Consider the following 72,089-nt stretch of genomic DNA (forward strand, 5'->3'; position numbering starts at 1 on the left):
AAGCAAGCCCTACTTAAAAGATTTCTTTTCTAGGTTGTCTTGGTCATGATGTCTTACCACAGCAATAGAAAAGAAGCTAAGATGATGACCAGCTAAGGTAATATGCCTCTTTCAGAAACCAGCACCCATATTGCAATAGCACTCCAATACAAACACTTACCTGATGCAAAGACAAGGGCTTCAAAACAGCAATTATAAACATATTCAAGACGTGCAAAGAGGCTAGGAATAAAAATGTCTTAATGAAGATGGTGAAAACACAGCGAAATAAAATGACAAACAAGTTAAAATCAATTCAAAGTATGAAAATAGAATGAAAAAAGAGACTGTTTGGGGAGAGGTAAAATGAAATAAAAAAAATGAAAAGTAAAACTTGGGATGTTCCAGGCCTAGAGGTTCATACCTTCAATCCAAGCCCTTGGGAGACAAAGGCAGGAGGATCTCTGTGATTTCTAGGCCAGCTTGGTCTACAGAGTGAGTTTCAGGAGACCCTGTTGAAAGAAATAAAGACAGATGGATAGACAGACAGAGAGAGAGAGAGAGAGAGAGAGAGAGAGAGAGAGAGAGAGAGAGAGAAAGAGAGAGAGAGGACAAAAGAAAGAACAATTTGGGAAGTCAAACAAGATCAAAGGAAAGCCTCACCAACATGCTAGACTGAGTGGAAGAGAGACTATCAGACCTTGAAGATAAGATAGAAATAGATCATTCAGTCAAATTGTCAAATCAAAAAAAAAAAAAAAAAAAAAGAAAAAAAAAAAGAAAAGAAAAGAAAAGAAAAAGAAAAAAAAAAAGACCCAGTAACAAAGCATCCAGGAAATCTGTGACACTGTGGAAAGATCAAATTTATAAATAATATGTATATGAGGAGAAAAAGAAACCCAGGTCAAAGGAACAGAAAATATTTTCAAAAAGTCATAGAACTGTCTTGTTTCTAAAAAAGAGATGCCTATCAAAGTTCAAGAGGCATACAGAACAACAAATAGACGGGGCTAGAAAAGATATATGTCATTTGACAAATAATTAAAATACTAAATGTAAAGAACAAGATATCGAAAGCTGCAAGTGATAAATACTAAATCACATATAAATGCAGGCCTGTTGGAATAACATCTGTTCTTTTTCTTTTTTCTTTCTTTCCTTTTTTTTAAAAAATTTCAAAATAAGTTTTCTCTGTGTAGCCCTGGCTGGCCTGGAACTTTCTCTGTAGAACAGGCTGGCCTCAAACACAGAGATCTACCTGCCTCTACTTCCCAAGTGTTGGGATTAAAGGTGTGCACCACCACTTCCCAGCAGACATCTGTTTTTGCAGTGGAGACTCTGAAAGGCAAAAGGACCTGGAATGATGTTCATCATTTTGTAAAAACTCACAGATGCCACTCCAGACTACTATACCCAGTAAAACTATCTGAAATACCACATATGTCACCCTAGACTACTTTACCTAGCAAAACTGTCAGTCATAGTTGAAGGAAAAAGAATATATTTCCCTCCCTCCACCCGTCCCTCCCTCCCTACACAGGGTTTGCGCGCGCGCGTGTGTGTGTGTGTGTGTGTGTGTGTGTGTGTGTGTGTGTGTGTGTGTAGCCTTAGCTGTCCTGGAACTAGCTCTGTAAACCAGGCTGACCTCAAATTCATAGAGATCCACCTGCCTCAGCCTTATAAATGCTGGAATTAAAGGTGTGCAATACCAGTGCCCGACTCCCCATTTGTTTCTTTGTGAGTGTGAAGAAAAAACAGAAATATTTTCATTGACTTTTTTTCCATTTAAAAAAATGTTCCAGGACAACAAGAGCTGTTACACAAACAGAGAAGTGGTGGCGCACACCTTTAATCCCCGTACTTGGAAAGGCAGAGGCAGACGGATCACTTTGAGTTTGAGGCCAGCCTGGACTACACAGCTAGTTCCAGGACAGGCTTGAAAGCAACACAGAGAAACCTTGTCTTGGGGAAAGAAAAGGTGTCATTCTTATGGTACAGGCTTGTAATTGTAGCTACTCAAAAGGGGAGGGCTGAAAGGAGGCCTACCCAGGCATCTCAAGTGAGTCTGTCTCATCAGGAACTTTCATTTAAGTAAAAAGAGGGGACTGGAAAATGGTTCATTTGGGAAATGTTGGATGTAGTGATGCACACTTGTAATCTAAACGCTGTGGAGGCAGGAATAGGAGGATCCCAAGGTGCACTAGCCAGACAGTCTAGTCTAATTGCTGAGCTTCAGACCAAGAGATGTTATGTCTCAAAGGATGTAAATGGTGTTCCTGACAATGGCATCTGAACTGGTCCTATCAGCTCTACATATACATTAGACACGTACACACATGCACATCATTGAAAAACAGAATGTGTAGTGCTGGTGGGATGATTGAGTGGGTAAAGGCATTTGCCACAAAGCTGGAAGATTGATGCAAGGGGACCATGAATTTGAGGCCAACTGCCTAAATAGTGAGACCTGACCCTCACTCCTAGAAACAGCTTACAGTACCGTATCTTCTCTGTCTGGTTTCTCGGTTACTCCAGTACTGAAAGGCACTCTTGCTCTCTTGCTTTTTTTTTTTTTTTTTTTTTTTTTTAGATAGACTCTGGTCCTGTATTTTACACTGACCTCAAATTTGAGATCCTTTTGCTTCAACTCCCCCAAATTCTGGAATTATAACAGTGTTTGCTTGTTTGCTTTGCAGTTCCTTGAATATGCCAAACAAAACACTCTGCCACCAAGCTATAGCCAGAGCCCTTCGATTTAAAATCGTCTTTTAGAAAATATACTTCCAGCAATGGGTATAACATTGAGAACATTGTTTAACATATGTTAAGATCGTGGGTACAATGCCCAAAATATGTATAAATTGCTGTCCTTTATTTGTTCAGTGGCATGATTTGGGGTGTATAAGGTGAACTATGTTGGTATGGAAAAAAAAATATTGTGTGATTCACTTGAAACCAGATTTTGGAACCAGAAATGCATTTTGATTTTGGTGCTGGTTTTCACTGCTTTGGCTTTCATTGTCCTCACTTATAATGCTCATAACATCTTTCAAGGTTTTTGGGTGAGAACTACGAATGAGATGCTGTACTTGTTACATTAGTAGAGCAACAGCACATGACAGCTATCACTGTTTCAACCAAAGGTGGCCTTCCTAGTGCTTCTCAGCCAATAATCCTGATCCGAATCTTTGCTGGTGGCAGGGGTGGCATTTAAAATGAAAATTTCTAAAATAGGGTGCTGGTGACCACCTGGAATTCCAGCATCCGGGAAGCAGAGACAAGAGAATCAACACCTGCATATTTGAAGTCAGCCAGGTCTACAATAGCAAGTTCCAGGCCACTCACGACTGCATAGAGACCCTAACTGAGAAAAACAAAACAGAACAAACAAAACCCGGGAAGTAATTTAAATGAATAAACATACAATTTAAAGCCTGACTGTTCTCAGGTTCCTACCTGAGACATCTGAATGAGAATCTTAGGGTGGAACTAAAGTCTACTGCTCTAAACAAATGGCCTTCCTGTCTCTCCCCAGGAGAGCTGGGACTCTAAGAGCTGAGTGTAGCCTTGGGATTTTCCCCAGACTGCTAGGGGGAGGGGAAGACTTTGAGCAGGCATTTTCCGGTCAAAGTGCTGGGAAGGCGGGGCCTTCCTTCTTTGAAGAGACCTGGAAGGCAGAGGAGCAACTTTTTTGCTGAATGTGGTTCCCCGGAGAAAACAGCTGCGCATATGGCGTGCCTGAAGGGCAGGGTGGGTGGACACGGTAGAGGCCCGAGGGCTGACATCTGCGGAGAGCAGAGTTGAGGTTTATAGGCCCAAGGTTGATTCTTTACTGACTAAGGAGACTGAAGCAAAGACGTGGATATTTTGTCTCCAAAGAGACGTTTGGTATGTTTGACTTCAGAGATGGTAGCCCACAGTTAGCCTGACCCAGCTTTAAACATTTTATTCTTCACAGTTAAAATAACTTAAACAAAAGATTTATTAAAAATGAGTTGCTAGTCAAAGATAACAAGACTGCATCTTCTCTAAACCCACAACTCTGGTCTTCTCTCTACGACCCTGTTCTTAGTGTGTTATAGAAAGGTTACATTCTAGTTGCTTTGGTATGAGTTACAGAAGTGTTCTGTGCCTTGTGACCCCGGGTCTGAACTTTTCTGTTTGGATACTGAAGGCGCATCCCGCTGCTTTACTAAAGCAGACTGTCTTTTAATTCCCAGACAGCAGACTGTAAAGAAAACCCTGTCAGGGCTGCAAGAACAGCTGGGAGGGGGTGCAACTACAAATCCAAGCTGAATTCCTTTAATATTAATGCAATTAGCCAGCACTCTTTTTATTTCTGGTATGCCAAACATTTGCAATAATGCTTCCTATTCTAGAATTTATTTTCCTGAGGATAACAACTCCAGTTAATTAAGTTACAGGGGGGTTGTGAGAGAAACAATGTGCACCACAGTGAACTTTGCAGAGATAATAGCTCTCAAGGATCTAACAGTTTTCAATGACAATGCCAGTATAAACAGGACGTTTGACAGGCACGTGCCTATAGTCCCAGCTAAAATGGGCCATTGTGCTGTTAGAAGTGAAAGGAATTGTAATCTGCCACGGATGGGGCTAACACACAAGATACTATTTTCAAAGTTCTGGGGTCTTGAAATGCCCGCTACAGGCTTTATGTGCTGTGTGCGCTTCACTTTCTAATCTTTCTTTTGTTCTGTTTTATTAGAGTGTATAAATTGTACAAAATAATGGGCTTTATTTTGACCTTTTCTTGTTTTATCACTGTGACATTTTCATACACGCATGTAAGTTACTTTGATCATTCTTTGATGATATTAATGCCTTCTGTACCCTCAAACAAATCACACAAGTGAGTGAACTAAAGAGTTTCCTGGGCAGTCAATGGAATGAACACACATCTTTACAAAATGATGAGACTACATCCTCCCAGGATGCTTCTCTTCCATTCTGTGAACAGGACAGAGTTTGTAACTTTTGTATGCATAGCCCCGAGGCCTAACACAGAGCTTTGGCTCACAGTATTTGTTGAATGACTGACTTAAAGGAAAAAAAGAATGAATAAGAAGCTTAGGGATGTAGTTCAGTGGTAGAATTCTTGCTTAGTGTTCAGAAGATCTTAGATGCCTTTTGTTTGATCTCCAATGCCAAAATAAATACTTAATTTATTTAAATAAAACATTAGTGAATATTTACCTTTGAGGCACTTCCTCAAAACAAACTGAAGAAGGCATTTAGAGTTCACTCCTATCTTAACTTTTATCGACAACCACTAAAGGAGAAAACTGGAAAATGGAAGCACTAAATGATAGGCAATGTTTTTTGGTTAAAAGATTTTTGTTGGCCAGGTGGATATTTTTCATTTATTCATTTAGTCAAATGGTTACAGAGTAATTATTACTGGTCAGGGATCTTCAAGATAGCAAGAATATTGAAGCAAACAAAAGAGGCAGGATTTGTTCTCAAGAAATAGATATTCTCATGGAGGACATGTCATCTACAAATGCAAAACAAGTGCATGTTATGCCAAGTGAAGATGAAGTGCCTGGGAGAGTAAATCTCTCTGTTGTGATCTCACACTAGCTGAAATCTGACCAAAGGAGGCATCGAAAGAGTAGTATAGAGGAGCGTTGGCTGAGGCAGAGGCTGGGGGGGGGGGGGCATGGAGTGTTCTGTGTGTGCAGTGGCAAGGTGAAATATACTGTACCCACTGGTGGCATCAAGGAGGCCCATGATTCTTATTCTTACTCAAAAGATGCTTAAGAGCCATTAGAGGCAATACCTGACCTAAGTAAATATTCTGTAGTTGTCTTTTCTACACAACCTTGGCAATGTCTTAAAGATTGTACTTACCACATTTTAAACCAGTGAGATTATTTCTAGAGAGAAAAGTGAAGTTGCAAACACACAGCAGCTGTAAATGTTAGCCCTTCATCTGAACATTATTTTTAAAAAGGAAAAATCAAAATCAAACACATAGCACCCATAAAGAGTTTTTAAAAATTGAATCAGATAGTATTGCGCTTCCCTTTAAAGACCTAAGGATTTTCATTGTTATTAGCATAGATCCAAAATCTGCAACAAGAACTACAGACTGATTCGATGATTCATTTAAAAAATATTGATTGAGTGCCTGTTAGTTTTTAAGCTCCAGAGATTCTGCTGTGAGTGGGTGGAGCCAAGCTTCAGTTTCCCACGGTGTTTACTATCGAAAGGGTGGGAGCCAGCCAGCAGGAAGACTGACAGATTATAAACATACAAATAAAAACGATAAGCAAACAAACGAACGAGATAAATTCTTATGTGTGAGTGCTGTGAGGAAAATAAAATAGAATCTTTGCTGGAGAAAACCATCTAGTCTTTCAGTACCTCAGGCTCCATTTTCTCACCCCGGATATTTAAATAAGGCTGTTCCCTCTCTCAGGGTTCCTCCCTTATTTTTCTGAAGCACCTTCCTGTTCTCAGATCTCAGGCACAAATAGCAGCTTCTCTTGGTACTTGTGTTAGTACACTAGTCTCCTTTACAGTGTTCTTTACATTGATGCTGTTTCAATGCCTGTCTTACTAGAGTGGAGTAGTGTGACAATAGCTACTGATAGATCTGAATAGCGATCAGCAGACCATTGAGATGAACACAAGGAAATGTTTTTTTTTCCTAAAGGCCACTTAATCAAGAAGGGGTTTTAGGCAACATTTCAGTGTTAAGTGGGAAAAACAAGTAGGCTGAACAGAAACTAAGTATCCAGCTTTTGTTTTGGATGGTTCTATCTAGGCATGTAGAGTTTGGCAACAAAGTGAATAATTTACTAAATACCGGAAGCAGCTTCATGCTCCTGAAAGAGCATGAGAAAAAAAAGGCAAAGTGTGCATTTGGACTGTAGAAGGAATAAATGGATAGAAATTATTTTTCTTTTTTTTTTTTTAACATTTAGACAGCTTTTTCTTCTGAATGAAAATGGCTCGCCCTTTTCTAAAACTTACTAACACATGTATTTTGTAAAATGTTTAAAACAATATAGAAAAAGGCAAAGAAGGTTAAATGGCTAATAACGATCACACTTTACTTTCGTGTATGCACATTTAGACTTCTTTCTAGGCGTTGGATGTTTAGCTTATCGGTAGTATTTCTAAGTCTGGACCCTAGCACTGGGAGGTGGGGGAGCACAGAAAGTTCTCTGTCTCTCTGTCTCTCTCTCTCTCTCTCTCTCTCTCTCTCTCACACACACACACACACACACACACACACACACACACGGTAATTTAAAAAAAAAGCCTCCACTATGACTAGCATATTTTTTAAAAAACAGTCTCACTCTAGCCAATAACACACTATGTAGCCCAGATTGACCATGACTTTGTTACTAACCTACTTTATTCTCTTAGGTGCTGGCATAATATGCAAACCCTGTCATGCTCAGATACATTGAGGCTTTGGACACACATTACTTTTAAAAGTTACATGAATTATTGAGCACTCTGTACTAGCGCAGGTTTGAAATACCAGTACTTGGGAAATGGAAGCTTGATTGTAGATTCAAGGCTAGCCTGGGCCTCAAAGAGAGACTCTCCATTTTAAAAAAAAAAATGTCTTACACTTAAGTCAGACTGGTCTGAAATTCACTATGTAACCCAAGATGGCTTCCAATTCTCAGCAATCCTCCTGCCTCAGCCTTCCCAGTTCTGGGGGTTTTATTGTGTTCTTAAACGGTGAGATAAACAAATAGTTATGAAATGCTTTATATACAATTAAACAGGTAAAGGCATTGGAGAAATTATTAGGTTAAATAGGGTGGTCACAGGAAGTTTCTCTGGTGAGGTGAGGCCTAGACGATTAATGCAAAAATAGCAAAGAAAAATATTCTAGCCTCATTTATGTTTGGGTTTTTGTTTGTTTGTGACAGGGTTTCTCTGTGTAGCACTGGTTGTCCTGGAATTCGGATCTGTAGACCAGGCTGGCCTCGCTCGAACTAAGATCCTACAGCTTGGGCCTGAGTGTTGGGTTTAAGGTGTGCTCCAACACCACCAGGCTTGCAGCTAGTTTAAGAAGTTAAGGTAGGAACAAATTAGGTCCGTTGGAAAAACAATAAAAAGCTACTGTACCTATCTGTTTAGCAGAAAACAGGAAAATGGGGGTGGGGACACGGAGACATCCTTAAAACACTGGTTTAAGGTTCTTTTCCCCTTTCACTGTTGGATGGGAACTGGGAGCTGTAGGGTGCATTCCCTTCATTCCTTCCTTTAGTCATTAGCAGCTAAGAAAGGCGTCTTTAACCAATCTTTTAGAATTCCCCTATCAGATTTTCCCATCCATTTACAAACCCCGCCCCTTTAAAGTACTCAAGTTAGAGCCTCGTGGAGTCCTTCCTCTCTACTTTTTAACATTGCAAATTCACTTTTGTCCCGACAGTGCACCCATCCCCCACTTTAAAGTCCGGCGTTGGGCAACAATGTATTTTAAAATTTTGTTCACTCTAGATTACCAAATCCCGACAGAACTAAGAATTTCTATTTTTAGACTATTTCAACTTTGTTTTTGATTTAACTTTCTCAACATCTACAGCTGTGCTTCATCTACAGTTGGCACTCGATAAATAAATGTTGAATAAAATGTTGGCTGCTGTCTACACTAGTCTGGACTGTGTGGATCAGTGCCAGTTACATTGGTACTACATTCTTGTTCCCTGAAAAAGGCTTCAGGCGGCCCAACTGTGATGTCCTTCAGCTTTCATAATGGGAAAGCAAAGGTTCCCACAATTCTCAGAACGCGAATTTCTCGCCACAATTCAAAATGGCGAATGAGGGTGGGGCCTGTCACATGGTGGGCGTCACAGCAGCATTTTTTCCCTAACCCGCCGTCCGCCTGGTTCGGTAGTCTACCGGTCCCCTCCTCTGCCCACTAGGCCTTCTCGAGGAATCAACTGGGATTGGCTGGTCAGCAGTCTGGGACTGGGCCTGTGAAGCAGGGACGCGGCATCATCACTTCCTGTTGTGAGCAGTCGTTTCCTGTCACTGCTAGGTAACAATGGGGAAGATGATGGCTGCATGAGCTACGTCTTAGAACCGTTGCTGGGCTAGAGGCGGGTCTCTATCAGAGGTTCGGAGGCGGGCTAGAGTGCGGCGGCGGCGGCTGGGCGGCGGAGCCCCGGTGACGGCGGCGGAGCCCAGCGAGTCCGCTCCTGGCCAGAACACCGAGTAAGTGACGGCTCGGGCACCCTGAGAAATGGGATGTCGGGCTGGGGCAAGGCTGCGGCCCCGCGCCTCCCAAAATGGCCCGAGTGGCTGGCCGCGGCCGAGACACAGCACGGCCTCCCGACCCGGGTTCGTGGCTGCGGGGGGCTCCGTGGCGTAGTCGCCGCTGCCATTTTAGCTGGGTGGTGAGTCGCGGCCGGCTCAGAGAAGAAGGGGAAGGCGGGTGGGTAGGACTTCCTCCCCGTGGCCCTGGAGTCGCGGCCCGGCCCTCCCAAGCGATGAACGCCGGGGAGGCGATCCTGGGCTGTGGGCCTCAGGCGTGAGAATCTAAGCTTCTTCAGTTCTCCTTACTCCGAGTTTCCCCCCCTCGTCGCCCCGCGTTGCGGATCGGGTTAGGGTTTGGGGAAGTGGGGTGGAGGTGCTCTAAGTCGGATGTTTGGAACTCTTGGGCCTTTAGATTTTCCCAGGATTCGTAAAGGCCCATTTTGAACCCTTCTGGAGGGCATTACCAATTAGTTGCCCTCTGAGGCTACGATGACAGTCTTCCCTGAGGATCGGGGACATATGTGGTTTGCTTCCTGGTTCCTTTAGCCCTGGTGTGCGTAGCCTTGGCTAGATATTACTAGAAGGATTATCCCCCACACTCAAAAAAAAAAAAAAAAGAAAGAAAGAAAGAAAAGGAAAAAAAAACGGAGGGAAAAGATGTTGCGGGTTGTTTTCCCTGGGTGAGTTGTGGGAATTGGGCCAAATTATTTTCAAGTTAATATCCGTGTGATCTGCCAACATTCATACCCCTCCCCCACTCAAAAAACCCCCTAAGGGTCTAGGCTTCTGCGGGCGGTACCTGCCACGTACGCCATAGCTTAGTAACTAGTATTAACCGGTTGGGCTTCTGCTTCCTGAATACTCAGTCCCTTTTCCCCTTACGCTGATTAATTTCAAGATGGAGGAGACAGCCACGTTCTTTCCCTGGACAGTTTCACCATACTTATTCCACAGGTTATTCTAGCAGTCTGAGGCCTAGCAGACTACTTATTAAGGTCATTTTTTTTTTTTCTTCTCAGGGGCAAAAGATTTATATCAGATTCTCATGCACCACTGGCAGGCCCCACAATTCTTTTGGCTAGAAATCAGTTGCTTACATTTCTTGAATCATAATTAACCACAGTGTGTTTAGATGATTGAAGACAGAAAAAAAAATAAGTGTAGCGCTAATGATTTCTTTGATTCTTCATAATTACAAAGTTACTCATCTTCCCATCCGATCAATCAGAGTCGTCTGGAGAGGAGGCAGGCACAATTATAGGTCGTCCTTTTCCTCAAATCAGTTTCTGAAATACAGGTTAAGTATCTAGAAACACCAACCCAAACACCCTTTAAAGTAACTATTTTAGGGCAGTTTTTCCTGAGAAAGATCACAAACATTTTTTAGCCTGAGATGTCCTGATGGATTTTATTACTTTAGTTTCTGCCTTGGGCTAGTGTAGTGTACCAAATAAGTCCTTGAAAGTGACTCTTAGAATCTGAAAATAATTACTAGTCTGATAAGGAAGGCCTGTTTTAAACAAGTTAATATTAAAAGGTAGATTGCCTCTTGGTTTTTAAAGGAAATCTTTTATCTAATTGCTGGTTCCCTCTGCCCTTCTTGGTTCCCGAACTATCTTAATACTAACATTGAATTAATTTGGCTTATGATGCATGGAACTAAAATACATATGTGTTTTTAAGAATTTGTTTTATTTCAAAGAAAATGTGGATTTTGTAACAGGAAGAATAACGAATTCTTTTCCTTCTAGAGCAAAGTGAAGAAAATTAAATCCAGTTTATTGGATTTCAGTACTATGTCATAACAGACAGGTAATTATTTTTTGTTTCTTCTTCTGATGGTGTGTATGTAGAATGTATTTACAAATATATGTTGTGTTTTACAGTCCCTGTGGTTGAATGGATTCTTAATGACGAGGGTGGATGCTTTTTACTGTGAATTCAAAGGGTACCTGAAAATCACCTATGCCTTAACTGTGAATTTTATTTTCAACGTAATCTAAAATTAGCCAAGCTTTTATAGCACTAAAAGAAAAAATTAGGATGCTTTAAGATATTATTGGAAAGACCTGGGTATAAGAAAATGCTTTTAAATGTTCAGTGAATAACTAAATGAAATCTCAATAGAATATGAGTTATTTTGTCTGCCATTTTAATTTTTCCCCTCCAAGATTCAAGAAGCCATACTGGTATGTATTGCTCTAATTAATTCTGTTGTTATTATCAACATTGTAAGAAACCATATAAATTGTTTGCACTATCCAGGGCACTTAAAAGTAAGTGAAACATTTTAAATGTTCCTAGAAAACAGGTACAAACTTGGATTGTCCAAATGCTGCTGGACAGTGAACTAGGTTACATTTATAATTAACTTCTTTTAAATAGTATTGCTAGGCTCTTCGTTTGTATTTTGTAATCCTCACAATCAGATCTTCATGGGGATGTTAACTATTTTAAAGAGGAAGCAGACTACTGTGAGAGAAGTTGAGTGATGTGTTAAATATTAGTATGTGGTGGGGGCCTCATTTTATCTCATGCCTGCTTGACACTTGAAGTCACCAAACTTATCCAGTTACATCAAAAAGCTGGTGGAAATAAAAGGTCATAATCTGTAAGTTATATCTTGCATCAGAAAGTGTCGTTAACTCGTAAAAATAGTTTGCCTCAGTGGAACAGGTAAGTTATCCCACAACTATGCATTATGTGGGTGGTTTGTTACAGCTCCTGTTTCAAGAATTAATTGCTCTTGGTGTAAATTGGTAAATTTACTTCAAAAAATTCAGAGTCTCTCTTGGTGGCCCACATCTGGAATACTGGAACTTGGGGTGGGGTCAGACATAGGAGGATCAGCACAATTTGAGACCAGCATGTGAGTTCCTAGGCTAGCCAATTCTATATAGTGAGACTTTGTCTCAAATAAAATGAAAAAAAAAAATATTACAACCAGGATTCTTAAAAGAAATAGCTCACTAAAATCTTTAGAAATGTTTGGCTGCTATCTTTCAGTTGGTAAACATTGTTATAAGATTTTCAGTAGGAGCAAGTAAAGTAGACCATTTACATTTATAGAATTGTGGTATGTGTATTCTTTCCATAATCATACAGGATTGGGAATTAGAGTAGCTCACTGACTAGCTCCCTGTTCCTTCGATTTACCATAGAGAGGCTAATAAGTAAGTCAAAACCAGACCAGTGAGGTGCTGCATTTTTGAGTTAGTACCCAGGATGAGGGCATTATTTTTGTAGGTGTAGTTCTTTAACATTTTTGAATACCAGATTTCTGAATCTTCATGTCCCACTTTATATAGTACTTTGAAGTTTTGATTACCAATGCTAAGATAGTAATAGTTCCATGTCTGTTTTTTCCTTCATCATTTTTTTCTCAGTTTGAATAGAGGCATTTCCTAGATGGTGTAAAGCTGTTATCTTTCCACCTCTAATTAACTGAGGGTTTTTCTTTTTTAAAGATAATTCCTCAATTTGGATGTATGTTTTTGAACATAGGGTTTCCACCTGAAATAGGTAATTGTCATTTTTGCTTTAGATTTTTCTCATATTACAATGCTTTACCTTGAGATTTTAATTTCATTAATCATAACAGCACTGATGTATGTGTGGGACAATATTGGTAGTAGACAGCAGGACAGTGTGTGTGTGCGTGTGTGCGCGCGCGCGCGCGTGTATTTAGGTAGGTTAGAGATAATAATTGTACTTCTACAGATTATACTGTCATTGCAACCTGTGACAGTCTGAGGGAGTTTGGGTGGGGAGTACAGGTATAAAAGGTTCTTAATGTATCAGATCAGGGTTCAAGGCCACCCTCTGATTTCTGTGTAGGAACACTTGTTCAGGAAGGATGTAGTTGTCTGCATGTTTAATCTTAAAATTGTTTTCTTCAACTAAAATTAAGTAATTGATAGAGGTGATAATGCCAGTCTGTTTTGGTTCTGTTTTATTTTTGATTTTTTGAGGCAAAGTTTCTTCTATAATCCAAGTTGTCCTGGAGCTAAGTATATAGCAACTTCACGGAAATACTCCCATCTCACCCTCCAGGTATTTTAGGGGGAAAATATTTTTTATTGTGTTTGTTTTTTGATAAGAGCAGACTGTTTGTGTTCAAGCCAGCCTTGAATTCATGATCCTCCTACCTCAGACTTCCAACTGCTGGGATTACAGGAGTGCTTCACAAGCCCAGCTTGATGGAAATCTTATGTCCTGAAATAGTATAGTAGTTACTGATTACTGTCAACACTACTAATAATCAGATTTTTGTATTAATTGCCCTTTAAAATAAACATGGAATCTCTAGGATATTAAGTTTTTCAGAATAGTAAAAGAAGCTATTCAAAACCTATGTTATTCTGATTTAATGAGGTAGAACAATAGCAAAAGAACATTGAGTGGGTGATTGAAGATTAAATTCATTCTGAATGAACTTGAGTGGGATGAATGTCATAGTAGCTTCCCACTAACTTGACCCTGTAAGTTGGTAGCGTTTACTATATAGTTCTTAATACTCTTTCAATTGACTATTTTAGAGGCTTGTAGTCGCAATTGTGAACTGCAAGTCAGTATTCTTCCTGCCAAGAGATTAGACATGAGGGACATTCCTGAATCCGTTTTGGAGTTTTCAGCTGCCCTTTACCAGAGGTAAAGATAGGAAATTATAAGCAAAGCTAAGTTTCACTTTAGGTAATCTGTAAGCTCATTACTATGGTATCTCAGTAGTGCTGGATGCACTACATGTTCTACAACAAATAAAGTGGTTGGTGAGTACTATCTTCCATAAATAAATGCATAAAAAACAACCCTGTCCTGTTGTTTTTAATTAGATTATTTTATTTGTGTGAGTATTTTACCTGTATGTATGTATATGCATCATGTTAGCCATTTAGGTCAGGGGAGGATGTCAGATTCCTTGGAACCAAAGTTACTGATGGGAGTGAGTCACCATGTAGTGCTAGGAAATCAGGTCTTTTGTAAGAGTAACAAGTACTTACCCACACAGCCATCCCTAGTCCCTCTGTACTTGGTTTCTTTTTATTGTTTGTTTTTGAGACAGGGTCTCACTGTAGCCCTGTCTAGCCTGGAACTCAAGAGTTCTGCCTGCTTCTGCCTCTTGGGTATTGGAATTAAAGGTATGTTTCACCATGCCCAGTGCCCTGTTTTGTTCATTTGTTTGTTTTTTTGAGAATGCATCATATTTTTAAAAGTGAGATGGCAGAAATGCACAGCTAAATTAAACTTCCACCCATTTATCTATTATAAATTTAATAAACTTTAAACATTCAACAAAGAAAAATTCTTAACACTTCTGTTATCTACATGCATGATGGTATTTTTATCCTGACTTCAAATCAAATCTACTAAATCATTTGATTTAATTTTTTACATTATTGTTGGTGGATCTGGGCTTTGAACCTAGAGTCTTATGCTTATCAGGCAAGTGCTCTCCTATTGAGTTGTAGGCCTTACCCCCTTTTTACATTTTCATTTTGTACTTTGAAATCACAACTCAGGAAGTTGCCTAGCTTACCCTGGAACTAACTGTTGCACAGATAGGCCTTGAACTTGTGATCCTCCTGCCTTAGGTTTCCCATTAGTTAGGAGTACAAACCTTTATTACGGGCCTATCTCATGTTTTAACCTTTTTTGGTTTGGTTTGGTTTTTTGAGACAGGGTTTCTCTGTATAAAAGAGCCCTGGCTGTCCTGGAACTTGTTTTATAGACCAGGCTGCCTTGAACTCACAGAAATACTCCTGCCTCTGCCTCTGATTGCTGGGATTAAAAGTGTATACCACCATCACCCAGCTGGTTTAACCTATCTTGAGACAAAGGTTCACTCTGTTTGCCTAGCTAGCCACAAACTCGAGATCAGCCTGCTGTGAGAGCTGGGATTAAGGTGTTCCTCTCTATACCTGGCTGTCGTTGAACAAACAGGTGATTTTCCTTTTGGTGTTAGTATTATTGAACTAATACTTTATTAACAAAATATATGGAAAAAATGAATAGGATGCAAGCTGAGATGTATGGCTCAGTGGTAGAGTTTTCCTAATACAATCCATTTCCAGCACTGTTGAAGAAAATTACAGAGCCAGCATGGTGACACAAGGCTAGGCTACATAGTGAGCCCATGTACCTCCAATAGCAGACCTGAAAAGAGAAAATCTGGCTGTTTGTGCCAGTACAAGATGTTTTGTGGGCTAGGGGCATAACTCAGTGGAAGAGTGATTACCAATCAAAAGCTGTTTTGTTAGTGGATTTCATGATGTGGGCCTGTAGTCCCAGCTACTTGGGAGGCTAAGGCAGGAAGTTAATAGTGACAGTACCTCAAAGAGTGCTAAGGATATAGCTCAATGTGTTAAGGTGCTTGTCTTGCATTTGTAAGGTTCAATCCTCAGCACCACAAAAAATTTTTTTCATGTTTCAAAGTGTTGAGGTAAGGACTGGTATAAAAAGCCCATGGTATTCAGTTGCCATGCCTATTGGATTTAAGGGATATATTTTAAAGCACACAAACAGGAATATACTGGGAGGTGGTAGTCATTTAGTGGAAAATTCATTTACTTTGGAATCAGTAGTTATGTGTTTACTTGGTGACCATTTATTGTCCACAGAGGTTTGACAGATCACTCTTCCATTCTTAGGATTCTCACCTGTGAACTTGAGGCAGGTTTCCTGCTTCATGGAATTATTGTTAGGACTAAGTATAGAGTGGTTAAAAAGATCTTATTTTAATTGTTTTATAATCAGGGCAGAGAGCTAAATGCTTTACGAGAAACTGGATTTTTCTCTACAGTAGCCTTTTATTGGTAATCTTTTTGGGTGGGGTGTGTTGAGACAGGGTTTCTCTGAGGTGTCTTGGCTGTCCTTTATTTGCTGGGTTGATCAGGCTGGCCTCAAACTCAAGAGATCCACCTGCTTTTACCTCTGAAATCCAGGGATTAAGGTGTGTTGTGCGCCTCTTATAGGAAATCTTTTAAGGAAATCATTGTTTCAAAATGCCTGAAGCTAATCATATTGCAAGTATATGCTCTGTGTCATTAATGTTAAACCTTGGGAATGAGGCGATAGGTTAAAAATCCTCTTTGGTGAGGTGGAAAGAATCTAGGGTGTGTGGGTTTTCTTTTCCCTTCTACTCACCTCAGGAAAGCTGGGCTTCACATACTTGGCAAGTACTCTGTACCTGAGCAATATGCCCCAGCTCTTTTTCTCTGTTGCTAGTTCAACTGGAAATAATCACAATTCATCATGTATGTCTAAAGAGCCATTTCTTAACACTTTATTGATATTTTCACACTAAAATGGAGAAAGATTGTATTTAGTTATTTGCATCATGCTTTCCTAACATCTTTGACACACCTTTGCCATTAAAATGTTTTTTTTTTTCACTCACTAAACAATAGTAATAGTGTCATCTGCCAGCTAGAACTTGTGAGTTGTGTTTATTACTTTTCTTCATTTTATGTCATAGCTAGTACAAGGCTCCTTAAAATGAGACAGGGTTCATTGAGTGTTCTAAGTGAGATTGTTTTACCAGGCATTGAGACACCAGTGCATGCATTCAGAATTTTCATTTCTTTCAAAATGTAAGCAGTTACTTAGATTCTGGAACCTGACTTCCCATGTGACTGCCCCTGCAAGGAGACTATACCTTTGCAGTGCCGAATCTTTTCACTCTTTCCACTCTTAGCCAATGCAGAATGAAAACAGAAAGGTTGGAGAGTAGGGAAGTAATCAAATTAGGTTTTATTCTCCCTGTCCCCAAAATAATTACAAGGAACAGACTTTCTTTGATGGAAGCCACTACTTTACCAAACACTGTTCTGTTCAGTGAGGCCTTCCTAGTTTGCTTGGCATTTTGGAGTAGAAGTATGTTTCTCAGTGAGTGTAGGGGAAATGTGCAGCAGCATGTCATTATGGGAGTAAAAGGAATTTGGAACTGGTCTTTGTGTTCTGTTTTGAGGCAGGGTCTCATATTATCTCCGTAGGCCTTGCCAAGAAAAGTCGTAGAATTTTGTGTCATGGAAACAGAGTTCAATATTACCATATTCCTAGAACAGGGGGAGATATAACCTGTACTTAGTGACATTTTAGTTCAGAGAGTCTTTTGAATTCCATCTGTTCTAACTTCTGTTCAACTTCTACACGTTATGACTACAGACTCAGGTAGCTTGCTTGCTTTAAGGTGCTGATTGCATCTCCATTTGGGGGCAGTTTTGTTGTACTGTTGTATTACAAGGAAGAATTTCAAAGCTTCCCTGTTTTTGTCAACCCTTGGCTCTAGTTTGGCACTGGTTATATTCTCTTGTGTTATGCCCTTCTATTTAAAGGAATCTTTCTGTTCCCTCCTTCCTCTCTTTTCTTTTTCTTAAAAAAACAAAACAAAACAAAACAAAAAACAGGGTCTCAAAGTCTATCCTTGTCTACCCTGAAACTCTCTATACATAGACCAGACTGGCCTTGAATTCAGAGATCCATCTGCTGCTGTCGCTGCTTCCCTGGTGCTGGGATTCCATGCCTTGCCTTTCTTCGTATTTTGCTGTACTTTATTTAGAGTTACTACCTTTTTTGAGGCAGGGTTTCTCTGTTTAGCTTTGGAGCCTGTTCTGAAACTTGCTTTGCAGACCAGGTGACCTTGTACTCACAGAGACCCACCGGGTTCTGCCTCCCGAGTGCTGGGACTAAAGCCACCCACCACTGCCTGGTTGACTTATTACCTTTGATATTTGACATTTGATGCTATTCTTAAGAGTAGTAATTGGCATGTGCATTTTATCTTAGGTTCATGTCCTTCAAATGTCAGAACTTATCAGATGTTTTTGCTTTCTTTGGAAGATTGACATTTTTAAAACCTATTGAGCCAGCAAGGTTTTTTTTGGGGGGGGGGGACTTGTTTGCTGATCTTTCACAAGTAGATTTTGTCTTGTTTTAGTAGCCAGAACATTGACTACTTTAATAATGTTAAACATTAGTGGTGGTTTTCTTTAGGAAATTGTTACCGCTTGAGGGCTTTGTTTTCTTTCCCTTTGTGCTTTTCTGTTTAAAAAAGCAGCCACTGCTACCACTGCCTATATCAACTCTTGTTAGTTGTAGTGAAAAATGGTGGCTTGTATTGCTTTTTTACATTTGACCCATATGACTCATTCCATGACTGTTCACCCAAGACCTTCCATAGTCTCAAAGTTTTTAAAATACTTGTCAGAAATTTTTATAGAAACTAAAGAATCTTAGTAATGAGATTAGGAAACTGAAAATATTATGACCGTACCCTCTACTTCCTTGCCATGCTCATCTTACTGATTTAAACAATAATAGGGTAGTTTAAGATTAGTATTCTAATTTGGGCATAGTGGCACACACCTTTAATTCCAGCTCTTGGGAGGCAGAGGCAGGTGGATCGCTGTTTGAAGCCAGCCTGATCTACAAAGCGAGTTCTAGGACAGCCAGAGCTGTTACACAGAGGAACCTTGTCTCAAAAAAAAAAAAAAAAATAGTCTAAGGGAGATAGAATGGAGATGTGGGTGTGACTATGTCTAGACTATTCAACCACAGGGCTTTGAACTCTTGGTCTCCCAGGTACAGGGTTACAAGTAGTTTGAGCTACTATACTGAACAGGATTGGTTTTTTCCATTTGGATTGATTTATAAAGATTCTGGCACATTGCTACATATGTGAGATGATATAAATTATAGTACTTTCCACCACAAATTTAAATTTTTATGTTGTCCTTGTTGGTTTGGGCTACTATAATAGAATGCCCTAAGCTGAATATCTTATAAGCAGTTTAGAGAGTTCAGGAGGCAGAGTTAAGTCAGAATCAAGGCCTTGGCAGCTTAGTGATTGCTGAGGATTGACTTCATGGCTCACTGTCTTCTCATTGATGAAAACATCAAGGTATCTCTCTAAGGGTTTCTTAGAAGGTCATCTTTACTTCCTAATAGTATAATCTTGAGGGTTAGGGTTTCAGCAGGTGAAAAAGAAGCCAAACTTCCAGAAAACTCCCCATCCTTTTTTTTTTGTTTTGTTTTGTTATGGTTGTTTGGTTTTGTTCTTATTTTTGAGATGAGGTCTTACTATGTTTCCCAGGCTAGCCAGGAATTCAGAATTCTTTGTTTTCAGAGCCAGACATGGTAGTGCGCGCACGCACAAACACACACACACACACACACACACACACACCCCTGCTTGTCCTTGTGAGTAACTTGAAATGAGGTTTTTACACGTCTTCATTTATGTGTCATTTGTGGATTTGGAGGCAGGGTCTGCATGTTTCATCTTTGAAAAATGCGCAAAGGCTTGGATTTAATGGTACATACTCATCTCTTAGAGATTCGGTTCCTAAGTGTACGTTTTAGTGTATTTTTAAGGCTGCTATTTCCCTTGAAAGCTACATAGAAGTTCCTCAGCTATACACTGTATGAATTTTATTTTGAGTTTTTAAAAAGTGTGTATGAGTGTTTTTGCCTGCATGTATGTATGTGCACTAAGTAGTTGCTGGGTTCCTGCAGAGGCCATGAAAAGAGTGTCAGATCCCCTAGAGATGGAGTTCCAGATGGTTGTGAGCTGTCAGTGTTGGTGCACGCAACCAAATCTGGGACTTCTGCTACAGCATGAAGTTTAAACTGATGAAATTCACTTTGCACTTTTGGAACTGTGTAGTTGGAGATCAGAGAATATATCTGTCGAGCATTAAGGGAATGGAGCTCGCCTGTCTTCGATAGTGTGTGATACCAGTGTTCCCTACTGTTGCAATGACTCTTAAGTCTTGTGTGTAAGCATTGACTGTCCAGTTATTCATTAAGAGACATTATCTACTAGTTACCAGCCAAACTTAATTTCTCAAGCCATTTGTATTTTGTAGTATTTGAGGTCGTTCTCGTTAAGAAAAAAATATGATCTTTGACCCAACTCCGACAAATCATAATAAAATCTAACCAGTGTTAAACCATGTGTCATGTGTTTAAGGCTAGCATAGGCTGAAAAATAAGACCCTATCTTCAAAACAAAACAAAATGATAGATTTCTGATAGAATTCCAGAACTCGCAAGGCAGAGGCAGACAGATATCTTGAGATTGAGGCCACATTGGTCTCCAAAGTGAGTTCTAGGCCAGCCAAGGATATATAGTGAAACCATGTCTCAAAAAGGAAGATTATTGGGAAAAAAAAAAAAAGTCCATACAACTCAAGATGATTAAGTCCAAAATAATGAGGCTTACATTGACACTATTAGTTTAGTAGCATGATAGATTGGTATTTTCTTCAAAGTACTTGTTGAAGAAAATAAAATGGGTAAGCAGAAGCTTTAGAAACATTTGCATTTTCATAAAATGTAAATGGCCCCACCAGGCGTTTCCCTATTGCAAATATATTTTTATTATTTCATTTATAAATCATCTTAGCAGGCCTGTTTTAAGTATGCTGAATGAAGTGTTTACACAACTTCTTTTAAAACACCTCTAGTCTTAACATTCAGAAAGCTAGGCCAGGAAGAGTGACGCTTCAAGGCCAGCCTGGGCTATATTCTCACCTGTTGTTTGATGTGAACTAGTCATAGGAATGGTTGCCCATTTAGTTGAAACATCAACACTTGCCTAGGGAAAGAAACACTTGAACACAAGTTGTATCTTGTAACTCATCACTAGCCACTCCATTACTTGTATGGTGCATGTAGCCTCACAGCCTGTCCAGTACCCTCCGCTTTTTGTAGCACTATATAAACCAAAAGTCTAATACTAACAAGTTCATTTCCTTTGTACACATTTCTGCTCTTAAACAAAATTTCATTTCCTATTGATAAAATGACTTTCTTTGCTCAGGGGGAAAAAAAGCCATTTGGAAATTTGGTTAAATCCTCATTTTTATTTCTTATTTTTTATTGAAAATTTTTTCATAAAACATAGTGAACATGGTTCCCCTCCCACAATTCCTCCTCCATTGCCACTCACCCAGCTCCACCCCTGTGGAGACCTCTGATTAGCTGGTGACAAGCTCTATCCTTTGATCTTCAGACAGGCTTTATTTGTACCAGCAAGATATGACTACACATCCCTCCTTAGAAAACAAACGAGCAAACAAAAAACCCTTTCCCCCAGTTTCTTACTTGACACCTAACCTCTAGTTATATGGATTGTAACATGTCTATTGAAGGCTTAAACAATAACATCCACATGAAAGAAAACACAATATTTTTCTTTGAATCTGGGTTACCTCAGGATGAATTTTTCTAGCTCCATCCACTCATCTATAAATTCCATAATTTTATTTTTAACAGCTGAATAGTATTCCAATGTGTACATTTTTATGAAGAAAGGTTTTAGGTGGAATCCTTCAGCTTTAGTTCTGTAATTTGCAGAGCATAGGTATTGGGAGTATTTTGACAAGTATTTTAATCTAATTTTGTACTACTTTAACACATTCATAGTATCTGCCTAAGTGCAGCCTTGGTCATCCAATCTGATGAAAATTAGGTACCCTCTGCTGTGCCTTTATGTGTCATTTTCAAAGTACACTTTTCAGTTTCCACAATGGCTGCATCCTTGTACATTTTTTGAACAGTCCTAGATGATACAGATGCCATACAAGTTACAGTAAGGGAAATGCAGAGAGCAGCAGTGCATAGCAGTGAGGGAAGGTACTTAGAGTCTGTCACAGTTGCTCAGTTCTGCCATTATAACACAAGCTCACGTGGCTGTGCTCCAGTAAGACTATGAATACTAAAGTTTGTGTTTCAGAGTCTCAGTTAAGAAATGTGCAAGTTGCCATGCTTTGAGGCACACCTATGTAGGCCCAGCAGCACTCAAAAGGCTCAGGCAGGAGAACTGTGTTTGAGTTAACTCAACCACACAGGCATTTCCCTGACTGAAAATAACTATAAAACCCAAAAGCTGCCTATGTATCCTCATGGTGGAGTGTATGCAGGCAGGGCCCTGGGTCCTGTTCCTAGCACTTCAATGTAAAAACCATTTTTATATTACAAGGAAGATAAAGTAGGTCCCATTGCTAAGTGTAGCCCAAATATATAGTTTGCTAAGTCCCTGACCTAGTCTTTCTAGTGTAACAGTGCTTTTCCAGAGTTTTCCTATCACATTCATTTGCTCATTTTTCTTAAAACTCCTCTCAATGCCTGCATTTAGATTTTCATGTAATACCACTGGAATGCATAATGACATCTGTTTTCAAGTTGGTCTTTCTCTTTTTAGATAAATTTCCGCTTGTTTATCAAGATGGACAGCTCAGATTCTAATGATAAAGGGAATGATCAATCTGCCGCTCAGCGCAGAAGTCAAATGGATAGATTGGACCGGGAAGAAGCCTTCTATCAATTTGTAAATAATCTGAGTGAAGATGATTATAGACTTATGAGAGACAACAATTTGCTGGGCACCCCAGGTAAGCGACATCTAATGTACGTTTTTAAAGAAATAGCTTGTTTTACAATATGTTTCTTTAATGAAAAGTGATTAATACAAGAGATATTGAATGGCATTTGCTCCCATACTTATTACCTGATTCCATTCTTTCATAGTTGGAAGGATTCGTGTCAGAGACATTTGGAATTTTTTGAATTGTGATAAAAATTGTTTGTGAAATGAATTACATAGAAGTGAGCTGAACAATTTAGCTGGCTAGCCATGCATCCAGTTACAAAATAACTCATAGGATTTTAGTTTCTAGAATAGACTCATCTTATTTTGTTATGCTTTATTCTCTGAATTTGTCCCAACTGTAACCCTGCAGAGTTGGCTGTGGTTAAATGGCAGCTAGAACTTGGTCCTTAGCTACTCTCTTTTACTCAGACAAGGGGTTTGTTCTAGTTAGAACTCAAGTTATGTCTTCTTTCCCATTTCTGTTTCCACCAACCCGTAGATGGTTGCACTGACTTTTAAAGGTAAACCTTTCAGCAAGACTAGGTGGAGCATTTTGAGCAAACAGTACCAGACACCAATTAGAATGTCTTAACTGCAGTTTGGACCCTGCTATTAGTTTGTGGCTTCTGACAAATCAGTCCCTCAATTTAAGGTGCAGACAATGAAGCCAGACATGACCTGGTGGCAAGTGTCTGTAATCCCAGCTGCACAGAAGGCTGAGGCAGGAGGTTGTTGAGTTTGAAGTCAGCCTGGGTGGACCCTTCTTCAAAAAGAAACATGAGGGTGGCAAAAAGACTGAGTGACTTGCCAATTGCCATTTGTAAATTGGCAACCATTATTCCACCTTCAGGTGAAAGTACTGAGGAGGAGTTGCTCAGAAGACTACAACAAATTAAAGAGGGTCCGCCACCACAGAGCTCAGATGAAAACAGAGGTATGTTGTGCTTTGGGAGGTGAGTAGTGGATGGAATGATGGCAACTTCGTAATAGTAAATGTCAGCCAAAAGATTATCCACAAATGCCACAAATTAATGTGCTGATAAGTAACTGTTCATAGAAAAAGAAGTGGCATTTTCTTGCTATTGGTGAGAATGTCAGCATGCTGCTTTTGGCCTCACCTTTGGATTGTTTGTGTTAATTGGGCCACAGTGAGAAGTAGCCTATTTAAATGAGATTTTCCTCCCCTTGGCTTTCCACATCCATTGAAATTTCCTGCTACTTAGTTCCATGTTTATAAATGTGGCTTCATCAGCAAAAAGAAATGCTGCTTTGTCTGCCCTAGCGCCTTTCTCTGGGTGTAATTTTGTTCTTCTTGGGGGGTATTAGCAATGACTGGAGACACTTTGCTTGACAGAGCTGATGAGGGTTTGCCATTAGTGTGGAGCAGGTAGAGGGCAGAGACACTGCCAACCACCCTGATGTCCTACAATGCATGCCACAATTCCCAGCATTAATTGGCTCAGAGTGTCAGTGCTGCTGCTGAGCAAACTGCCTAAAACCTCAGGACTGGTGCTTCCCTCTCCACAGGAAATAGGGATTGATTGTAACCTAGGAGCCATGGTGGTAGATTAGATTGTGACTATACTTACTGTTAGATATGCTGTTACTCTAGGTTCAGGCTGTTCGTTGTCTTCATTTTCATGATGATTTAAAATCTTGATATTGGCAAATATCCAAGTAATTATAAACCATTAACCTTGTTTATATTTTTGCTATGACTGCAAAATTCTTATATTTTAAAGCAACTTCATATTATCAAAGACACTTACGCTAGGCTCTGCATGAAGTAATGGGGACTGAGAATTTGGTAAAAATATAATTGGAACTAAAATACCAACACAAGCCCCCACAACTAGCGATTATGTAGTTTGATTTTGTTTAGACATTGGACTGGAAAAAACAAGTTGCCTTCTCAGAGTCTCACAGCTTCTTCTAGACAAACAGTTCTCAACCTTCCTGATGCAGTGACCCTTTAATACAGTTGTTCATTTTGTGGTGACACCCAACCATACAATTATTTTTGTTGCTACTTCATGCCTATAATTTTGCCACTGTGGTGAACCCTGTTGTAAATATCTGATATGCTAGATATCTGAATCAGGCACCCCTTCCTCATGAAGGGGTTGTGCCCACAGGTTGAGAATCACTGTTATAGGCTCATGTGTTGTGAAAACAACTTTTTCCACATCCTCTCTGGAAATAAAATTTTGTTACTCTTAGCTTTCTCTTTTCAAACACCTGAACTTTTTTTTTTTTTTTTTTGCTTTTTTATTAGAAATCGGTGTTGGCATACAGTATAAGATCTGTAAATGTAAAATTTATTCAGAATTGTGAAATTCTTAAATGTTATTTATATGATTGTCCTAATTTTTGTAGTTCCTTTCTCTTCCTCTCTCCCCCTTCTTTGTCTTAAATAGGTGGAGACGCTACAGATGACGTGTCCAATGGCGACTCTATAATAGATTGGCTTAACTCTGTCAGACAGACTGGCAATACAACAAGAAGTGGTCAGAGAGGAAATCAGTCCTGGAGAGCAGTGAGCCGGACTAATCCAAACAGTGGTGATTTCAGATTCAGTTTAGAGATAAATGTTAACCGTAATAATGGAAGCCAAACCGCAGAGAATGAAAATGAACCATCTGCTAGACGTCTTAGTGTAGAAAACATGGAAAACAGTAGCCAAAGGCAAATGGAAAACCCAGCATCTGAGGCATCATCTGCCAGAGCATCTAGGTCAGAGCGCAGTTCAACTGAAACAATAACAGAAGTGCCAACCACCAGAGGTCAGAGGAGGGCAAGAAGCCGGAGCCCAGAGCACCGGAGAACCAGAGCCAGAGCTGAAAGAAGCAGGTCACCTCTGCACCCAACAAGTGAAATCCCACGAAGATCTCATCATAGTATCTCATCTCAGACTTTTGAGAACCCTTTGGTAAACGAGACTGAGGGAAGTTCTAGAACCCGTCACCATGTGACCTTGAGACAGCAGATTAGTGGACCTGAGTTGCTAGGTAGAGGTCTCTTTGCGGCTTCTGGGTCAAGAAATGCCTCTCAAGGAACAAGTTCTTCAGACACAGTTAACAATGGTGAATCTGCAGGGTCTGGTCAGCGACCTCCAACCATAGTCCTTGATCTTCAAGTAAGAAGAGTTCGTCCCGGAGAATACCGTCAGAGAGATAGTATAGCTAGCAGAACTCGGTCAAGGTCTCAGGCACCAAATAACACAGTCACCTATGAGAGTGAACGTGGAGGTTTTAGGCGCACCTTTTCACGTTCCGAACGTGCAGGTGTGAGAACCTATGTCAGCACTATCAGGATTCCTATTCGTAGAATCTTAAATACTGGATTAAGTGAAACTACATCTGTTGCCATTCAAACCATGTTAAGGCAGATAATGACAGGTTTTGGCGAGCTTAGCTATTTTATGTACAGTGACAGTGACTCGGAGCCCAGTGCCTCAGTCTCCAGTCGCAATACAGACAGAGTAGAGACACGGAGTGGAAGAGGGAACTCTGGTGGCAACAGCTCTGGTTCCGGTTCCAGCTCCAGCCCTAGCCCCAGTTCTAGTGGTGAAAGTTCAGAAAGTAGCTCAGAGATGTTTGAAGGTAATGAAGGAGGCTCATCTGGTCCAGCAGGTGGCAGGAGAGATGGTCGACACAGGGCCCCAGTTGCATTTGATGAAAGTGGCTCTTTGCCATTCCTTAGTCTGGCTCAGTTTTTCCTCTTAAATGAGGACGACGATGACCAACCTAGAGGACTGACCAAAGAACAGATTGATAACTTGGCCATGAGAAGTTTTGGTGAAAACGACGCATTGAAAACATGTAGTGTTTGCATTACAGAATATACGGAAGGCAACAAACTCCGTAAACTACCTTGCTCCCATGAATACCACGTCCACTGCATCGACCGCTGGTTATCGGAGAATTCCACCTGTCCCATTTGTCGCAGGGCGGTCTTATCTTCTGGGAACAGAGAAAGTGTTGTGTAATGAGACAGAACTCTCAGCTGTGTAGCTGGAATAGTGATGGGCAAACAGAAATCACTTGCTTCATGTCCACTTTTTTGAGTGGTGCTTAAATATAAAGTCACAACCTGAATTGAGTCATTGCTTTCTGAGGGAATCATGTCTTTTCTCTAATTTCTCTTTCAGGATACAAAGAATATTACAGAAGCAACGTTTTAGGACTTAAATGTTTGGTTTCGGTACCAGATAATTGCTAACCTACCTGTTACTGATAATTTACCCGTGTACACTTGTCATTTTTCCCTTTGTTATCTTAAGGTCTGCCCTAGCAGTGGCTTCTCTCTGTATCATGTTGACCTCTTTTGAAAGTTTTCCAGGCCATAAGAGAGGCATGAAGAAAATTCCCACTCAAGACTAAGTTCCATTTGTGTTTTGTAAGTGATTAACTAAAACTATACCATTCCCAGTTATTGACACAAATACAGTCACATTCTGAATATTGGTTGTTCACCTTCCAGAGTAGGTGACAATGGACATATCAGTGTAAATAACACTAAACAGTTAGGATCTTCTAAGTGTATTAACTGTCCTACGCCCATCACTGTGGCACACAATAGAGTGAACTTATAGTTTAATTGAGATATTTATCTTGTGGAAATATTAAAAAGCCTATGCTTGTGTAAGTGAAAAAAATCACATTCATTTGTTTAAAAATGTAAAGCTATTTTGTAGAGGCTCAGTACTTTTCCAATGCACTGTTGTATTAATGCATTCAAAATTGTAAAGTACCATGCTTAGAAATGAGAACTGCTTTTTGTGAGCCAGCATAGTAAAACAAACACACCAAACAAAGTAGGAAGCTGCTTTTGTAAGTGTGTAGATGTCAAGAGCAGAACATATCTCTATTTAATGTATTTGTGAACAGCTACTGTGACATGAAAAGGAAAAGACCATGCAGAATCAAACTGCATTAAAGACCAATGGGGATCATGTATTTGAACTTGGATTTAGGCAGGAAGTGATAGATGAGGGTAAAGAAAACTGCTTTGAAGAATGGGACATTTTCATGAAGACAGTAATACAAACATGAACTGGTTTCATATGGTGACAGGCACAGCAGCTTGACCCGGTATTCTACCTGAATAGATGATGATGATCAGCGAATTTGGCAGAGCTGTCTTTGGTTTATGAAAAACAAAGCACTACCACCTAGCACGAGTTAAATTGATGTTTTTACAATCTGCTCCTCAAAAAGAAAAAAGAAACAAAAGGTGGAGGAAAGAGACTTCTAAACCAATTTTAAAGGAAGGATATCAGTTGGTACAGATGGGTGTGCTATTGGAAAAGTCTCGGATTTGCTTGTTTTCGAGATTTATTGTGTAAGGTACTAGTGTACACTTGTCTATTTCATTGCTGTATCTAGCAGATCTAACATGCCACATTTAAAGATCTATTCATAAATTAAGAGATTTTTATCTTTTATTCAAAGTGAGGCATGATGGGTTATTTGAAATTCAGATTCTAGTTGTGTTGCCCATATTTGAAGATGAGATTGCTGGCTCACATCTATGGACACGCACTTTATTGTTTATTTTTCAGTGGTAAGAATAGATTGTGATAACCCCAGTACTCTTGCCTGTTTTTTTTTTTTTGAGGCAGATTGGGGTTAAGATTAGTCTGGCCATTTCTCTGGGGTAAAGCTACCGGGCCAGAGAGAAGCTGGATTGAACATGCACATCCCTGGCCATTAATCAAATGAACTAACTACCCAGGTTTAGTCCAGGACTCCAGAAAATGTTTTACCCAAATCTGCTTTAGGAATTACCTGCTTACCCTCACTGATATGACCTTAGCAGTAAAGATTATTTCAAAGTTCATTTTTTCATGTTTTACTCTGGCTTTCAATCCTACCTAAGTATCAAGGAAATTAAATTGTAAATATGGTAGTTGTTTACAAAGGATATGTACTGCTCTTGCAAGGAAATAATGTCCAAACAAAGCTTCACTTATTTTTTTTAATATAAGCAGATTTCACTGTTAATGGCGCTTATGTAATACATTTTTATCTTTTTAAAAGAATTGTCCATGTAAAAGTCAGGATTCCTTTATATTTGTGAGCCTACTTGTCACCTTTCTATGGTTTTCAGATCTGCAGCATAGTCCTTATTAACTAAAAAACAAATCCATTTTCCTCTTGGTAAAATGTTCCACTTTAGGGGTGTTCATTTTCTGTAGCTCAAAAACAGTTGCAGCACATTCTAAACATGAAGTTACTGACAACAGGCACCTCCCTGACCTCCCCAAATGTATTACTCATTTGTGAAGTACTGAAGTCAGAGGTAACTCAAGCAGAATGCTGGTTATGAATGGAGATGTTGATGCTCTTCAGACACATTGGAACCCAGTCTTTCCATTTCCAGCCTTCAGTAGAACGCACATGTTTGATGTGCATGTAGACCCTTTCAAATAGCACTCATATTGGGTTGTGGAGAATGAATACAAGTATTTTTAGTGGGATTTGCTTTTTTTATTTTACAAAGTCTATGACTATTACATATTACTAGTGCTGCGGACGTTAAAGATAAGGTTATTCGTATAGGTGTCAGGTATACAATAAACAACGTAAATTGTTTCCCTCATCAGTGTCCAAACAACTATTCTTGAGGGAACATTTTCTTGCAAAAGACTTTACATTTCATTTTGTATCTTTGCACTTTTTCTTCATTATGGAAAGGTTCTGTCTTTAAGACCTACTTTGAACTTCATGCAGTAATAATATTGGGAGAGTACATTGTTCAAAGCATAGGGAAAAGTGCTATAGCCTGATTTTCCTCGAATATTTCCAAGTTTTTTTTAAATATGCTTACTAGTGTAAAGGTTTGCAATGTTTTGTTTTATTCCACGCAGCTTACAATGTTGAGATTTATTAGTGCTGATAACAAAATTGAACAAGTTAAAAAATGGCAGGCTATTTGCAGTAACACTGAAGAGAGCTGTGCTGGGAATTTGGAACATTTTCTCTGAAAAGAACATGTTAGTTGTGCCACTGTGTTAATGGAGGTGGCATTGGGGACAGGAGGAGGCTCACATGCTAGTGCTGGAACAGGTACTTACTTGCCCCATTGATAAGGAAATGTTAGTGCCAGGAGATAGTCCATCTCTGGGGACATGATTGTCAGAATCCATCCAAGGCAGGAAACTGGTTATGTGTTAGTTAAGCAATAGGTTTTTGTCTCCTGGGGCAACTTCATTTCTGTGCCAAGTATCCTCTGCTTTTGTCAATGTCTTCTATTTATGAAGGGTAGCATTTAGCACATTTTGTATGTAACCACCTGCTCCTATGACTTTCAGTCAGTTCTCCAAATACCCATGTGATAAAAAGAGGTCAAAATGTTGCAAAATGACTGTTAAAGGCCATTTCTAACAGTTTGTTAGAATGCAGTGGTACCTTGAGGTTGACATTTTTTAACAGATGGAGATTTTTAGAATTCTTTTGTGAAAGGAAATAATTTGTAATATGCCTTAGTTGATTTTTAAATGTTTTTTTTTTCTGGCTTTCATGTTACACATCTTACCAAAAATATGCAGTGCACGGGAGCCATGCCTGCAGAGCACTTAGGGTCTTGGTAATCTCCTAAGATGGTTCTGATTGTTACTTTCCAAAGTGTTCTTTCTGTACCTTTGTCACGGTGAAGGCACGTGTGAAGGGGTCTGCTTTTCCCCTTTAGTACAGTTCAGTATGTTCAATGCTCAGTAATGGTGTTGGAATTGAGTTACCTAGTAAAGTTTTCTTTTCAAAAAACTATTTTTAAATGTACAACGATGTATCATGCTTCGCTTGGGAAGTTAAAGTGCAAGGTCTGAGGAAAGAGGGTTTCTAAGTCACAGTTTAAGCAAATAAAACAGCTCTGAGCTCAGTATCTGCCCTTTATGTTTTTTTAGCTTTCTGAATTACTGTTTTTGAGCTAGGGTCTTGTACTGTGTACTTTTAGCTGGCTTGGAATTTACTCTGTGGACCAGGCTAGCCTCAAACTTGTGGCAGTCCTTGTACCTCTGCCTCCTGAATGTTGGAATATAAGTACTTGTCACCAAACCTACCTAGCAAAGCACTCTAAAATTAAAGATGTTTTTTCCTTCACTGGAACATTTCTAAAATACTGTCCAACACTCCAGGAAGAGAATGGTCTCATCTAAGTCACCATAGTTTGTATCTAAACACCTACAGCTTAGAATAGAATTACTATTGGGAATTCATTTTTTTTTGAATTAACAGTTTTATGATTGTTTTCATGTCCCTGTAGATGTCTGGATTCAAGTCTCAGAGCTACAGTGAGATATTGGGACTTAGTGGTTTTGGTATTTTGAGAGGGTCTCATTTTGTAGCCCAGGCTGGCCTGGAATTAGTGATCCTCCTGATGGCTGGAATTACAGGTATGCCACCCACCCAGCAAGGATTTGTTTATTACAGTCCCATAGCTGCTCTGTAGTCATTTGGGTAAGCAGCTGTCTAGAGATGCGCAGTGAAAGTGAACCCTCTCATACCACTGTGCCTTGTTTCAAGGTTTTTCTCATTTCTCATCTTGAAAATTGTTTCCAGTTCCAATTTCTAGTCAAGCCAGCTGCTCAGCCTTAACTCTGCTCAGTGCCCTGTTACTAACGTTTTTTTTAACAGATTGGTTTTTATATGTTTAAACTGTGCAGCGTGTGGATTTTACCTCTTGATAGCCCCATTTGTCCCTGGTGCTGCTTTGAAGTGTCCAGTGGAGTGGGTACGCAGTTGGCCTGGGCACGGACCTATGTCTGTCTTCTCCCAGGAAAAGCTACTTTGCTGTAAATGTTTACTTGGTTCCTGTAAAGAACTGGGCAGCAATCCTGGAAAGCTCTGTGAAGCCCATAAGAACCTGAAAAGCTTTGGAAAGGGCAGCCCTTAAGTCTTTGACCATGAAGCACATCTGTGCATGTTGTGTAAAGACTAAAATGATTGTCATAGCAGGGCTTCCTGACCTCTGGGGAACCTTTGCAGAAAGCAACAGAGAGCACAAAGGGAAGTGAATTTGCTTGGCTTGCTTTGTCTGGTTTCTCATTTCCTTCCATTTAAATCTGAACGAAACACCCTTCTCCGGTATCTGATCCAGCAAACTCCTGGTTGGGAAGCCCTGTATGAAATTTTGAGAATGTACCCAACTTTTTTGTACAGTGCTTTACACCTGCTACAATTTAACTTGTTTAATGCAGAACAAGACCTTGAAAGGTCATTCATTAAATCTGGTTTGACTATTAATAGCTATCTTTTAGGAAGAAGCTCTTTCCCTATGTACAATGTCATACTGCAGACTTAAAATATAGACTATCAATAAAATGCATGAAGTGATCACTTGTGCTTTTTCATCTTTGGGGTTTTAAAAGGTGGACACTCATCAAGGTTCTGGTACCTTAAGCCAGTCACGTAGGCAGTATTTAGAATAGAGGATTCCACTGCAACCTTGGTTCTGATGACCTCAGCTAGCTGCTTTGGGAATGGACAGGCAGGTACTGGCTTTGTTATTTGGCCAAGGTTTTTTATCTCTTTGGTGGTTGAACGGCTTAATCTTTGATATAAAAAGATGAAAGTATATGCCAAGAATCTGGGAGATGAGTATCATCTGAAGTAGATGTGTCTGCTGTTCTTATCCTGACTGCTACCCTGCTTGACTTCCCTGTACAGAGTGGGTGTGTCTGCTTGTGCAGTGCCTATCCTCCATCCAGTCTCCCGTCTTTGTTCTTTGTTTAGATGGCTGGCTCTAAGCACATCACACTATGATGGATAGAATTTCCCTTTCATACACCCTAGGCTGGCAGTGTTAAAAGTTTGTGCTTTCTGTGGTAACTACAGAGCTCTCCGCTGATAATCAGACCCAGTTCCTCAGTATTGATGCAGTCCCTTTGCCTCATTACTTTTCTTGGGTTTCTAGTGTGGCGATTCTACTTGTTAGGAACCAAGTGTTGAGCCCAGGCCTCCATTCATACTAGGTAAGCACGGTAGTGCTGAGCTTGACTCCCCAGGCCTTTTTTGTATTTTTGTTTTAATGTTGAAACAGTTTCACGGGCTGCCCTTGAATTTGTGATTCTCCTGCCTCAGCCTCAAAGTAGCTTTGATTATAGACCTCCATTTTCAGGTAACTCTTCAAAACTTACTGTCATGAGCTACACACACACATGCATGATAATTTTTTTAAAATGAGGCTTATTTAGTTCTGATGTAATGTGGGTCAGCAGATAAGGTATGTCCATGCATAGCTATAGGTCAAAATTTAAAATTTGGTGTCATTTGCATCCTACCCACTTTAATTCTCAAGGTAGAACTCTACTGGGCAATATGATAGTCACTGCCTAGTACAGGTGTAGCAGTCACGGGCCATTGGATGAGAAGTTCAGCAGGATTTCAGAGACGTAAGGACCCACTCTTCAAAAATAATGCATAAGATATAGATGAGAGCGGCATGGTTACTTCCCAATAGCTGAGAAAACTGGAAATTCAGATGAGCCCTTGATCTCCCCCATATCCTTCACCACTCCACTCAAATATGTGAGCTCTCAGTGATGTTTTTGAATGGAGATAATTATGGCACAAACATCTGTCTAAGGTTTGTTAGTATCTATTTACACAGCTACTGAAAAGCCTGCTTTCTTGCAATGGAGACTTTATCTTGTTGCTTCAACTGTTAAATGAAACATGATCTTCAAGTCCTCTCCTCAACAGCCATTTACTTAGTCCAAACACTGAATCATCTCTTATTTGGAAATGGTTTGTTTGCACTTACCTTTAGAATGTTTAGCACAGATTCAAGAAAGTGGTAAATATCCATTGGGATAAAGGTAATTCTTGAAAACAGCAAAAATTGACCAGAAAGGTAGCAATTTAAAGAAGTATCTTCTAAGCGATGACAACGTTCTTAAAATGCCTATGGAAGCTCTAGGCAACTGACTTTACAGGGCATTTACTTGGATGCCAGTAAACCGACTGGCATAATAAAAAGTTGGCTAAAATCCTTTCTAGTTATATTTCAAACTAAGACATAACTAAGGTCAATAGTACATGTAATATGGGATGGAGATGGTCCTTAAAGATTGCTCAATTTGGCCTGGTGGTGTTCTTCAATGGAATAGTGCTTACCTGTCACAAGGCCACAGATTCAATTCCAGGAACCAACAAAATTTGCTCAGTTGTATAGAATTAAATACAGAAAAAGCTGCGTGGTGGTAGGACACACCTTTAATCCCAGCAGGAAGACTGAAACAATGCTATTTATAAACAGTCACTTGACCTTATTTGGGACTCTGTCATATACTGAAAATTGTATTAAGGGAGCCAGAGACCATGTTCAATGTTCTTACTACATAAAAGATAAAATAGCCTAGTAGCAGTCATGGTGCATGCCTTTAATCCTGGCACTCAGGAGGTAGATACAGGTGGATGGATCTCTGAGTCCAGGGCCAGCCTGGTTTACACTATAGACTGAGTTCCAGGACAGCCAAACCTATACAGAGAAACCCTATCTCGAAAAGGCATATCCTTTGAAACTTGGAAAATACCTGCCCAGGAACTGATTCCAAAGTACATTTAACATGCTAAAATGAATGTTCATTTGATTTAATTTATAAGTCCTAACATATTTGGAAACATCCAGAGTGATTTAACCAATTAATGATATTTGTATTCTTTAATTCATATAGAGATACAGATTTGTCTTTTAAAATTTTTCCTTGGCCAACTAGTTAAAACCAATGTTTTTTTTATTTTTATATTTAAATTTTAAAAAACAATCTTATTTACATACCAATCCCACTTCCCTCTCCCTCTGTTTCTCCCATTCCTCCCACCACTCCTCAGAGAGGATGAGAGAGGCCTCCTATGGAAAATCATCAAAGTCTATCACATCATTTGGGGCAGGATCGAGGCCCTCCCCTGTGTATCTAGGCTGAGAAAATATCCCTCCATGGGGAATGGGCTCTGAAAACCAAGTTCATGCACTAGGGATAAATACTGGTTCCATTGTCACTGGCCCAAGTCCCTCAACTGACACCCATGTTCAGGGGGCCAAGTTTGGTCTTACACAGGTTCACCAGCTATCAGACTGGGGTCCATGAGCTCCAACTTGTTTAGGTCAGCTGTTTCTGTGGATTTCCCCAGTCTGGTCTTGACCGCTTTGCTCAACACTCATCTCTCTCTAAAGTGGACTCCAGGAGTTCAGCTTAGTGCTTAGCTGTGAATCTCTGTTTCTGCTTCTATTAGCTACTAGATGAAGGCCCTGGGGTGGCATATAAGGTAGTTATCAATCTCATTACCAGGGAAAGGCATTTAAAGTAGCCTCTCCACTATTAGATTCTTACTTGGGGTCACCGTTGTAGATCTCTGGACATTTCTCTAGTGCCAGATGTCTCTTTAAACCTATAAAGGCTCCCTCTATTAAGGTATCTAATTTCTTGCTCTCCTCTATTCTTCCCCTGACTCAATCTTCCTTCTCCCTCATGTTCTCCTCCCCCTCCTCTTGATTTAAATATATTTAAAGAGTTTAAATGGAGTTACCCTATAATAAGGTGACACTCCATCTCCCAGACACATAGATCAAGGTGGCATCAGTTTGGAAGCATCATCCCTATGAAACAGCTCTTGTAGTGCAGGGAAGGCTCTATGCATGCTATCAGAGGAGTAAAGTCTTGCCAAGCTGTGAATCCAGGCAGCTACAATAAAAAGTGGCCCTGACAAGATATCCCTACTGGTACAATAGTGGCAAGAATATTATGGTAATAGCAAATCACTTAGATATGAGGTTCACTGCACAATATGGAACTCATGTCTGGCAATGTTAAAGAGCCAAAAACCCAAGGATAGATAAGTCTTAAGCCCTATGGGAAAATCTACTACTATTACTCTGATGCCTGTGCTAAATATTCATTTTTATAGTTGTAGATTATTGCATCTCTCAACCCTCATGAGAGAAGCTTCTTGCAGTAGATGGTGATTAACACGGAGACTCACAACTGATCAACGGGCAGAATAAGAACGTGTAGAGTTTTTAACCCTAAGTCAGATGTGTATACTCACCTTCTCTCCCCAGGGCTCAGGGATCACTGGGGACAAGGCACAGAGGGACTTCAAGAGCCTGGAATCCCACTGTAAAACTGTTTTCTGAACATAATGGGGCACTTGCACATATGAACTCACGGTTGCTACGTTTGTATGCACAAGGCCTGCAAAAGTTTAAGCTAGACAAAAATCCCATCATGGATGTGGGAGAGGGTCACTAAGTTCCACCTCAAGTTGAGGATATAATGGCAATTGCTGGTGTCTGAAAAGCATTCAGTTTTCTTGAGGAATGAGGCCCTGAGAGGCTGCCCATGCTTTAGTAGATGATCCTATAGCCATGCATATACCAGGAGCAATAAGTCTTGGTGTTTTGTTTTGCTAGCAGGAGTTCAGGAAGACTTAGAGGGGAAGGATTTGATTAAAGTACATTATATGCATGTATGAACTTCTTAAACAATAAGACTTAAATGCTCAACAAAAATCTTTTGTGCTTCAAGATAAAGACACGAGAGAATGGCAGGCTGCCTCTGTATGACTTAGTTTCATTTTTCCTTATTTTTTAATTGAATTTAAAAAATCTTATTTTACATACCAATCCCAGTTCCCTCTCCTTCCCACCCTCCTATTCCTCCACCATCTTCCCATCCCACCCCCATCCACTCCTCAGGGAGGGTGAGGCCTTCATGGGGGAACATCAAAGTCTGTCACATCATATGGGACAGGATCTAGGCCCTCCCTTGTGTGTCTAGCCCATAGGGGATGGGCTCTCAAAGTCCACTCATGCACTAGAGGTAAATACTGGTTTCACTGCCAGAGGCACTAAAGAGTACCCAGGCCTCCTAGCTGACACCCACTTTCAGAGGTTCTGGTTTAGTCTTATCCAGGTTCCCCAGATGTCAGCCTGGGGTCTGTGAGCTCCCAGTTGGTCAGGTCAGCTGTTGCTGTGGGTTTCCCCCACCATGGTCTTGACCCCTTTGCTCATTACTCCTCCCTCTCGGCAACTGGATTCCAGGAGTTTGGCTCAGTGCTTAGCTGTGGATCTCTGCTTCTGCTTCCATCAGCTGCTGGATAAAGGCTCTAGGGTGGCATATAAGGTAGTGATCAATCTCATTATAGGAGAAGGGCATTTAAGGGAGCCTCTCCACTATTGCTTAGATTCTTAGATAGGGTCATCCTGTTGATTCCTGGACATTTTCCTAGTTTCAGGTTTCTTGTTAAGCCCATAATGACTCCCTCTATTAGGGTATCTCTTTTCTTGCTCTCCTTCTCTGTCTTTACCCCAACTTGATATTCCTGATCTCTAGTGCTCTCCTCTCCTCCCCCCTTCTCCCCCAAACCAATGTTTTTTGTCTCATAGAAATCATACCTCACAATCAAATTAGCCTAGGAGTTGGGATAAATACTAAAAAACAAATGAGGTCATAAACAGGATTAAGAGTAGAAGGAAGAACTTTAGAATCAAAGATGTGAGTGAAAATACTCTGCAATGTCCTGTGGTCCTTGGCAAATTAGCTAATGCCTATAACTTAACTGTGTCACCTCAAATGCAGGATGGTAATATGCCCACCTCACTGCAGTTTAATTTATAGAGTACTTAATATAAAGCATTTAAAAATACTTAGCTATTAGTGTTCTATCTGCAGGTTCTCAGATTACCTGTATTCAGGGGCCTGAATGAAACCCAAACCAGGCCACCATACTTTTAACATTTTAAATAACATAGTTAGGAAAGCTGCATAGCATGTACAAGGTCTCCAATTCCATTCCCAGAATACAAACACAAAATAGATCATTGGGAGTGAAGTTTTGTTTTAACTTATGACATTATATTTTGTATTATTCCTTGAAAGTCTGTTTGTTTCTAATGATACACAGAAAGGGTGTGAACCCATTTGGAAGGGAAGTGGGAAGGAATATATATACATATATAAATCTATCTTCAAAAAAGATTTCAAAACATGGAATCTAATAATCCTGGATTTACCAAATCCTGCTCTGAATTTGCCTGGATCTTTTTCACTGACATTCAAAGTTCACAGTGATGCTGAGGGTTTGTGAAAAATATTTATTTTACATGTACGTGTGTGCCAGAGTTTATGTGCACCGTATGTATGCAGGAACCCTCAGGGGTCAAAAAAGGGTGTCAGATCCCTTGGAACTGAAGTTATAAATGGTGTGAGCTGCCATATGAACCCAGGTAACTGGTCCCAGGTAGCCAATGCTCTTGGCCACTAAGCCATCTCCCCAGCCCCAGTAAACCTAATGTTTCTTGTTTTGTTTTCGAGACAGGTTTTCCCTGTGTAGCTTTGGAGCCTGTCCTGGAACTAGCTCTTATAGATCAGGCTGGTCTTGAACTCACAGAAATTTGCCTGCCCCTGCTTCCCAAGTGCTGGGATTAAAGGTGTGTGCCACCACTGCCTCGCCTCTTTTCTCGTTTTTAACTTGCACACCAAAACTGTTGGCTTAGAATGCCCAGCCAAACCTCTGAAAGTACCATTCACCCCCACCCCATCTTGTATTTTAGTATTTATTTTTTGCCATCAGTTGGCTGAAACCTTCAGACACATTATATAATTTAGATATCACATTATATAATACTCAGACCAACTTTTCAATATGTGTTCTTATGTCTTTTTTAATGGTGAGAATAAAGCATTTCCTCATATTTTAAAGAGAGGTAACAAGAGGAATTTGTACCTGTGGAACCTGTTCCCAAAGGAGCAGGCTCACTAAAATTTTGGAGGCTATGCTCTGGATGCAAATTTGACCAGCAGGAAGGTCAGATGAAGCTAACTGCTTGGGGCCAGAGTTCTAAAACTATACCCTGCCCTTTATTATATTTTTCTGTGTAGACAGATACATGTCTAAGTATGTCTTCTATTTTCCTATCTCATCCACAAAAGTTCTGGTCCTTAAGTCCTAGTAGGATCTTTCTCTAAGAAATGTGTCCATTTAGGAAATCAAATAGCAAACATAGGCTTAGTCATTAATGCCTCTGGACTTCAAGACCAAGCAAATCTAATTCTTCACCAAGGAATTCTCAGAGACCACGCCAGCACAAAGGAGGTACCACCCAAGGGACAGAAAAACAATGCCAAATAGTTTAAGGGGATCCAGTCCATCAGTTTTGCTTGGGTCCTAGAACCCTGGCTGAGGGTGAAGAAGGAACACATAGAGTGAGGCTGGGATCAGGTGGGGTTCTCTTACTGCTACAACTACAACATGGAGCCTCAGTGTGCTAGTTCATGCCCATGTCAAAATACACATTCACTCAGGACTTCACTCAAGCCTGATGACCTGAGTTTCATCTGGGGCCCCACAACATGTAGGGAAATTTGACCTCCACATGCACACACATGCAGTAGTAGTAGTGGTAGATAGGTAGATAGGTAGACAGACAGACTGACAGACAGACAGACAGACAGACAGATTTTTAAAAAAGAATTAGAAAAAGGACTTAGTCAGTTATGGAAGCTCAGTCCAACAGCAGCACAATGTGACAGCCAATCAATAGCGCTGTTACACTTCCCTCAGAAACAGACACTTGAAATTTCTACAGAGCCTCTTGATTCACTTTCCTAATTGATGGTAAAACCATACAAATAATGTCTGAGGATTTCATATGAAATAGCTACAGTTGGAGGTGGTTATATGGAGAAGAAGCAATCCCTCCCCACCCCCACCCCCTTTCCCACCCCTGCTACTATCCGTGACCCGGAGAACTGCTGCTTGCCGCCAGTGACACGCACAGATACAACCCCAGGAAAGGCAATGCTAAGAGCAAAGTTCATCGCACTAAGTGTCCACATGAAGAAACTGGAGAATAATCATGCTAAAGGATTAACAGAACACCTGGAAGTTCTAGAACAAAAAGAAGAGAAGCAAACTCACCCAGGAGGAGTAGGTGCCAGGAAATAATCAAATTGAGAACTGAAATCAACAAAGTACAAACAAAGAAAACAATACAAAGAATCAATGAAATAAAGAGTTGGTTCATTGACAAAATCAACAAGATTAGACAAACCTTTATCCTAAGTAACCGAAAGGCAGAGAGAGAACATGCAAATTAACAAAATCAGAACTGAAAACGGGCATAACAATGACCACTGAGGAAATCCAAAGAATCATCAGGTCGTATTTTGAAAACCTGTAATCCATAAAATTCAAAAATTTAAAGAAAATGGAAATTTTCTGAATAGATATCACTTACTAAAATCAAATCAAGAATAGATAAGCAATTTGAATACATCTATAACCCCTAATGAAACAGAAGCAGTCACCAAAAGTCTCCAAAAAAAAAAAAAAAAAAAAAAGCCCAGGGCTAGAAGGTTTCAGTGCAGAATTCTACCAGAAATTCAAAGAAGAACTAATACCAATACTCCCCAAATTGTTCCACACAATAGAAACAGAAGGATTATTGCCAAACTCTTTTTATGAGGCTAAAATTGCCTTGGTACACGAACCACACAAAGACATACCTAACTACAGACCAATATCCCTCATGAACATTGATGCAAAATCATCCCCCATGATCAAGTAGGCTTCATCCCAGAGATGCAGGGATGGTTCAACATACAAAAATCCATCAATGTAATCCACCACATAAACAAGCTGAAAAAGAAAACCATATGATCACCTCACTAGGTCCTGTAAAAGCCTTTGACAAAAATCTAACACCCCTTCATGATAAAGGTCTTGGAGAAATCATAGATAACAGGAACATACCTAAACATAATAAAGGCAATATACAGCAAACCAACAGCCAACATCAAACTAAATGGAGATAAACTCAAAGCTATTACTCTAAAATCAGGAACAAGAAAAGGCTGTCTGTTCTCTCCATATCTCTTCAATATTGTACTTGAAGTTCTTGCTAGAGCAATAAGACAACAAAATCAGATCAAGGGGATGCAAATTAGAAAGGAAGAAGTAAAACTTTCATTATTTGCAGATGATATGATAGTTTACATAACTGACCTGAAAAACTCAACCAGGGAACTCCTACAGCTGATAAACACCTTCAGCAAACTAGCAGGATACAAGATTAACTCAAAAAAAAAAAATCAGTAGCCCTACTATATACAGACAATAAAGGGGCTGAGAAAGAAATAAGAGAAACATCACCCTTTACAATAGCCACAAACAACATAAAATATCTTAGGTGTAACTCTAACAAGACAGGTAAAAGACCTGTATGACAAGGACTTTGAGTCATTAAAGAAAGAAATTAAAGAAGATACCAGAAATTGGAAAGATCTCACATTCTCTTGGATAGGTAGGATCAACACAGTAAAAATGGCAATCTTACACAGATTCAATGCAATCTGCATCAAAATCCCAGCACAATTGTTCACAGACCTTGAAAGGACAATACTCAACTTAATGTGGAAAAACAAAAAACCCAGGATAGCCAAAACAACCCTGTACAATAAAGGAACTTCAGGAGGCATCACCATCCCTGACTTCAAGCTAGACTATAGCTATAGTAATGAAAACAGCTTGGTATTGGCACAAAAACAGATAGGTAGACCAATGGAATCAAATTGAAGATCCTGATATTAACCCACACACCTATAAACACCTGAGTTTTGACAAAGAACCTAAAACTATACAATGGAAAAAAGAAAGCATCTTCAACAAATGGTGCTGTCATAACTGGATGAGGACATGTAGAAGATTGCAGCTAGATCCAAATCTACCGCCATGCACAAAACATAAGTCCAAATGTATCTAAGACCTCAACATAAATCCAGCCATACTGAACCTCTTAGAAGAGAAAGTGGAAGGTACCCTTGAACGAACTGGCACAGGAGATCACTTCCTGAACATAACACCAGTAGCACAGACACTGAGATAGACAATAAATGGGACCTCCTGAAACGGAGAAGCTTCTGCAAGGCAAAAGACAGCCAATAAGACAAAACAGCAGCTCACAGAATGGGAAAATATCTTCACCAACCTCACATCTGACAGAGGGCTTATTTCCAAAATATACAAAGAACTCAAGAACCTACTCACCAAAGCACCAAATACTTCAATTAAAATGTGGGGTACACAAAACATCAATCCAGTCACATTGAACCTCTTAGGAGAGAAAGTAGGAGGTACCCTTGAACAAATTGGTATAGGAGACCGCTTCCTGAACATAACTCCAGGGGCACAGACACTGAGAGAAACAATTAATAAATGGGACCTCTTCAAACTTAGAAGCTTCTGTAAGGCAAAGGACACAGTGGACAAGACCAAACGGCAGCCCACAGACTGGGAAAAGATTTTCACCAATCCTATATCCGACAAAGGGCTGATCTCCAAAATATACAAAGAACTCAAGAAACTAGTCAACAAAACACCAAATTTATTATATTATATATTAATTATATATTATATTAATTATATAATATATTAATTAATATTATAATATTAATATATAATATAATTATATATTTAAAAATGGGGTGCAGAACTGAAGAAAGAATTCTCAATAGAGGAAATCAAAAAGGCTGAAAGACACTTAAGAAAATGCTCCACATCCTTAGCTATCAGGGAAATGCAAATCAAAACAACTTTGAGATACCATCTTACTCCTGCCAGAATGGCTGAAATTAGAAACACCAATGATGACTTATGTTGGAGTGGATGTGGAGAAAGGGGAACACTGCTGGTGGGAGTGTAAACTCGTACAGCCATTTTGGAGATCAGTGTGGCGGTTCCTCAGGAAAATGGGAATCAGTTTACCACAGGACCCGGCAATCCCCCTCTTAGGTATATACCCAAATGATCCACATCCATGCAACAAAGACATCTGTTCAACTATGTTCATAGCAGCACTATTTGTAATAGCAAGAACCTGGAAGCAACCTAGATGCCCCTCAATTGAAGAATGGTTAATGAAGATGTGGCACATCTACACAATGGAATACTACTCTGCAGAAAAAAATAATGGAATCTTGAAATTCGCAGGCAAGTGGATGGCACTTGAAGAAACCATCCTGAATGAGGTAACCCAGTCACAAAAAGAGGAACACAGTATGTGCTCACTCATATATGGATTTTAGACCTAGATCAAAGGATCACCAGCCTATAATTCACACCACCAGAGGAACTAGGATACAAGGTGTATTCTAAGAGATTCATATAAAGTCCCTCACAGAACTGGGAATGGACAAGTCCCCCAGAGCTCAGGTAAAGTGGGGGGGGGCAGCGAATGGAGAGAGAAGTAGGAGAAAACGAGGGGGAGGAAAGGAAAACATGTGCGACCAGGAAGATTGAGCCTGGTTAGGATTAGAAGACAGGAAAGAGGGAGAAAGAGACAGAGACAGAGAGAGAGAACATAAAAGAGGGAGCCAATATTGGTTTGAAGATAAAATTGAACACAAAGAAAGGTCTAGAGAACTACAAGACTGCTCCCAACTAACAATTTGAGCTTCATTAATGCCCTTCCCAGAGAGTGAGATCAACAACTAACTTATCCATGGAGCCCTCAGCTAATGCCTGTTGGAAACAGGATCAAACACCCATACATAAACACTGAGTCGAAGTAGAACCCAGAAGCAGATGGAGAGGACAAGACCAGGTGGCAGAAACACATACAGACAGCTTACCTGAACAAGGAGGAGCTAACGGCCACTAGACTGATAGCTGGGAAGCCAGCATGGGACTGACTCAGGCCCCCCTGAATATGGGTCTCAGTCAGAAGGACTGAGCAGTCTAAGGGACCTCAGACAGTGGAGCCAGGATGTATCTCTGGTGCACAAAAGGACTTTGCACACATATCCCCCATGGAGGGATAACTGCCTTATTCTAGAGATAGGAGAGAAGCCCTAGTCCCTACTTCACATGATCTCTCAGATCTACATGAACCCAACTGGATGGCATTCCCCTACATGTGGAATTGGGGTGAGGGGGATGGGAGGGGAGGGTGGTTAGGGTGCATGTGAGAGGGCAGAGAGGGTAAAAGAGAGGGAAGGAGGGAGGGAGGGCTGGAGGGGAGGGAGGGAGGGAGGGAGGGAGAGGGAACTGGGATCGACATGTAAAATAATAAATTAAATTTAAAAAATGCTTTTACTCCAAAATTTAAGTTCAAGGACAAGTTACTGGGGAAAAGTATTTCTATTTTTGTTTCCACAGAAAATGAAAAGATGTGGATTCCTTCCAGACTAATGTGGTTTGATCAAGCCAGACCGACTGAAACAGAGTACAAGGTGATCCTACATTCAAAACAGCTGGACAAAGCAGCCCTACAGACTACAGCCAGGATTTCTGAATCTTCTTCGAATACCCCATGACAGCGCCCCTTACCAGCAGGAAGTAGTTTGGAAAGAACAATGACCAAATTCCCAAATATTGTGTATAAATGTTTGTTTTCATTTAATTGGACTTTGTTATATAAAATAAATAAAAAATGTGGGGTACAGAACTAAACAGAATTCACAATAGAGGACTCTAAAATGGCTAAAAGACACTTAAGAAATTGCTCAAATTCTTTAGCCATCAGGGAATGCAAATCAAAACAAGTCCAAGATACCATCACACACCTGTCAGAATGGCTAAAATGAAAACCACCAACAACAGTTTATGCTGGAGAGGAAATGGAGAAAGGGGAATGTTCCTCTATTGTTGGTGGGAACACAAATTATACAGCCACTTTGGCAATCAGTATGGTGATATCTACAGAAAATGGAAACCAGTCTACCTCAAAATCCAGCAATTCCACTCTTAGGCATATATACCCAAAGGATACACACTCATACAACAAGGACATGTGTTCAGCTATGTTCATAGCAGCATTATTTATAATAGCCAGAACCTGGAAGCAACCTAGATGCCCCTCAACTGAAGAATGGATAAAGAAGATTTGGCACATTTACACAATGGAGTACTACTCAGCAGAAACACACACACACACACCGGAATCTTGAAATTCGCAGGCAAATGGATGGAACTAGAAGAAACCATCCTGAGTGAGGTAACCCAGTCACAAAAAGGCAAACATGGTATGTACTCACTCATATATGGATATTAGACATAGGGCAAAAGTTTACCACACTACAATTCACACCTCCAGAGAAGCTAGTTAACAAGGATTATAAGAGAGGCATACACAGTCCCCCAGTGAAGGAGAAAGGGACAACAAGATCTCCTGAGCAAATTTGAAACATGGCGGGGGGGAGGGGGAGAAGAGTGTGAGGTACGAGAAAGAGGAGGAGAGAAGAGGAGGGGCAGGAGAACATGAGGGAGCAGGAAGATTGAGTGGGGATATGAATAGAGGAGAGCAAGAAAAGAGATACATCCATAGAGGGAGGTTTAAAGAGAAATCTGGCACCAGGGACTTTTTCAGAAATCCACAAGGATGGCCCCAACTAGGAATCTAAGCAATAGTGGAGAAGCTACCTTAAATGCCCTTCCCCTATGTTATGAGAAGCTTGCCCACTAGACTTGTCCCAGAGCTGCATCAGCCTCAAATAACACACAGAGATGCTGTATTCGATATAAAGCTGCTGGCCTGTTAATAGTGTTTCTTATTGGCTAACTCTGTCTTAAATATGAACCCATTCCTATTAATCTAAGTGTTTCCACGTGGTCTCCACCCTAGTTGCCAATATTATTCTCCTCTGAAACCTCTTCATCTGATCCTTCATAGTTGACATTGCTTTCAGCACTGCTATCTTCCAAGCTCCTACTAGGATGGCCTGTTAAGTGCAGGTTCCAGAGTTCAACCTCTCTCCTACTCTAAAGACTCAAAGTCTTCAAAATCCCTCCCAAAGCAACATGGTCTAGCTAGATAGAGCAGTTTGTTCTTGTTTTTCCAACTTTTTGAGTTATTAAGCCATTTATTTGTGCTCTTTCATACTTTTTTAGTGTAGGCAATTAGAGCTATATATTTCTATCTTTGGATTGCTTTTAATGTGTCCCAGAGTTTTTGCTGTGATATGCTTTCATTTTTATTTAATTACAGGAATATTGTTTTCCCGATTTCTTCTTTGACCCATTTGCCATTTTAGTAATGTGTTGTTTAATCGTCATGAGTTTGACTAATTTCTAGAGATTCATTTGTGATTGATTTTAAGTTTTATTGCATGGTAGTCAGATAGTATACGTGGAATTCTTTCAATTTTTCTGAATTTGTTAAGGGTTTTTTGTTTGTTTGTTTATTTGGTTGATTGGTTGAGTTTGGTTTCGGTGGTAGTGGTACACGCGTGCGCGCGCGTGTGTGTGTGTGTTTGTGTGTGTGTGTGTGTGTATGTGTGTGTGTGTGTGTGTGTGCCAGACATGGTGATGCACATCTTTAATTCCAGTACTTGGGAGACAGAGGCTGACAGCTCTCTTGATTTCAAGGTCAGCCTTCTCTACAGAACAAGTTACAGGACAGCCAGGGCTACAAACAGAAACCCTGTCTCAAAACAAACAATTAAAAATCCAATAACTCAACTGGGAAACTCAGAGGAAAGCCTCACAAATGGAGCAAATCAAGCAGAAGAGACAATATCAGAACTCATAGAGTGACTAGGTGAAATAAGCAAAGAATATGAAAAAAAATCTTAAAACACAGATAGGGCACATACAGGAAATGTGAAACATGAAAGACAAATCTTCAAGTTATAGAAACAGATGAGAGAGAATCAGCTCTTCCAAAAGATCATAGATGAAAACCAACCTCCCCAAACTAAGAAAAGACATAAATCTACAAATACAAGAAGCACACATAACACCAAATTGACAAACCTAGAAAAGAAACGTCCCACAGCAAATAAAAGTTAAAACACTAAATATACAGAACAAAGAAAGAGTCTTGAAAGCTGCAAGAGAAAAAAGAATGTGGAAGGGGGGAAACAGGCCTCAGCCCTATACATAGAAGTACAAGCAACTAAGGAGTGTTGAGAATGGGAAAGATGAAAGACAGTCTTCCTCAGGAAATATCACACCAATTGGCTATCCAATACAAAATAGTCAGCCCCCAAAACATATATAAAAATAACATATTGACTGAGCAGCAGGGTGTGTGTGTGTGTGTGTGTGTGTGTGTATTAAAAAACAGAGGCCATGAATTAATGCAGACAAGATGATACATGGGCAGGTTTAGAGGAAGAAAAGGGAAGGGGAGAAATGATGTAATTATATTATAATCTCATAAACTTACAAGAACAAAGTGTGTACTATTAAATCCCCTGACTTTCCTCAAAGATAGCATAACAAATCAAGATTCTGAATGTACTGTTTTCCCTATTGTTTTTATGTACAAGTTGATAAATGTCATTATTTTCTCTTTAAAATCCACCCCCCCAAATTTAAAGTTTCTATTGAAAGGTGTATTTTGGCTGTAGCCATTATATTAGTGTTGGTTTCCTGTTTGTGTTCTTAGTCACAGTTTGTGTTTCAGTAATTATTAATGCATTTACCTTAATTGTTCTAGAAGTCAAAATTGAGATAAAAATCCGATAAATCCAAAGAACAGCTGAGGAAGGATTGGCTGACCCTATTCTCCATGTTTTCTTTCATCCTTGTCTCTTCCTGTTGCTCTCTCTCCAATTCCCTCAGTCCTCCAACATATCTATGGCTAATTCTGGTCACCCAATCCCTGACTCCACCCTCTGAATCAAGATTTAACTTTATTGGAAGTCCTGGAGTATCAGTGAGAACAAATGTCCCACAACAAATTATAGCTTCATTTGTCTGAGGCCCGCCAAAGATGACCATTCCATCAAAGTTTTATAGCCAACTAAGTCTTTATTCCAGCCAGATGGACTACACCCGGATGTCTGGTGACCCAGGTGTGGCCCTGAGTGTCCAGAGCACAGAGTTCAGAAGTCAAAAATCAAGTCAAGGCATCTCACTCGGCAGCTGCTTCACAGAAGCATGCAGCTTAACAGAAGCTAAGATAATTGTTTAGCCAGAGGGGACTGTTTAAAGAAGTAGCTAGGAATCCTGATCTAGGGTTTCTAGAGCAGAGTTGGGTAATTTTCCATGGGATTCTCTCTCAAGGAGATCAAATGCTAATTGAACGTGAAATGGCCTTAGCAAGAATAAAAGATGGAGGGACCTCTGCATTGTCTTGCCTGTCACATTTCTGTAGTCTCTTGGCTATACTTTTTCTTCTTTTTTGTTCAAGCTGTTGCTTTCTTTGCTTTGTTTAGTGTTGGCCTACTGGATAGAAATTGTTTTAGCCTCTTTAGGTCATGGAAAGTTTTTCTTTTTCCTTCAACTATGGCAGGTAGTTTTTTTTCCTGGGTATGACAGTCTAGGTTGACAGTCACAGTCATTTAGAACTTGGAGTGCATCTTCCCAGAATCTGACTTTCAATGCTTCCATTGAGAAATCTGTTATTCTGATGGGTTTTCCCATGTGACTTGTGGATTTTTTGTGCAACTTTCAATGCTCTCTTTCTTTTCTTTTCTGGTCTTATCTTCTTGATGGTCTGTGTGCTTCTCTTCTATCTATATGGGTGTGTCTTTCCTTACGTGTGGAAGTTTTATCTATTATCTCATTAAGATCTGGTCTGTGCAATTTACTTGGGACTCTTCTCCTTCATCATAATTTGTTTACCACTGTGGAAGTGGTGGGACCTGAGAAAATGGAGCCTATAAATGAGGCAGTCTAAAGTCTCATGCAATAGTCAACTTTATTCAGAGCATCAGACAATTTATTCTCTGAGGGTTAAGAGGAATCACCTAAGTGCCCAATCACAAGGACAAGCCACACATGGCAGAAACATGTTTTCCATAGCAGCATATAAACAAATAGCAGTAGCCAGTTGTACTGAATAATCTGAAGTAAACTCACATCTATCTGCTATACCTGGGAGGAGCAGGAAAGCACAACCCAAGAACAATTTTTTTTTTTGAAGAAACTGAGGTCACAAGACCGTTGTCTTTGTTTCTTGGAATTTCCTCACAAACACTGAGAAATCTCTATTCTTGGACCATGTTCCAACAGTAATTCAAAGATTTGGTCTTTTCATGGTATCCTCCATTGCCTGTATATGTCTGAGGTTTTCTTTTCTGTTTCTTATGGGGTGTAATTTCTCTACTGTATCTTTGAGTCCTGATATTTTATCTTGTCCTTGACCCATCCTACTTGTAAGGTTTTCCCTTGAGTTTTCTAGTAGAGTTATTGAGTTTTTCAATCCAGTCTTCATTTCAGCTTGAGTCCTTTTCCATATTTCTATCTCTTTTTTACTGAATTCTGACTCATATCATGGTGTCTTTGTCACTTCATTCAGCCATATAGTTGCACTTTCTTGAACATCACTCAGGCAGGCATTTATTGTACTCTTCTTGGTATCCAATGAGGTGGTTGTTTACCTTCTTTAAACTACAATTCTTTGATAAAGTTTATGATCTTTTAAATTCATCTAGGTAATTTTCACTAGAGAACATTTCTACAGGACTAGTGTGGTTGATTTGAGATATTCATGCTGCCTTTGTGTTTCTAATGGGACCTGGCAATGTGGGCTTCTTTCTTTGGTTGCATGTCTGATGTGAGATTCTAGCCTGCTACCTTAGATTGGGCCAGTACAGGGGTTTCATGGCTGGAGTTAGGCCAGGGAAAACTAGTACATGGGCTTCTTAACTGGATCTAGACCAGGCAGACCAGGTGTGCAAGCCTTTGCCTGGGGCTTTATAGGCCTGCAGGTACAGAAATTGCAGCAAGATACAGGCCAGGTGACTTGAGTGGGAGTAGGGAAAAGGGACCACAAAGCAAAGCTCCTTTTTAGGTCATGGGTCTGGAGCTAGGCCTGTGGATGTGGAGATGGTGGCTGGACTATAGTTAGACTATTTAACAGCCATTGTGCATACAAACACACTGATTGAGTTCATTCTCCTCCTTTTTTTTTTTCCAGACTGAGAAAATAAGCTGCAGAAGCCATTATTGTTTCCCTCCATTATCTTACCTTCAGAGTGTCACCTTCAGCTCACACTACTAGTATCTTTGATTTTCAGCACTTTGGAAAATAATTGTCATGGCCCACTTGGTGCCACAAGGCTTAGGCCGGTGAAAGACAACCAGTGATCACCCTGGGTCCTCTCAGTCTGGAATGGCTGAAGATATCCACAGGCCCACCTAGTAGGTGCCATTGCGATGAGCAAATACATGGTGGAGAAATGGGATAGAAAGAAACAGAATGGTGTATGTGCTGTGCAGAGAGGCAGAACGGAAGACGCAAAGGCAGTGAGGAGGAACAGGATGATGTGGGTGGTCTGCTTGCCACCCGGGGTCAGGGTGACATCCAGGCCAAGGCTGCTGCTGAGGGCCTTCTCTGTGTCTGTGGTCCTACTGCAGCCTGAGTTTGTGTCGACATCCATGACCCATGTTGCCACCAAGGCCACATGGATGCCTGGGGTCTGGGCTACCACCTGTGCCAGGTTGATGTCTCAGGGCCATGCTGCTACTGGGGGCATGCTTATTTAAGTAGCCTCTGCTGCCATCAGGGACCATAAGCTGCTGCCAAGGGCCATGGCTGGGTCCCTGGCCCTATAGCAGCCAGGCTCTGTGTTGATGTTCATGGCTTTAGTAGCCACTGAAGGCCGTGTAGATGCCCAGGGTCTGGTCAGCCACCAGAGTCTATGTTGATGTCTGAGGGCTGTGTTGCTGCTATGGCCATGCTGATCTGAGTGGCTTATGTTTCTACCTGGGACCATGGTGACATGTGGTCGCGGCAGCTGCCTAGGGCCATTTCTGGGTCCATGACCTCACTGCAGCTGGGGTCTGTGTTGCTCTCCATGGTCTGTGTCACAGGACGCCTTAGGAGCTATGTGTTGAAATCCAACAGCTGTGCTGAGTCATCCTTGCCCTTCAGTGGCCCTGGTCCTGCCCCTTATTGGACACTGTAACAGGAGAGATAGTCCCTCCCCTCATAGGAGTGCTGGCCCCTGCACTCAAGAGAAATGGCCCCACCCTACCCCACAGGCATGGGAGAGATGCCCCCTATGGCTTGGGCCTAGGAGAGCTGGCTCTTCCCCTCGCCTGAGGAGGGCAGTCCCAGTGGCCCAGACTGACCAGCTCAGCTACCACTCTGACCCACCTCCTGGGCCTTGGGTTTGCTCACCCTAACATCTATGACCTGCTGGAGCACAAAAGGGGACTAGCCCTGCAGAAAAATAGCCACAGAATCCCCATGACTCAGGGCAACAGCAAGATATCTCAGAGGAGTTTTAGTGAGAGGCCAGTGATGATGGTATCCCATAGGTCAGAGGCCTTGAAGCAGACCAATGACTCACTGCAATGAACATTTGCAGGCGGCGCTGATTGGACAAAAGGGTAAACTGTGACACACTGCAGTTCCCAATGTCATTAGGAGGAATGGTTTTTTATATTTAGTTATTTGGGGAGGTTCTTTTGAGGGGAGCTGCAGGAGTGAGGGATAGATTTGGAGGTGAATGGGATTGGGATGCATGATATGAAATTCCCAAAGAATAATAAATATATATGCATATATATATGTGTATGTGTGTATGTATGTATGTGTACATATATTATCTAGGCCTGACTTAGGCTCTATTGCCTGCTAAAATAATATCAGTTTTAAAACTAGGCCATGGGATTGTGTTATTTGGCAGCATATAACTGTAATTTTAGCACTTGCAAGTTGAGTCAGGAGGATTGCAAATTCAGGGTAGTCTGGGATACATAGCAAAGACCATGTCTCAACAACAACAAAATGTGAGTTTTGAGCCTAGAAGCTTGAGTGACTAGATTCCCAAATGAGATTTCGTGGGCTACTCAAGTATCTCCCCACAAATGTCCCATAGAAATCCCATGGGGCTTATGGAGAACCTCCCATGATGTACAGCGCAGGATGTCTAAAGAAGCCTCTGGGAATGAGCTTGGCTCATTATTTGGAAGGAAGAAAAGGGGTGGGGACTGAAGAGGAAAATCAGTAAAGGCCAAAGCAGTGGGGCAGTTTGTGAGGGTTCCCAGGGCAGGGGAAGGACAGATGAGTTTATTCTGAGACAAGAGCTGTTCTGATTGTCTTAAACATGGAATTAGAGCACTCTGACTGTAGTAACCACTGAATTGCAAAATTAGGGCTAGAAGACATATTTTACACAAGTTGAAACCACAGAAAAACACCCCTTTACATAGCTATTCTTCCTTAAGCTCAGGTGGGAGTGCAGGGAAGATGGGTACAGGGCTCCTTGAATGGAGACAGAGGCGTAAGCTTTTGATTTCTTCCCAGGGTTTGTTACTTTCCTAAGGAAGTTGCTTCACGGGATTCATGTGCACAATCACAGTTTTGTTTTTGTTTGTTTTTGTTTTAATCTACTATGATTTGAGTGATGTTTTCTTGTCAGCACTGAGGACATTTTCTCACAAAACTAAACAAGCTTTTCCCTGGTTTTCCCTTAATGTACCTCTAGGGGTCAGGCTTGTCTAGCAAATGAACCAAGGAATTGGCTGAGCTCTTTTCTTTTTTTTTTTTTCTTTTTTTCCCTCTTCCCCTATTGTTATTTATTGAGAATAACTGGAGCAAACTAAAATATTCTTTTGTGTGACTATATATATATCCTTTATAGAATCTCTGTCTCCTTAAATTTGTAACTGCAACTTTTGAAATTATTTTCAGATAATTTAGAACTTCTATATGTATAGACTAGAATCTATACAGTATTGCCTTACTCCACTTTGAAGAGTGGATGGGGGTGGGATGGGAGGGAGGGGAACTGGGGTTGGTATGTAAAATGAAAAAAAGTTAAATAATAAAAGAAAAATAAATAAAATCAGGTATACTTTATAGATGGTCCTCAAACTCCCCGGAGAGCTGCTGAATGTGGCATTTAAAATGTTTAATGAGAAGGCTTCTGGTTATAAAAAGAAATGCCATATACTAGCAGCAGAGGTCACCATGACATTGAGTAGCAGTGCAGAATATTCAGATCTGCCCGTATCCTGGCCCTTAGACACTGCACTCAGGTGGCTAATAGGATCCTGGACATCCTCATGGCCCTCAGTGGCAACAAGAGCCACATACATCAATCCCGACCCTGGCCACTATAGGGCTGCAGACCCAAACAGGGCCCTTGGTAGCAACCTGGGCCCAGTTGACAACCATGGCCCTGTGTGGCAGTGCAGTTCACTCATGTCTATATTGCTCCTGCTGTGGCGTGGTCCTCAAAATCTAACCAAGTTGCAGGCTCCAACGCAGATCCCAGGCCTCTGTATTGGCCCTGGCAGCAACCTGGGCCACAGACTTCAATACAGACCCCACCTGCAACTTGCCTATGGACCCAGACATGGCCTCAGGGAGTAGCTTGGCCTGGTCGACATCCTAGCTCCAAGTGATAGCCCTGGAAATTCAGATAATGGTGGCTCTGGTAACAGTATGGCCCCTGGAAATCAACACCACCAAGGGTTTCAGCCCAGATCCCAGGCTTCATGTGGCCTTTCGTGGCACCATGGGACATGGGCATCAACATAGACCTTGGCTGTTGTAGGACCACAGACCCAGACATGGACCTCAGCAGTAGTCTAGGCCTGGTTGTTGCCATGGTCTCAGGTGGCTGCAAAGGCCACCCTGATGGGTATGGTGGATGGTGGATCCAAACACAGACTGAGGAGGCAGCTCAGGCCACTGGAAACAGCATAGCACTCGAAGACAATAGGAGCCATGAAGATCAACTTAAGACCCTGGCTACTGTAGGATTAGGGGCCCAGACATAGCCCTTGCCAGCAGCCCAGACCAGACATCATCATAGCCCAGGTGGCAAGCAGACCTGCTGCTCTGTGTACTCTTCAACACTATCACCATGGATCCAGGTGGCAAGCAGGCCAACAATGTCTGCCCACTCACCATATTCATTTCTTCCTTTTTGTGTGTTTCCATAGCACATGAACCGTTCTGTTTCTCCATCTCTTCCATTTCTCCACCACATATTTCCTTATTGAAATAAGGCCCACATGCACAGTGCCTCAAGGTGCTGGGCAGGCCCCTGGCTGTCTTCCCCACGACTGGGGACTGGAGGACCCAGGGTAGCTATCTTCCCATTGGCCAGGACCCCCCCAAGGTCCCCATCAGCTAGCCCCCATAAGGCAGAGGTGGCTATCTTCTGGCAGGCCAGGGCTTGGAGCATTTTTGGCAAATTTTAATAATACAAAGGTAGGTACTACCCAAAAGTATATGCTAATCATTGAAAAGACCCAATGGTCTAACACTGAGATGAGGTTATGCTTAAATCTTTCCAGGAAATGAACAAAGTCCTGTCGATGTAAAGGATTAGAGTTAGGGTACCATGTTGCCTGCATGCTGCCCTGTTTCCCACCCTAACAATAATGAACCAAACCTCTGAAACTGTAAGCCAGTGCCAATTAAATGTTTTCTTTTTAGAAGAGTTTCCATAGTCATTTTGTCTCTTGTCAGCAATAGAAACCATAATTAAGAATGACATTTTGGAGCAGTTTGTGGATTTTGATGGTATCTGTTACCTTAGTGGGCATCTGCTAGGAGAGGTATAAACTAGGGACAAAAGATAAAGTTTAGGAATTTAAAGGAAAATCTTACATTTGACACTCCCCTTCAGGAATAGGCAGTAGGTGAGGAAGCTTAGGCTGTTGACTCACATGAGGAGAGTACTTATCTAGAATCCCTTTGACCTGTGACTGATGGGTTAAGTCATGACTCAATGAAGCTTGCATGAATTTTTAGGTTTCTATTTCTGTGAAGAGACACCATGATCATGGCAACTCTTATTAAAGAAAACATTTAATTGGGTGGCTTACAGTTTTAGAGGTTTAGTCCATTATCATCATGATGGGACATGACAGCATGCATGCTGGAGATGGAGCTGAGAGTGGAGAAAGAGCTACATCTTGATCTACAGGTTATAGGAAGTGATCTGTCTTAGTGGGTGTAGCTTGAGCATAGGAGGCCTCAAAGCCCAACCCCACAGTGACACAATACCTCCGACAAGGCCACACCTCCACTTAGTGTCACTCCCTTTGGAGGTCATTTTCTTTCAAACCACCACATTTCACTCCTTGACTCCCAAAGCTTGAAGCCATATCATAATGCAAAAAAAAAAAAAATGCATTCAGTCCAACTTCAAAAGTCCCCAGAGTCTGTAACAGTCTCAAATTTATTTAAGAATCTAAAGCTTGAAGTTTCTTCTGAGATTTATGTAGTCTCTTAACTGTTATCCCCTGAAAAATCAGAATCAAAAAGATCACATGCTTCCAACACATAATGGCACAGCATTTACATTTTCATTCCAAAATGTAAGGAAGGAAACATTTTGAGAAAATACTGGACCAAAGCAAGACAGAAAACCTGCTGGGCAAATTTCAAACTCTGCATCTTCATGATATCAAAATGTTCTTCAGATTTCCAACTCCTTTCGGCTTTGTTGACTGCAACATACTTCTCTCTTGGGCTGTTTCCATTCCCTGATAGCACCGTTCCTTGGCAGGTGTTCCATAGTTCTGACATCTCCAACATCTTGTGGTCTCTGTACTGGCTGGTTTTATGTGTCAACTTGACATAAGCTAGAGTCATCGGAGAGGAGGCAGTTTGGTGGGTGGTCTTGAGTTCTACAAGAAAGCAGGCTGAGCAAGCTAGGGGAAGAAAGCCAGTAAACAGCTCCCCTCCATGGCCTCTACATCAGCGTCTGCCTCTGGAATCCTGTCCTGTTTCAATTCCTGTCCTGACTTCCTTCAATGATGAACAGCAATGTTGAAGTGTAAGCCAAATAAACCCTTTCCTCCCCAACTTGCATTTGAGCAGCATAATGGAGTATTGCTTTGACAAACATGACCATGATTTTGGGAGAATTGTGGAAGAAGTTGGGAACCATTGAGTGTTAAGACACTGTGGGAGGTTCTGTTAGAACTTGGAAAAGAAGGATGTTGAGAGCAGTGCAGAGGATGGAAGGATGGCTTGCAAAGTTTCGGAGGGAAGTTAAAGACTATCAGGGCTGTTTGTTATTTTGAATTAAGATTCTGTGGTTCTGGATAGCTGGGGCTGAAGAATCAGCTGTGATGAACAAGATACCAGAACTACCGAAATGAAATCTTTACATTACTGCAACAATTGATGCTGGTCGGCTGGACCTAAGAAATTGGCCTTCATTAAGAAGAGGATGGCACCACAGAGGTGAAATCTTCAGGGAAGTGTTTCCTGAGAATGCAGAGAAGCTGTGAGTTCCAGAAGTGGCTATGGTAGTATCCCATGTTGGCAGCAGGACTTGGTAAAGTGTAAATGTCACCCAGGTAGTACTGGTTTTGAAAGTATAAAGGTCCCATGGAGAGCATCTGAGTCTTGGCACTGTGAGAGGCCAGGAGAGGTCATTGATGAAGGTGCAGCTTCAGTGGCAGTTGAAGGCCTAGGACTGGTGTGTTCATGCAAAGAAGTTGAGGCTTGGCACCATGAAGAGAGCCTCTGAGAGGCTATTGGTAAAAGTGCAGCCCATTGCAGCAGGGGACCCAGCATTTTGGAGATGCCAGTACAATGGGAAGACCACCAAGAACAGCAGCAGTGGAGTGGGGCCAACTGGAGCCTAGAAGATAAACTGTATGTGCTGTAGAAGGCAAAGCTGGAGAAGTGACCATAGCCCTTTGCAGGAGTTCAGGAGATCATGAATGGATCCTAGATATTGGATATTGAGTTATTTATACTGTTGGAGTTTGACTCTGTTTGGTTCTGATTGTGATGGTGCCCTGGTTCCTCCTTCTTGAAGAAGGTATTTAATTTAATTTTGACTTTTAAAGGAGCCCACAGATGAAAGGCTTGAACTTTTAAAAGAGATTGATGAGAGGTAAGTGTGGGCCTGTGTCCAGCCTGCCTTCTGCTTGCCCTACTTGGAGTCTCCTGGCCTGGGGACTGTGTGCAGGTGGACTGGCCCCGGCAGAGCAAGCCATCCAGAGTCTGCTGACATCGAAGTGCTAGTCCTGCCTCCACCCACTGGGAGGGGATGTATCTCAGACCCACCTGCACCCACCTGGAGAGCCATTGGAGTATTGGATCTGCTGTCACCCACCAGAAGAGAACCTTGGACCTGTACCTACCAGGAGAGGGAAAGACCTCACCTGTACTCACTGGAAGAAGGGATGGAAAGACAACAGTATAAGAACACATTCAACAACACAAAGAACAATATGACACACCAGCGTCTAGGAACTCTACACCAGCAAGACTCCAACATCCCAATGCATATGAAGCAGAAGAGAAGGATCTTAAAAACAACTTTATGAAGATGATAGACCCTAAAAGAGGAAATGAGAAATTCCCTTAAAGAAATGGAAGTAAGAAACAAACAAAAAAATACTAGAAACGGCAGAAAAGACAAACCAAAAATTCAAGAAATAAACAAATATTGCAAAGAAAGTAAAGAAAAAAAAAAACAACCAAAGAAATGGAGACAATTGAAGCAGTTCAAGTCTTGAAAGCTAAAATAGAAACAATAAAGAAAACACAGAATGAGGGAGTTCTGGAAATACAAAAGCTGGGTAAATGATCAGGAACTACAGATGTAAGCATAACCAACAGAATACAAGAGATGGAAGAGAGACTCTCAGGTGTTGAAGATTCACTAGACGAAATAGATACATTCTAAGTCCAACAAATCCCTAACACAAAATATCCAGGAAATATTGGACACTGTGAAAAGGCCAAACTGAAGAATAATAAGAATGGAAGAAGGTGAAGAAATCCAGCTCAAGGGTACAGAAAACATATTCAACAAGTCATAGAAGAAAACTTTCCCAATCTAAAGAAGGACATGCCTATGAAAGTACAAGAAGCTTACAGAACACCAAATAAAGTGGACCACAAAAAGTTCCCTAGGCACATAATAATCAAAACATTAAACATACAGAATAAAGAAAGAATATTAAGAGCAGCAAAGGAAAAAGGCCAAGTAACATATAAAGGAAGACCTATGAGAAATACATCTGAATTCTCCATGGAAACCCTGAAAGCCAGAAAGTCCTGGATAGATATTTTACCAACACTTAGGGATCACGGATGCCAGCCCAGACTACTATATCCAGCAAAGCTTTCAATCACTATAGATGTTGAAAACAAGATATTCCATGCCAAAACCAGATTTGAACAATACATATACATTAATCCAGCCCTACAGAAAATATTGGAAGGAAAACTCCAACCCAAGTAAGTTAACTACACTCATAAAAACATAGGCAATAAACAATCCCACTTTACCAAAAACCAAAAGAAGAAAAAAAAAAAAAAAAAGAATGGGGAAGATCCACACACAATTCCTCCACCACCATCACCAAATCCAAAACAAACAAGAATTAACAATTAATGGTAATTAATATCCTTCAATATCAATGGTCTTAACTCACCTATAAAAAGACACAGGCGAACAGAATGGATACAAAGACAGAATCCATCCTTCTGCTGCATACAAAAAACAGACATCAAGACGGGTGGTGGTGGTGCATGCCTTTAATCCCAGCAAAGGATGAAGTCGACAAGACAAAACGGCAGCCACAGAATGGGAAAAGATATTCACCAACCCCATATCTGACAGAGGCCTGATTTCCAAAATATATAAAGAATTCAAGAAGCTAGTTACCAAAACATCAAATAATCCATTAAAAGTGGGGTACAGAAATAAATAGAGAATTCTCAATAGAGGATCTAAAACTGCTGAAAGACACTTATGAAAATGCTGAACATTCTCAGCCATCGGGGAAATGCAAATCAAAACAACTCTGAGACACCATCTTACACCTGTCAGAATGGATAAAATAAAAAAAAAAAAAACACACACCAAGGATAGTTTATGCTGGGGAGGATGTGGAGAAAGGGGAACACTCCTTCACTGGTGGCGGGAGTACAAACTTGTATGGTGGTTCCTCAAGAAAATGGGAATAGATCTACCTCAAGATCCAGTAATTCCATTCTGGCCTTGAATCTGGGGTCTCCCAGGGTGTTGATCCCATTGAGCAAGAGTAAAGACCGATATCTAAATTAAAGTCAACTAAGCAAGATTTATTGTTACTGTGCACAGGTATACCTCTCTAAATCAGGGTTTGAGACAACAGTATTAGCTTAACTTTTAAGGCCTCTTTTATGGGAAAAAGGTACAGACTAGGGCAGGGGGCAGAAGCAGACACTTCTCTGAATGTGAGGCTAGCTTGGTCTACAGGGTGAGTTCCAGGATGGACAACCAGCCATTAGAGGTAGAAAGAGAAATCTGTACTCGGAGAATGTCCAGAGATCTACAAGGATGACCCCAACTAACAATCTAAGCAATAGTACACAGGTTACTTTAAATGCCCTTCCCCGATAATGAGATTGATGACTACCTTACATGCCATCCTAGAGCCTTCATCCTGTAGCTGATGGAAGCAGAAGCAGACACCCACAGCTAAACACTGAGCCAAACTCCTGGAATCCAGTTGAAGAGAGGGAGGAGTGATGAGCAAAGGGGTCAAGACCAGGCTGGAGAAACCCACAGAAACAGCTGACCTGAACAAGGGAGAACTCATGGACCCCAGTCTTATAGCTGGGAAACCAGCATAAGACCGGCCCAGACCCCCGTGAATGTGGGTCCCAGTTAGGAGGACTGGGCAGTCTATGGGGCCTCTGGTAGTGGATCAGTATTTATCCCTAGTATACGAATGGACTTTGGGAGCCCATTCCACATAGAGGGATACTCTCTCAGCCTAGACACATGGGGGATGACATGTGTCTAATTCAGGTGATATGACAGACCTTGATGACCCCCCCATGGAAGGCTTCACCCTCCCTGGCAGCAGAAAGGGGATGGGAGGAGGGTTGGGAGATGGTAGGGAAAGAGGGGGAGGGTGATGGAGGGGAGGGTGATGGAACTGGGATTGGCACGTAAAACAAGCTTGTTGCAAATGTAAATAAAAAATATTATCAAAAAGAGGAAAATGCAATAGATAAATACACGAAGAAAAAAAGATGCCAAGTGATCTGACGTATTGGACACAAAGCATAGTCCCTTTCCTTGTATATAACCTAGGGTTAATTTGGGATAGGACCAGGAAAGGTATCAGCAGTGACTTGTGGTAATGCTATTCCTACATAATAATAGGGTTTGAGGCACAGACAAAACCAACAATCTTACATTAGGTTAGGTACAGAATTATTAAGGAAGGAGAGAAAGCTGCTGAGAGCATCCTCTCCTCCACTCCACAGGGAGGGTGATGCCTTCCAGGAGGGATCAACAAAATCTGTCAAGTCATTTGGAGAAGGGACTAGGCCCTCCCTCCTGTCTCTAGGTTAAGGGAGTATCCCCCCATGGGGAATGTGCTCCCAACGTCCTTTTGTGCACCAGAGATACATCCTGGTTCCACTGTCAGAGGTCCCAGGCCTTCTAACTGAGACCCATGTTCAGGGGGTCTGAGTCAGTCCCATGCTGGATTCCCAGCTATCAGTCTGGGGGTTCATGAGCTCCCCCTTGTTCAGGTCAGCTGTTTCTGTGGGTTTCTGTCCCCATTTTCTTATCACTCCTCCCTCTCTGCATCTAGACCCCAGTTCGGCTCAGTGTTCAGCTGTGGTTGTCTTAAAAAGGATTTTAAAAATCACAGCATTCAATCTCTCTGTGGACTTAAGAAAGGTTTAGTTCAAAAACTATAATTTTAGGCTAAAATGTAACTGGAATAAAACTGTAAAATCCTAATCTTATTAAAGCTGCTAGCTTCTTACAAACTATTAAGGATGATTAGGACATGCAGGTTAATGTTCAGTCATCTTATAAATCATCAAATTCTTTAATCTGCTCAAAACTATGCTTGTAATCATGTGAAGTACAAATGTAATTCATTTTCAGAGACAAGCTTTATTTAGCCTTCTGTATATGTTTTTAAGGTTAAGCCTAAAGCAAATAACTAAAAACAAGCAAAAGTTCCTTAGTTCAGATATACTTAATAGATAACGATCCTCAAACTTGTCAGAGATCTGTTGAATATACCATTTAAAATGTACACTGGAAAAAACTTATTGCGACAGACTCCAGCTCTTAGTGGTGACCCTTGATTATGACAGACAAACCCCAGCTCTTAGTGGTGACCCCAAGGTCTCCAAAAGAAGATGATGGGGCATGGTGACCCCACCAGGATTATGGTAATTCTAATCACTGGGCAAAACTTTCCCATATGCCTCATCTGCTGCCAGAATCTGCCCCAAACTGTGGACAAGCAGGATCCCAGAGAGTCAATTGCCCCACTTTGCCTAGACAAAATAAGGTCAGCCCCACAAGTTCCTCTTCCAAAGGAAAGCCTCTCAGATCTGCTGGGCCTGGTGGCTGAACACTGATGCTGCCATGGGACCTCTACCCCCAATGTAGCCGTCAACACTGAAGGAGCTTGATAGGGGTGACCATCTAGGTAATGGGTCTCTGTCATTTTAGCTGATACGTGGGCCATTTGGATATAACTTTTTACTGTTTGTTTACTTAAAAGAACTTGCTTTTAAATAATAACTGCTCATACCTCTGGTAAATGATTAGATAAAAAGAAAAGGGTCTAAAGTCTAGTTCTGAGGGTAAAAAGGGTTCTGAGGGTATAGGAAAATGTTCTAAGATGTGTACAATTCCAAGGATATAAAAAGCTTTCCTTTGGTTGTCTTCTAAGAATAGACTTAAAGATACTTTTCATTAGGCTCAAAGCATCTTTGTCCCGTCTATACATTTCTGGCTCTCTGGACATGGGAAAATGTTCATACTTTTTAACCTATTTCTTTTGCTATGATTTGAAGGTGTGAGTCTCTTCCAGCTGTCTTACAGATACCTGTTACCTGCTTTTTCTACAATGTGGATTTTATTACAAATTACAGTGGTGATGCAAAAGTATCTAAAATTTTTTTATCTTTTTTGTAAACTAAAACTTCATGTAAGCTTCATGGAATTGAGGGAGGCATAAGACTTAGATCCACTTCTCACAGGTCAAATGAACTCCAGCTAAGTACAGCCTAAATTTTCCCACCTACCTATCCTTGAGGTTGTTATCCACCCCCCCACACACACACACCATGGTCTTGGGATCCCCCATATGACCAGGATAATGGACCTAAAAGTTCCAATGTCAAATTTTCCTAAACTTTAACTTCTGTTCCGAGTCTATTTGTCCTAGCAGATTTCCAGTCAACTAAAGACTGTAAACTGCTCCAAACACACAAACCTCAGGTGGCCTTCAAAAGCCCTGGACTTGACAGAATTTCCTACCAGCTTGAGCCCCAGCTTTGGACCAGCATTCAAACTATTTGCACTTCTCTAGCCTCAGATGGTTCAACAGAACCTGAACAGTAAACAAAATGTAACCTGCCCCCTCCAGGCATTTGGCCAGCGTTCCAACCTTCCTGGGCCTGACAACAACGTCCTATGTCATCTGAGAAGCAGTTACAGAAGAGACTACATCACCCATTATCATTAACGAAAGACATGAATGTTAGCTTCAAAGAAAACCAGTTCTCTACCAAAGGAGGCACTTCCCTGTCTATCATCATCATCAACAAAAACTAAATGGCTGTCTATGGTTGCTTATTAGCATACCAAATTTCATGCTGGCCTCTATGATCCTTCAGTATTACAAATACATGTTTAAAAATAACAGAATTAAAAAAAAGGGTTACTCAAGATGAGAGTTGGGATCTTACTGAATGGCTAAAATATTAACCTTTACACTGATTTGATTCACGTGGTATAGATAGAGGCAATGGAGAATTTTAAAGTTAAAGAAAATTCATTTTATGCTAGTCATTCATCTTGGTAGCTACCAACCATATGTCTCTAACTCCAGTTGCTAGAAGATAACTCCCAGTGTAAACATTTGGGGTGAATAAAGTATTCACCAATTATTATGGCACCCTAGAATCCCAGAATACTGAGTCTAACAGATCAGAATGAAAGTATTCTTGTAATCCTGACCAAGGAACATCACAGGTCACCATAAGCGTAGAACTTACAGCCCTGCTTCAGGGAAAGTTTTCCCCAGTGTATCAGATCTGCTCCAGCCGGGGAGGACTTCCTCAGCTGGGAAGGTTCCTCAAGGGTATCATTTCGGCTTTGGTCTGGCTTGAGAGCTTCTCCAGCAAAGTTGTAACAATTCTTCCATTCTGCTCCCCCGGCAGTGGAGAATGGAGTATACTGCTCAGTCAGGGTTTTCTCCCAAAATGTTACAGGCCTGCACCTGCTGGGATTGTCCTATGCTGTTCTGGGCTCATTTCTCCAGTCATGCTCAGCTCTTGGTTGGATCCTGGAGAACACTCCAGAAGAGTGACTTCCTCTGCCTCAGGGGCAGAGGACAGGCAAACAGCCCCACAGCTATGAGCTGAGTGGCACAGGGTATATATAGGGTTGCTTACTGAGCAGAGCATTTCCAGGGAGATTTCCAGTGTGGTGATTGGCTAAATTTCAATCACAGAGCTCAAAATGGCTCAGGGATTGGTTGATTTTCTGTACCGGTTTAGGGTCAGGGCTGATGCTGGGCTAGTGCTGGGATGGTGCTGGACTCCTCTGGACTAGTGCTGGGCTCATGCTCGGCCCCTGCTGAGCAAGTGCTTGGCTGGTGCTGGGCTGGTGCTGGGCTGTGCTGGTGCTGGGCTCCTGCTCGGCTAAGACTGGTTAGATGTCCTGTTCAAGGATTGGTTGATTTTCTGTACAGATTTGGCTCTGCTTTCAGGCCCAACGTTTGTTTCTTTCACTGTTCCTTTTTAGCCTTTTGGCTCTAATGTTAGGACCAGGGTGTATTTCTTTCACTGGCTCGGATTTCAGGACCAAAGTGTGTTTCTTTGGCACTGGTTTCAGGGTCGGGGTGCGTTTCTTTGGTTCTGGTTGCAGGGCTGAAGTGTGTTTCTTTGGCTGGCCCTTTTCCCTACAGTTAATCCTCTAACCACCTGGAATTCCAGTGAGCTTCATTCAACTACTCTGGGCAGGCTTCTGCTTTGTCATTTAGATAATCCTTAATATGGATTACCAACACATATATGAGACAATAGGCCCTTTAAATGAAAACACGTGTAATTAGGAATTGACAACATGCCTTCCTAGTGAGAAATCATACTACACATAGAGATGAAGGAAAAACTATTTTATAGCACTTTGCTAGTTCTTGGCTAATGCCCCAAAAAAGAGCTGGCCCCAACAGAAGATTTTGTTAGCTTATCATTACAATGTCATTTTTAGATCCCAGACCCAAGTTACACTTCAAACCTATTTAAACAGAGAGGAGACTGCAAGTCTGGATGCTTAGGCAGATAGAATTATACAGCAAAGATAGTATGTATTACCAGAATTATTTTAAGTCCAGAGCTATTGTCCTTTTTGTTTGTTTGTTTTTCAAAACAGGGTTTTTCTGTGGTTTTGGAAATTGTCCTTTTTTGAATAATTGTTACCCAGGGTTCTTTTGCCAGCCTGGCAGAATTATGTTATTCTGGATAAGAGCTTGATAAGCCAGTTGATACTGACATCCTTGTCAGGCTGTACTTATGTCAAAAATAGACAATCACTCATGACTTCACTCACTCAAGGATTCCTCTGCTCTTTACATCTCTCCTTTTTTTCATTAGATGTTGAGAACAAATCTTTACCCACTCCAGGGACAGTTTGCTGCAATTGGTAACACAAGACTGTAAGAACCAAACTTTCCTCGAGTGTCTGAATGTTTATGAACATAACTGATCAGTTTGCACAAAGACTAGCAACTGAAGTATCCTCTTCCCAGTTGTTATAGCCTGAGATTCTTGCCTACAGGAGTCTTCTATGGAGAACCCCTCCCCATGTGCTGTACCTAACAAACACGCTGAGGCTCCAGGTTGCAGTGGTAGCTGTTAGAGAAACCCATCTCAGTTTCACTGTATATGAGACTTTGTGTCTGCCCTTCCTTATTTCCCACATGTACCATATTTGGCAGGCTTTACCTCCGTGAAGTCCATTTTCCAGTGAGTGTCTGGAAGGCTTTCTCTCAGTCTCTTTCCAGGAGGCATTTTTGGTAGGGTTAGCATTAACCAGCTGACAAGGCACACAATGTTTTACTATTGAATCGGGCACCCCAAATAGTCTCAGAACATGACAAGGGCATGCTCTAACCAGTCTCTGCAGATGTTTAGCCCCTAGGTGGGTTAGACGATGTAGCTGCTGTAGGTACTCTAACCCTTCTGAGTAGGGTAAAGCTTCTTACTATCTGAGGTATAGCAAGTCCCCTTTGTTTACAGATAGCCCCGTGCACATGTACAGTTATAAAAGCATAACCGCTGCCCGTGTAGATGTTTACAGATTTTTTTCTTTGGCCAGCTGCAAGGCCTGTGTTAAGGCCACGAGCTCAGCTTCTCGTGCTGGAAGGCTGCTGGCCCAAACAGTGTAGGTTTTATTTATACCATTGCCCCAGTTCTTTTTTACCTTTTACAAGGTAACTGTTCCCATCGGTGAACCAGGTCAGTGCTTCCCCGGCCAGAGGGAAGTCCGTAAGATCTTTGTCAACTCCAGTCTCTTTAACCAGCAGTTGATGGCAGTCATGAATCACCAGTTCATCAGTCTCCTCAGGCAGAAGAGTGGCAGGTAGTGCATCAGTGAGTCATGTGGGCGTTGGTCATCCATCGGTCTGTGGGCTGCCGGACAAAGCTCTCCTGCTCTCCGGTGCATGGGGGGCTATTGTAGTTACTTTCTGCCCCAAAGTTAACTTGTCAGCATCTTTGACCAGTACAGCCATGGCCACCATAGCTTTTAGACAGCCAGACCATCCACTGGCTACAGGATCAAGCTCTTTACCTGTTTATCAGTTACTGATGGCTGTTCAGAGTCAAAATAAATCCAGGCTCCTGCTTTTGACAGGATGTCTCTTTCTAACAGAGGGTAAGGGCATCCTGGGATATCTAGGAACAAGTGAGACATCTGGCCCACGCCAAGGTTTACTGTTCTTCGGGTAGTCCATGCAGTTGCCCTGTGGCACCCATTACAATATGCACATTGGTCCTGCTTCCCAGGCTTCCTGACTGTCTAGGGCCTATTCTACAATTTTTTAATTACTGTGGCCAAGACTTTAGTCAAAAATTTTTTTCTGTCTTCTGTCATGCCTGTTCTCCCTCTAAAGGCCAGAGTTATTGAAGCTCTTGGGGCTTCTGAGGTAGGGTTAATGGGAGTAAACCGCCTGAAGGCCTCCATAAGCCTTTCAAGAAACACTGAGGGAGATTCGGTTGGTCCCCGAACCACCTCTCTCACCTTAGCCAAATTGGTGGGCTGTCTCTCAGCACATCGGAGACCCGCCATTAGAGCCTGGCGATAGACTTTCAAGCTCTCCCGACCAGCCAGAGCCAGAAACCAGAAGCCTCCCCGCCAGAGGTAGTGAACAGATTCAGACACACGTGGCACAGGCGGGCCGCGTAAGAAGTTTCCACTTTAACAACAGAGTTTGGCCCTTTCAGCCGACAGGCAGGAGCTTACAACTGGCCATCCCCAGGCTTTTTATATCAGCCTGCGTCTCCAGCAAACTGGCAGAAAACAGATACCAGAAAACACATTCAGAACAGAGTCGCCGGCCAACATACAATACATAAAAGCACATACACACATCAGAGGGCATCCCCGTACTTCCGAGTCTGGGTTCTTGGGTGAGATGGGTGGTCGCAGTTTCCTGGCCATTCCCGGCCAATGCACCAAGGCTAGGGGGCAGAGTCTAGGGAAAATTAGGCTAAAATTTTCCATCCTTACACTTAGTTTAGGATTACTGGAATCTGGGGATCTATAAACTAGTAAGAAACATGTTGGTGAGGTGATGCTAGACAGCATTAAATCCTCTAAAGACAGGAGAAATCAGTAAGCTGGAGTCCACAGAGTTGAGGAGACAGTGATAGCCCGGGAATGGAGAGGCCTTTGTGGGACAAATCCAGCTTGCTGATATTTAGGACCTGAAGGTTGTTTTAAGACAGTACCCCCACTATGTGACCTTCACTGGCCTTGAACTCTAGCTCCTTTTGCTTCCATTTCCCAAGTGCTGCTGGGACTAGAGAGTATGCACCGCACCAGACTAAGGGGATGGAATTAGAATGGCATTCCCTTTTTCTTTTCCCTGCTGATACCTTGGGGTCTTCTTTACCTTTCTGCAGATAATATTTACAATGTTGCCTCGCTGTATCTGGAACACAGTGCTGAAGTCCAGAAGACAGGAAACCCTCTCCACCTATTCTAGGAACTTAGTCCCCAGAAGCCACACCAAGACACAGCCCACCCTCCAATAACTAGGCCAAAGGATGCTTTGACATAAACGTTTAGTCAAGACCCTGGAAATTAGCCTCCATGGTGGTGCTGGGATGCCACACCAGTCTAGCGCCTTCTCTGGGGTACAGAGCAGGCAGGGAGAAGCAGATGCTTACTCCAAGCACAGCAGGCAGGCTTTCTGGGAATTCAGGGGTAGGAGATCTATTTCTATCCTGTGAGGAGGGGTGAAAGGCCTTTGGGGGAGGGAAGGGCTTCAGGACCTGGTATCCACTACTCGTCTGGGCCTCTGTTTTCCCACCTATAAATTGGGCGTGAAGACAGCTACCTCCTCAGGGTAGCTGGGAGGCTCCAGCAAAACACTGCAACCCTTGAATTGCCAGTCCAACAGCAAAGGAGCCCGCCTTTTCGTGAATGGGAATCTCTATGCCCACATAGTACTCTTAAGGGCACTCATGTTTGAGGGGTGCCACATGAGCAGGCAGCGGGCATTCAGATGGAAGTACCTGCAAGGCTTGGCCAGCAGGAAGGCTTGTCCCCTGGTGGAAGAGTGTCAATGGGTATGAAGTCAGTGGAGGTGACTGAGGGCTCATGTATGCCCAGGAGACAGGTTGGTGGAGATTCAACGGAGGAGTGTGTGGTTAGGATCATTCAGCCAGCTGCCTGTTCATTTACTGGTCACCGGGGCTTCAATGTCATGCTGGAGCCTCCCCCTTCACTAAGACAAGGAGCAGAGGGAGGGGGACTTCCCACTATTCCCACCATTTGGTGAGGGGTTGGAAGAGGGTTCTCCAGCCTGGCAAAGCCTGTTTGCTTCCTCGTGTGACCTCTGGGTCTATAGGAGGATCTGGTTTGGGACCTGTGAGGAAGCTATCCTCTGTAAGGCTTGCTGGACTGTTAGCAGGACCTGGGGCTGCTGCTCCTGCCTTTTTCTGTGGGTGAGATCTATGGGTCTGTGTGGTTGGGTAACCAATCCGAGCTTCTGGCAAGCTCTTGCCAGCCAGCTACACCCCCAAAGTTCTGAGGTGTGCTTATTGTTTGGTTGTTCTTGTGCTGGGTACTTGAACACAGGGTGCCGTGTGTGGGAAGCCACGCTGTAGCACTGAGATCTGTGTAGGCTCCGGCTAGGACAATTGAGGAAGCTGCCATGGGGTGGCTGAAGCAGGTCCCTGGGCTGACCTGGGTGGAGAAGGCGGGTGGGGCTGCCTGCATTGAAGGGGAGGGGAGAACAAAGGAGGATGGCTGTCCTTAGACTCTATCCAGGAGGCCCTTCAGTGCTCAGAGACCCCTTAATGGCAGACCCTTTTGTTAGCAGTGTCCATGTTTTACGGCTGGGACTTAGGGGATCATGCTTTGGCATGGAGGGAGGAGCAGGCCCCTTGGAAGGGCGTCTCCACAGACCTAGGCAGGATCAAGTCAAGGGCTGGAGACATAGTGTGTGTGACACCGTGTTCACCACAGCCACTGGTGGTGGTGGCAGGGGCTGTGGCAGGCAAAGTGGAGGAGGCAGGTTATCTTGGAAGAGCTGAGCTGGGACCAGTGGCATCGTGTCCTTGGGGCTGAGGCACACACAGATGGCCGGGTTCGAGGCTGCTCCTGGTCTCTCTTCCACAGAAGGAGCCTGAGCAGATGCTGCTCCCGGCACGGCTGAAGGGTTGCCATCCCTCCCGGATTGGGGAAAGGATTCAGATCCGCTTAGCAGACGGAGAACCTGTCCCAGTCCTCTGCATGGCGGTTGACCAGGATGTAGCCCTGGAGGCGGCCCTCAGCGCCGCCTGCATCCCCAGGCGAAGCTCGGGGGCGATGTCACCGAGCAGTCAATGCATCCTGCCACTGCAGGGACACACAGTGTGGGTGTGGTGGGAAAGGAGTGGAGATCGAAGGACGCCCCGCTGGTCTGCAGTCTCTGATCTGGGGCAGCAGCTGAGCAGCTGAGCAGCAGGGAGGCTGTGGCCGGAGGGCAAGTTTGACAAGTACTGCGGGTGGGCAGCAGGGAAGGCATCTGACAGGCAGCTTCCAGCTCGACCCCGCTCCTCCCCCGCTGTACGTGGTTCCCACACTTGTAGGATTAGAGAAATGGCCTCATTATATCCCGCTGGGGCTCAGCAGGCAACCAATGCTGAAGAGCTTGAGTAGTTCTTCAGGGCAATCAAATCAGCCCAGGCGGGAGGCCTGAGGCGGGGAGCTGAGGAGAAAGGCATGAGGCACGTAAATTCCGGTAGGGGGAGCTGTGGTTCTTTTCCTGTCCTGGAGAGGACCTAATTTGGAGGCCAAGATCGGTATGCAACAGGCCACTTGGGCCTGTCATTGTGGTCCGGAGACCCTGAGGAGTTTTCTTAGAAATAGGCTTATTAGAGAGCTGGTGTATAAAAGTCTGCTTTCTTTAAGTGGTTTATCTGGAACTGTATATAGAGTTGGGTAGCACCCCTCAATCTATCAAACGTACAGAGGTGGGAAATGTGTTAATTAGAGAGTGCGAAGGTGAAAAAATGCAAACCTGAGTCCAGATTGATCACCCCAAAATAACAAAAGCAAAGTGCAGAGTGGACCCTGAGGGCAAAGAGGTGATCCAGGAGACAACTAGAGGATGATCCTGGACACTTACAGCAAATAGGTATGATATAATGCTTCCAATCTTCCTTCTGGAGGCCTAGCTATTTTTTAAAGGGCTAGTGCACATACCTGCACCATCTTTTCTGGGCCTCCTGCATCACACAGAGCTAGGCAGAGCATCTTCTAGGCCTCTCATCTATCCTTTGCTGGTAGAAATGATGCAGGATTACAGATTTTTGTGTGACAGTTTCACTGGAATAAAGCAATAATTTAATACAAAGTTTTCTCTCTCAGTTTTTCCTTTATTGTTTTTAGTAGAGTAGATAGGCTTTCTTTCTTTCTTTGAACCTTCGTTGCTGCTTATAGTGTTAGGGTTGGAACCCAAGTATTCAAGTATGCTGGGACATGGTGCTTACCAATGGGTTTCACCTCTAGCCTTTGTTGTTATTTTTTGTTTATACCCCTCCATTTTTATTGTTGGCTTTTTCAGCCCCATGTCTCAGATGTACAAGGCAAAAGGAAAACTGAAGAATTATCACTGCACTTACCCTCAGGTTCTAATTTTAGTCTTTGTGATCTTTCTTTTATCTTACATTTATTTTATGTCTAAGGCTTTTAAATTTTTTATTACTATTACTGGTGTGTGTGTGTGTGTGTGTGTGATGTGTTCATGAGGACCTGTCATGACACACATGTGGAAGACAGAAGGTAACTTTGGGGAGTTGGTTCTTTCCTGTGGCCATGGGTTTCAGACATTGAAATCCCAACATCAGGCTTGTATGGTAAGTGCCACTGAGCCATCTTGCCAACCCCAAGACTTTTGTTGTTGTTTTTATGAGTCAGAGTCTCACCATGTAGCTCACTGTGTGCTTAAGGCTTGCATGACTTTATGGTTTTCCTTTCCCAGTCTCCTGAGTTCTAGAATTATAGTGCAGAGGGCACAAAGTCATTCTGCATACAGACAAGTACTAGGGAAACTAGGAATGTTAAACAAGCAGAGTTGTATTCTCAGTGGAGGAGATGTATACCTGTTTTTTTAACCAGAAAGCTGGGAATGGATATAGTTAATAACCTTGTGATCTGTGATATCTGTAGGGCCAGGCCACACCCAAATCCCCCAGTCTATTAGGTTTGTCCCAGACTATTCCTCCCTATGCCTTTATCTTAAGCACTGCTCCTCAGTCAATAGACCTCATCCTAGGAGAGGTGTTATATGTACTTTGTAGCTTGGTTACCTCTATGATGACCAAGACTACACCGGATCCTCCCCCTAGGCCCTTAAGCTATAGAATTCATTCTTATGGAGAAGGTCATATATACTTTGCAAAGAGCTTCAATGTAGCCATGCCTTAAACTTTATTGTAACAATTGTCACCAGGAAAGCTTTTTCCAAAATTATGCAGTATTTAAATGTCTAAATAAACTGCCTTATGTCAGACTCTACAAGTTTGAACCAACACTGGCTACTGAGTTGTGTTGAATTGGATTTCCTTCGTGCCTCACTCAGATCATTACTCTGCCAACCCTCGTGTTTGCAGAGACCCCCACGCATAGGTGTGTACCAACAAGCTGGCTTGTCTGATTTTTAACTATGCTTAGAGGAATCGGGGGTGTGGTTTACTTCATTTCCTTGGACATATTTTAAGACATTTTAGCCTGGTGAGGACTTAGGAGGCAATAGAATCAGTAGTTCGAGGCCAGACTTGGCTACATAGCAAATTCAATACTACATAGCCTGGGTGGTTTGAGAACTTCTCTAACAAAAACAAAACCCAACAGTTTACATGCAGAGACCAGTGTAATGGCTACTCATTATGTTACTATTCTTATCCTACTTCCTGTTTCTCTTGTTTGACTGTGTAAAGTGAAAAATCATGTTCTTTTACCCACAGATCTTTTAATATATATTTCAAGAGAGAGACTTAAAAATATAAAGAGACATAATGTAATCATCATAGCAAACAATTTTTAACATTAAGTTATTCACCAAGATTTTGATAAAACCTTTTCTGAGGATGTCAGGCAGCCTTGGGTCCTGATTATTGCTAAGAAGCCTGCTAGATACAGCACCATCAGGAAATTACTGTGCTGATGGATGAAGTGCAAAAATAAAGGGCATTTCATCATAGCAACACAGTAACCATGGTGTTCTGGCAATCAGACTAGATGATCACTTGGATCCCTTGGCTCAAAATTCTTTCTATATACTGTTTCTTGGAATTTTTCCTCCCAAACTGTGAACAGGTGGTTTGAGTAAAAACAGTGGGCTGTTAAATTCAGATTAGCTTTGATTTTGTAGAAGTAATTAAGATTTTGGGCATTGGAGCCATGCTTGCTAGCTAAAATTTCACTTTGTACCATATAATTTTATGTGTTAGCTTCTCTGTGTCACAGTTTATTCTTTTGTGAAACTGCAAAAGCTTCTCTACTATTCAAAAGGCTTATGACAAAAACCAAAGGAGAGCTTATAAGTGGAAGTGTTAAATAAATGATAGCTTATTACTATTTTCATTCCAGCTCACATTATAGATAATTGTTTATTATCATCATCATTAAAAACTGGCTTCTTTAATTTCTGTTTTCTTCCCCACCATCCACTTCCTTTCTTTCTTTTACTTTTGAGAAAGGGTTTTCCTGTAGCCCAGGCTATCCTCAAGCTATTGGTGATAATCTGCTCTTTGCTTCCCTGGTGCTAAGTGTGTGCTACCAGGGCAGGCTTCAATTAACAACTTTTATGGCTTAGCCTAATTGTTACCATGCCTTGATATTCTC

At 41.6% G+C, this 72,089-nt stretch overlaps 1 protein-coding gene across 1 annotated transcript; it reads left to right on the forward strand.

The window, feature by feature from the left end:
• The first annotated feature begins 8,876 nt into the window (after nucleotides 1-8,876).
• On the forward strand, nucleotides 8,877-31,938 carry Rlim (ring finger protein, LIM domain interacting). Its single transcript, XM_051179588.1, has 5 exons — nucleotides 8,877-9,013; nucleotides 10,983-11,043; nucleotides 22,436-22,625; nucleotides 23,454-23,537; nucleotides 25,021-31,938. The coding sequence occupies exons 3-5, from the start codon at nucleotides 22,460-22,462 to the stop codon at nucleotides 26,589-26,591; spliced, it is 1,821 nt and encodes a 606-aa protein (XP_051035545.1). The 5' UTR covers nucleotides 8,877-9,013; nucleotides 10,983-11,043; nucleotides 22,436-22,459; the 3' UTR covers nucleotides 26,592-31,938.
• Nucleotides 31,939-72,089: the final 40,151 nt, after the last annotated feature.

This window comes from Phodopus roborovskii, unplaced genomic scaffold, assembly GCF_943737965.1.
Source record: "Phodopus roborovskii unplaced genomic scaffold, PHOROB, whole genome shotgun sequence".
In the NCBI taxonomy this organism is placed as follows: Eukaryota; Metazoa; Chordata; class Mammalia; order Rodentia; family Cricetidae; genus Phodopus; species Phodopus roborovskii.

Bases quoted from the DNA above. Each gene is read 5' to 3' on its own strand.
- Rlim (XM_051179588.1), top strand. From the start codon at position 22,460: ATGGACAGCTCAGATTCTAATGATAAAGGGAATGATCAATCTGCCGCT. The intron at 22,626-23,453 runs GTAAGCGACATC...TTCCACCTTCAG, and splicing joins CAATTTGCTGGGCACCCCAG to GTGAAAGTACTGAGGAGGAG. The intron at 23,538-25,020 runs GTATGTTGTGCT...TGTCTTAAATAG, and splicing joins GAGCTCAGATGAAAACAGAG to GTGGAGACGCTACAGATGAC.